Consider the following 72,089-nt stretch of genomic DNA (forward strand, 5'->3'; position numbering starts at 1 on the left):
GTAAGATTGTAGTGATGCTGAAGGTTTTCCTGGACAGGCTGTCAGGACAGATGCCATGGTAAGATTGTAGTGAGGCTGAAGGTTTTCCTGGACATGCTGTCATGACAGATGCCATGGTAAGATTGTAGTGAGGCTGAAGGTTTTGCTGGGCAGGCTACGATGGCAGATGCTATGGTGAGACTTTAGTGAGACTGAAGATTTCACTGAGCAGGCTGTGGTGGCAGATGCCATGGTACGACTGTAAGCTACTGAAAGTTTCCGTGAGAGGAAGTAGAACCATGTGTATTTCTGAGAGTAAACCCGTGAAGTGATTAAGTAAGTTGATGACTGTGCATGTTTAGGATTTGTGTGCAATACGGGCTGTCCGATCCTCATTGACTGGTCGCTATGCTTGTGTTTTTCACCATTTTGTTTCTCTGGTCATGGCCGTGTCGATATTCTACAAGAACGAACACATACGAGACACAAAGTTATAACGTTAAGCAAAAGAGCAAAAATGGCTAAATATATGTCGTGATAAATTAATTTGTCAGGAAGGGATGGAAATGTTACATTGGTCTTCTTGAATTCACTGAAAGGTATATACATCTTTATCCCAATTAACTGCAATTTAATTTGATTATACTCTCATCTTAGCATTTTGTAGAATTTCATTGCTGAAAATGCTTGACAGCTTTCAGAGAAATGTAAACAGCATAAATTTATCGACAAAGCGTATGTAAAACCCAGTGAATTACTTAACAATGAGAAAAGTATTTAAAGGCACCATATGGCATACTGCAGAGGAGGCTGGAAGGTTCGGTTGGAAGGTTGACTTCATTCAGAATCAATTTGTTAACCATGCAACATCTGTTTCTACGTGAAAGATAGTGTCAACACCTGTTAGCTGCTTTAGGACCATCGTGGGATGACCCAGATGACAGTCTTGTGAGCCACAGTGAAGATGTACAGCAGCGGACTCCTCCCTGTTCTTCTGGTCCTGTCACTGGCACGGGCAGGCATTTCTCGCACTCTGGATGGCGAGCTTTTAGCTCTTCGTGGACAGCTCCAGACAGCTAAAGCAGATTTCCGGCTTTTGTTCAACATCACCAACGACCAGTGTCCATGTACAGGTGAATAGTTGTTTGTAAGACATACCCCCTGGATGTTCATTGTCGGAGAGTAAACTTCAAGATGGAGTCACTTTGTCAAGTAGTCAGTGAGTGATACTTTTGTAAATATTTTACATGTTTTCGTCATTGTGACTACCCAGGTAACATGTACCACGTGACAAACGTGATAAATGTCTACCTATTAGGCATTAATTCATATCTCGTACTGAGAATTGTTGTGGTGAGGCAAGAGGTAGGCACCCTCATGAGAGCATGTTGTGTTTGTCTCTTTGCCGTGCTTTTTTTTCAACACAAGTTTGAATCAGAATTTCTGCTCGAATAGACAAAATCGAAGACAGGGCTTTTAGTCAAGAAATCCGGTGTCAGGTTATATATTATACTCTGTGACGAGTCCCTACCGGAATCATTACGTCAGTCAATTACTGAGTCAATTCTAAAGTAATGGGTCACAAATATAATCTTAACTCACCGAAGTCTACATACATATATATTGTTACGGTTAAGGATTTACCGTGACAACTGTTTAAGAAATCCCCTTGTAAACCAGCAAAACAGAACAGAGACAGTTCGTTTACGTTCAAATTCTGTGTATTATGTAACGAGAGCAAGGTATACAAAGTCACAAGTCAATAAAACAATGCAGATTTCAGGTACAATTCAAGAGAGACAAAATCTAAGTCAGTGGGTCACAAAATACAATATAGCAAACTCACTCAAAGTCTCTGTGAGAGAGAACAGCTATGGCAGAATGTCAACACAGCGATCGGTGCGACAGCACTTAATGTAGATTCAGGCGTTGACGGGATTTCAAGCGTGGCAGTGATGTGAATGAGAGTGAGTGTCACCCTCTGCACGGCAACCAGCCTTTATATATCTTCACTAAGTCATTTCCCAAAAGTTCGGGCACAAACGAACACCGTCAACACTGTAGTATGCCCTCGAATAAATCTCCCGGAAGTAGACACATCGAAAACAATGAGCAGATAAATTCCGGAAAACCAGAATGCTAAAAGTTATGACGATCTATTAAAACGAAATGGGACCCATCATAATTAATATTCAAAACACTAAATGTTGTGACCCATTAATAATTATTACTAGATATAACTATAATTATAACAAACAGATATAGAAAATACATACTCGTAACAATATGTATATATATTATTGAAGGTTTAAGTAATCTGAAGTAATGCTGCAAAGGCCTGGTTGGACAGCTTTGGTGTGGCCAGCGAATCCTAACTTGAAACGCTGAAGGAAGCAGGCTGCATTTTTTTTGGCAGAATTTTTTTCAGCAGAAATTTCTTGCAGAATTTTTTTCCTACAGAAATCTCCGGCAGAATATTTTATTTCACTACCAGAACTATCTCAATTGAATGAAATTACAGGTATCTTTGGATACCTTATAATGGACTTTCTTTAGATGATGTGTTCTTGATAGTAGATAGTCACAATCATAAAACGATCCAGACAAAAACCATTCTGTGCAAATATCGTAATGACTAAATTTTTGGAAGAGTGTGTATTAAACTCTCCTTTCACTTGTGTCAGATAATTTATGACACATCTGGGTGTGTGGTCGCTTCTTGTTTATTCCAAGTAATTAGCAATCAGAGTGATCAACCACAGGGAAACTGTAGCGTAAATGGGTTGCACAACACAGAGAAAATGACCAGTATTCTTACATGCGAGCAAAGCGAGCAAAGGCTGCCAACATGCTTTCCTCGCTTCAGATCAAAATATAGTTTTCATGTCAAAATAAAACATCGCCACTCCTTTCTACCGGACGCTGACAGCGGCCCTGAGGCGAAGAACGAGCTGAATACCACGAGTGGCTCTTAAAACGTTGAATAAAACATATTTCACGTGAGTAACTATGAAACATTGGGTAGGAAATGTGAGAGCACAAACAAATGAGGAAATGGGAGTGTACCTTTGATGGTGACTATTTGTTTATTTTGAGATGAAAAATATTTTTCAATGAAAAGTGAGGAAAGTATGTTACCAACCTTTGCTCAGTTCGCTCGAATATATACTCAAGGTAAAATTTGAAGCAACATCCGTATTTTGAGACAAGGTCTATTTCTACATGTTTCTATAAGTATCACAATTAACGTGTACTAGTCTAAAATGATTTCCTAATACATGTTTAATCATCTTGTGCCCTACTTCCGTGATAAAAATGTGTGTTGACAATAATCGGGATCATTTATTCCATTTAACGTCACATGGGCAATATTTCAGCCATATCGTGACGAGAACATTTAACATGAAATGGTATACATTCATATCATAAAAATCTGTCAACAAAGGACAGTAAAACGACTACAATATCACAGAGAATGTAAAACTAGTAATTAGATCTAAAACAGTTCAACTATAAGAGGACAATGCAATATAAAAATGGGCTATGGATTGCCAACAACTGAAGGTAGATCCATACTAGGGACCATGGGGACTTACATTACTTTTGCTACCTACATGGACCCTAGCTGGATTTACACCATCCCTTCAGTCATTGGCTTTTATGCGGAGAATTAGCCATACCTTAAAATGACAAAAATACTGCGATTAGAAACCTGGAAACCTTAAATTTACATCAAATGTTTCGGGACTTACGTACCCTCTTAGGAGGACAATAATTTTACAGTATTTTAACCCCCTTTGAGGGTACAGCCACTAACAAAATGAGTTACTAATTTAAACTTCCAATAATAAAATATATATCTATTTACAGATCAGCTAACAGATCTAATGCTTGTAAAATCCTATGATTAAATGAGAACTAGTATTGTTAAAAAGATCCTTCATTGTTCTTGAATTGAAATAAGTGTCCCTTGTGATGGAATACTCAACACAGTCAAGCAAGATGTGCTTGACTGTGATTCTTTCATCACAAGGGATACAAAACGGAGGATCCTCACCTTTTAGTATATATTCGTGCGTGTATCTTGTGTGGCCAATGCGACATCGTCGCATAATGACCTCTTAAAATCTCTACTGACAACCCAAGTAGGTATAACCAATATAGGGTTTTATCGCATGTAATTTGTTTATACCTTCTTGGGTGTCCCACTTCTTTTGCATCAGATTTGCATTGATTAGTTTCTGACTTCGTAAACTGTGTAAGCGTTAAATCAACCTTTGGCCTCACTAGTTGCCAAGGAGGAGAAGAAAGCAAACGCGAAGGATATATAGTCTCCAGCTCAATGCCAGCACCAGAAAGGAATGGTTTCACTCTATGCCCAAGAGGTGGAACAAGAGAAGATTTCTTAGTATATAAATCCCCATAGAGGGGATTAAAGACACAGTTAAAGCAGGGTTAGACTTGTTAGAAAAAAAAGTTTTGTAATATATTGTACAGATAATTTTATACGGCGTTGTGAAAGAGATGGTTCATCTGCCTCGACGTAAAGACTGTCCACGGGAGAAGTTCTGAAGAATCCGAGACAAAGTCTAACACCTTGGTGGTGGACAGAATCCAATAGTATTAAGTTGCTTTTACAGGCTCCCCCATATACGATGGACCCATAATCAAGCTTTGAGCAGAACAAAAGTCATGCAAATCTTTTAAAATTCCATGTTTCCATGTTGTGTCATACGCTTTTTCTAAATCGAAACATATTGTTGTCTATTAATTATGGCATTTTTAACAAAAGATTCTAAACGCACTAAATGATCGATAGTACTTCTGTTTTTACGGAAACCGCATTGTATATCTGTTATTAGGTTATTGGTTTCCAAGTAGGAAACAAGTGGATTGTCTATCATGCGTTCCATAGTCTTGCAAGCACAGCTAGTTAGTGAAACGGGCCTATAGTCAGAAGGATTAGTGTGATCACGTCCAGGTTTAGGGATGGGAACAATAATAGCATCACGCCACGAGGAAGGGAATTTTCCACTTGTCCAAATGTTATCAAAAATATATAATAATGTCTCCAAACATGAGTCTGGCAAGTGTTTCAGGAGTTGATAATGTATACCATCAGCTCCAGAAGCAGTATCGTGAGCCTGATCAAGAGCAGTGTGAAGTTCATGTACTGAGAATGTTTCATTGTAGTCTTCTCCATCATCTGAATTGAATGTTTTTGATATTTTTGGAATTCAGGTACATAATTAGATGAGGAAGAGTGTTTGGCCAACGTTTCACCAAGTTTATTTGCAATATCTAGTCAATAATTGGTTCCCATCTTTCAGATGATGGATGCTAGATTTAGATCCCTTACCCTTGATTTTCTGGATCTTATTCAACACCTTTGATATCGGTGGACACAAATTAACTTTTGAGAAATAGTTTTGCCAAGTGTGGCGTTTACTTTGCTTGAAAGTACGTCGAGCTTTTGCGTTCAAAATTTTAAATTTATATAAATTGTGGACCATAGGATGGCGACGAAAGTAATGTTCAGCTTTCTTCTGTCCCTTCCTTGCCTGTTTGCATTTATCTGTAAACAATGGTTTTCGTATGTGAGGAACTGAAGAGAACTTTGGGATACAATCTTCAGCTATGGTATGTAGCTTATCTGAACAACAGTTAATGGCATCAGGAATATCATTAAAAAGGTAAGGTTTAAGTTGTTCAGCGCAGAGAATTTCATACAGAGGCCAGTTAGCCTTTTGAAAATTCCATCTTGATGATGGAGGAACGTCAGATGGATTCACGGGCTTTAGTATTGCTGGGAAATGGTCCCTTCCACAGAGGACTGACCATTCATTCAATAGGTTGGAGTCAGTAAAAGACAAATCAAGAGATGAATATGTTCCTGTGCCAGGGTGTGAATACATATTTGAACCGTCATTATAAATGCATAGATCATTATTTGAAATGAAATCCTCCAGTAATTTACCTTTAGTGTTTGTATTACTACTGCCCAAGAGTGGATTGTGCCCATTTAAATCACCCATGATTATACAGGGTTTAGGGAGTTCATCACACAGAGCCTGCAGATCAGCTTGCTGAACAGATCAGGAAGGCGAAATATACAAAGAGCAAAGAGTAACTGCAACATGCAAAGTAAGTCTTACAGCAACGGCCTGGAGATTTGTTTTAAGTAGAACTGGACTGTGGATTACATCATTCCGAACAAGGATTGAAGATCCTCCAGTGGCTTTTCCACCCGGAGGAGAAAAACAATGATAAGCATTATATTGACGTAATTCAAAAAGATCAGTCTGCTTGAGATATGTCACTTGTAAACAGAATGCTGACGGTTTAAAATCTTGGACTAAAAGATGTAAATCGTTTAAATTTGTCCTGAGTCCTCTACAGTTCCATTGTATTAGAGGTGAAGAAACAATCTGTATGGGGGATGAACAGGAGATTGACCCCTTACCTTCCCGGACAAGCTATGTGTCCTTCTATGGTTGTGGTCGGATATATCCATGTCTTCGAGTGATCCAAATTTGTTAAATATCTGGACCTGATTATTGGCCCCTTTCGGCGTTCTACCACTTTGATTCTTTCTATTTGTTTCAGCTCTAGTTTTGGATTTCATTTTTTCAAGTTTTGTCTCATTTATGTCTGATTTTGATTTTTGAGATGAGGTCGTATTATGAGAAGAGGACGAATCCTTACCGCTAGATGGCATAGACTGATTTAGGGTTTGTCAACCGGATGTTTGTGTACAATTCTCTCTAATTGCGGTAGGGATCAAGGTTGGAGCAGAAGATTTTGCCCAAGTGTATTCAGTCTGGCAAGCTACCAATTTACATGGAAGAGGTCTGGGAGTTGTAGCAGAAGCCACAGGAGAAGCAGTAGTGGCAGCATAAGATAGGCCGGTAGATTCCTCAGCAATGACGTATTTTTTAGCCTCGGAAAAGGTGATATTTCGTTCATGTTTGACACGAGAAATGTTTGATTGGAGTTTCCATGTCGGGCATTCTCTGGAAGACGAGGGATGACTGTCAGAACAATTGACGCAAGCACATGGGCTATTGCACAGTGTACTGTCTTTCCCTCCACATCGGTGGCAGGCAGCTGGAATATGGCAAGAGTTGGAACCATGGCCATACTTTTGGCAAGTGTAACATCTTAGGGGATTTGAAATGTAGGCATCTACCCTTAGTTCACAATAACCAGCTTTAAGTGAGTTTGGGCGGGATGGAAGACAGAACGTAAACAAGTACGTATTGTTTTTACAATTTCATCTTCTCTTTTGAATGTAAATCGTTTGACAGCAGTGACTGCTTGAGAGTGTAACTCGGAAACAACGTCTGTTTCAGTCATGTCAGATAGGCAACGTCCTGTAACACGAACGATGCCTTTGCTATTGTTGAGTGTCCTGTGAGACGACACCTTAACAGGGACATTGGCCAGAGATTTAGTCGAAAGCAGAATTTGTGACTGAATTTGTTTCTTGCATTCAATAAAGAGAGATCCTGATCGTAATTTTTTAACTTTTTTGACTTCACCAGCCAGACCTTCTATGCCTTTCGCAATGGCAGAAGGATTCAATTTAAGAGGTCCATCATTTGGATCAGAGATGACAAGAAAGCGAGACCAATTTGCAGGATTTGAGAAAGCTGTAGTATCTTCATCCTCTGACGAGAATGAATCATATGATTCATGCGAACGTTTTCTTAAGTGGGGGTGCCATGATTGTATTAAATTGGATTCACTCTCCTAGCTCCCCACCCACCATGGAGTGTCAAAAAGGCCGATGTTTTTGTCTGTGGATCTCCGTCAGACGGCACCAAGGATACTAGGAGAGTATACTCAAGCAGTAAAATGCCCAAAAAGGATAGATCCCACCAGCTTGACCCATGAGCCACCGCCTTCTGGCATACTCTAGGCAAATTGTAAAAACAAGACTTTTAGCAAATGTGAAATAGCCAAGACCACACAATAATTTTTGAAAAGTCAAAAGTGTGCAAAAATAAGTATCATGCACAGGGCTTGGCGTGACCAAGCGATTGGTCGAACCAGACCTATTCGACCACCCGGCAGAGTCAGGGCCAAAGTGGTGTATTGAGCAACAGGAACACGATTACACGCCCCTATTGGCCTCAACCACCAGGATCCCTTTCTCCGCCGACACAGGGCCACAACCCATGGCCAATGGGCTGGTGGACCAAATATCCCCCTGTGTCCACAACGGGGGTGAACGGCTCTCAGCGTTACCCAGCACCCACCACGAGGAGGTGGGCGTTCACCGGTTCCTATTCCATTTTAGAAAGATAAGGTCAAATCAACAAAAAAAAGTGTTGTCTAAAAAGTATTCACATTTTGTTAAAGAAATGTCAGCACTTTGCCAATTCCATCATGTCACATTGAAGTCCATCATGTCCTGTAATGAAATCCACTGTTAACGTTTCTGCATAGTGGATCTTTAGCGTCAGTAGTGGGTGTATCCACCACGAGCCTGACCCACCTCTCGACAATGCCGTCGCATTGATACCACCAGATTATGCAGGAACTGCATTGGCAGATTAGATTGTTCCATTTGTCTAAGACAACCTGTCTCAGTTCGCGAACGTTGGTCAGAGGCTGATCTCTTGAGGAAATGCTCCTCCCAATGGCATCCCAGGCGTGCTCTGTTGGATTAAGATCTGGACTGACACTTGGTCAGTCAAGGGAATCGATGTTGTGCTGCCTTTTGAGGTCAGTAATCATCCCAGCAGGATGGGAGCGAGCATTGTCATCCTGGTAGAGGTAATCAACGTGAGGATTGGCATGCAAAAACGACAGGACAGTGTTGTCGATGATGTCACGACTATACTTCTCTGCATTCATTGTGCCTTGGATGACTTTGATGTCTACTTTCTGGTCATGACAGAAGGCTGCCAACACCATGGCTGACCCACCACCTCCAGCTACTGTTGTCAGTATGTTTTGAGCATTAAGTGCTGTGTTGGGAAGACGTCTCACCCATAAGCGGTTGTCAGCAACGTACAGATTGAATCTCGACTCGTCAGACCAAATGACACGTCGCCATGTGCGCAAATTCCAGTTAAGTTGTGCCTGTGCCCAAACCAGACAAAGACACATGTGATTATTGCTCAGTCGGGGTCGTTTCAAGGATGACGAGCTCGTAAACCAGTGGCTACAAGACGTTTGTTAACCAACTCCAGCGACACAATTACTCCTTTTGTTTGCTACCACCACTGACAGAGTTGATTGGCTGACCAGAATGGTTCCTGACGTACCATACGAAGTAAACGTCTATCATCCCTCAAATTGGTCTTTTTGACACGACCTCTTCCAGTGGCGACCTTGACTTCACTGGTTGTGCGATGTTTTTTAAGCAACCTGCTTACAATGCTACGGCAAACAACTCTAGTCTGTCACCATGCTGAAAGTCACCATGTTTAGTCTGTGAAAAACTAAACATGCCAGTTTACGGTGGTGCAAAACCAAGAATAGAGCACCAATGCGTTAAAAAGCGATAGAAACTATGTCGAGCCTCTGTACCGAGACTATTTAAAGTTGTTCAAAAAAGAACACTCTACGTCTTAGGAATAACCCGGAGGTTGACCTCTTTAACAAGCAAGCTAAAAATCCACTCACCTTGTCAACTCTAGCCTGTCAGCATGCTGAAAGTCACCATGTTTAGTCTGTGAAAAAATAAACATGCCAGTCTACGGTGGTGCAAAACAAGAATAGAGCACCAACTGGCTTTGTTTTGGTGTATTCCCTGAGTATCTGCTCTCTGGATTGTGCAGTTGTTAACAGCGGTGTCCACTCAGGGATAACCAAACAGGAACGATGACCACTTATAGAGACAACCACCAGCAATTAATAGGTGTGAAAACTCGGTGGCCACTTCGGCATAAATCATTGTTTCAAAGAGGCAATTACATTTTCGCGTGTATTGTCACTTTGAACACTGATGCATCGCCTCATCTGCTACGCTGGTCTTGTCGAGCATGTTGATGAATTCAAATTATGGCTCACATGTCTTACACTGTTAATATTGTCTGTATCTGGTATATGTCCGGTTTCGTCTCTATTTGCCTATATCTCTATTCGCCTTCAACCAATATCGCATACAAAAACAATGGAGGCTTATTAGGATTAGAATATGAACCCCAATATTGTTAAATTAATCTTGCACGACTATTGTTATGAGTGAATTTAGTTTTACGTTCCGCTCAGCAATATTTCAGCTAGATGGCGGAAGTCTGTAAATAACCGAGTCTGAACCAAACAATCCAGTGATCAACAGCGTGGACATCGATCTGCGCAATTGCTAACCGATGACGTATGTCAACCAGGTCACCATGACCATAGCCGCCTTTCGCAGAAGCACAGGTTGCTGTGAAGACCTGTTGTACCCCGGATCTTCACGGGTTGTAAGGGTATGTAGCTGAGTAGTGATGATTCGTTGATCACGCTGAGTGCCTGTTATTTGGAATAAACATGAAGCTACCACTCATGCAGGAGTGTCATAATTTATTATAGTCTCTAATTTTATTCAATTAGAGAATTCTGGTCGTGAAATATAACATTCTGCCAGAAATGTCTGCAGGAAAATAAATTCTGCCAGAAATGTCTGCGGGAAAAAAATTCTGCCAGAAATTTCTGTAAAAATGCATTTTCAGAGCCAATTAGTGAGCTTATTAACACGTGAACACACTCGCACATGAATTGTTCGTGTTCATCTCCTCGAGATCCTTCCAATCATATGAAATATGTCCTTGTAGCTTGCTCCCTGCAGCATGTCAAGTTAGGACTGGCTGGCCATTCCTAAGTTGTCCCACCCGGCCTTTGCAGGTAGCAAAGTATTATGAGGTTTAACATAACATACCTTATAGTAGGGATTACACTTTCTGAGTAAAGTGCGGAATCTAGTACTTTTTGGGGTTGAGTCGCATCCACTGCAAGGTCCACAAATATGCAAGTCGCATAACTGGTAGTCTATACTGTGGATTTCGTGTACTCCTCTGCTAAGTGTAAATTGGCACGGCTTCCACGAGAGTAAGCTATGGTTACCTAATGCCATTCAGAAAGTATATATTCTAGTACTTTAGCTGGGCTGACTTTGTGTGCAAACCTTAACCCTACCCTTGACTGACGATGTGGATACATAGACCGTAGATACCATAAGAGATACTGGAGCCCCCAGACTCTTATGCTAGAAGAAGATCTGACAAAACTTATGCAGGATCCAGTGTGGTTATAGTCACATTGGTGGTGGTTACATTAAGGTACCTCTTCATAAAGTTCATGTGAAGTCAGATTAAGTGACAGGATCTATTAGGGTTGGAATCATGTTGCCAGTACTATACCAGATTTATCACTTATTATGGGCAATGGTATTGCAGAGGATAAGCGTGTAACTGACTATCTAAGGTTCGTGAGATACCATGTGATATGCCGAGACGAGTTAAATGTGTACCCTTCTGGTGCAGGTACTATGACTATGACACAACAGAGAGAGAAGGTCTAAGAGAAAGTCTGACATTCCTAGACCCGGAGAAAGTGATTTATCTTAGCCTCGTATCAGTCATCTTGATAAAGCTGAGAATATGACACATTCCAGTGTTAATAAGATGAAACTGATAAAGGGGCAGATTTGTCACTTTTTGTGAAGATACTATGAGGCAAAGCTTGTTTCAAATAAGAAATGGTAACATGTTAAATGTGCTGGTGACAATTGTTTTGACAATTTACACAAATGATTTTCAACGGGCAAAACTTCTTTTTAATGGGAATCTCTAATAAGCTAAAGCACAAAGGAAACAACTCAAAGTCATTGATTTTACAAAACGACAAACCACCATTGTGAAAAAGGACTGTGATTTCTGTAAGAGGTGTATGGTTAACATACACTCAATCATTTCATTGGAGTAACAACAACAAATCCACTGAGTCACTGTGTAAATGGTGGAATGAAGTGTCCACTCATCGATCATAAATGTATACAAACAACACACGTGATCAGTGTCTGGTATGTCCTCCATGGGCATCAATGTAAGTCCCTAACTCTACAAAGAGCTGAGAACATCAGACGCCGTATACCTTGGTCCGAGATTCTTTGCCATTCCCCTGTTCTGTGGATGGACAGAAGCAGATAATGGCGGTTTCTTCGTTTTGTTTGATCCTTACTATAATGAAAATTCTGGTTCAAGGCAATCGCTACGAGACTACATGGAGACTTCCTTCAGTAAAAAGATCTGTAATGCGTGGATCTTTGCTTGCTGCTGACATTAAGTCGTCAAGCACAACGTTTACAACACTGGCGTGTAGAAACTCATCCTTTTTGAGGTGAGAAGATATGTCTTGATGAAATTCAACATAGGGATAAAGCACCCAGATTGTATCACCTATTTCAGCACGGCTCCCTTGGGAGCTGCATTCGCCGCCTTACACGCGCATCCTGCATGTCGTTGGATAGCGGGACCCTTGCGCGTCACGTAGAATTTTTCCGTTTCTTTTTTGGCAAATTTATAGCCGAGCAATTAAGGTTTCTGTGACTTTAGGCCGTCTGAATTTCTTCCACAGAAGTCTCGGTGGAAGACTTTTCTTCCACCCAGCCTCCGGTGGAAGTCGCTCGCGCCATTGTATTTTGGAAGCCTTTTACTTTGTGATATCTATGCATGTTATACATGGTTGGAAACCCGATCCAACGCTCTCTCCAAAAATGCAAACGTGATTCTAATGCTGCCCCTGGTAACCAGTCCAGATTGAATCTCCGAAATAATGGTTTGTGTAATTATGTTGAACTTCAATTCTTCTAAATCACAGCAGTCATCATGCCACCATAGTCCGGTCATGATGTAATGGGAACCACTCTTACGATTCACCTCAGAAAATGCATTTCTATACTACGTTTGAAAGCCATTTAAAGTGTGTGTCAGGCAGTGTATAACACGCACCCGTTGCGCATTTAGTGGTGGAGCTATATGGGTATTAATGTGCGAAATGCAACAAATACCGTAGGTGATATAGATTGGCGGAATTTAGATGAATCTGTTCACCGGCTATACCGGCGTCGTTAATATTTACAACTATAAAGCATTTGCAAGGTGATTCATGTGGGATTCTGAAAATGTGTAACATGCTGGTGTGCAACATTAGACAATCGCGCTACACGGGAATCAATATACATGACAGAGCTAAAGTTGCAATGAATTGGAATAAAGCCATAAAAGCAACGCCTGTAGTCTTAATATATAAACTTTTATTGCGGTGGAAAGCCCCTGAAAGTGCGGTTCTGCCAAGGTGTAATGTGTATTCGAGTCGCGTCTGAGGGTCAAGCAATGCGCGCCATTATGTAAATGCATTTGCGCTAATGGCGAGTAAAGTAGTCGGGGATCCGGCGCGCGTCTCCCGTCCGTGTTACGGCAGCTATAATTTCACGATCCACCATCCAAAATTTAATGTTTAACATTCATCTGAAAGCCCTTGAAAGTGATTCTCTGCCAAATTATAACGGACATTCGAGGAACATGAGATAATCAGGCAATGCGCGTCATTACGTAACTGTTCTTGTGCGACTGGTAGGTAAAAAACGGGGATCTGGCGCTTGCCTTCCGCCAGCTATTATTTCATTATCCTTCATCCAAAATGAAAGATTTAAAATGCCCTTGAAAGTGCGGTTGTGCCAAGGTGTGACGTGCATTCGTGTCACCTCAGACAGTCAAGCCATGCGCGTCATTATGCAACTGCACTTGCACTAATGGCGGGAAAAGTCGGGGGTCTGGCGCACGTCTCCCGTCAGTGTTACGGCACCTATAATTTCACGATCCATCATCCACAATTTAACGTTTCAAATGCATCTGAAAGCCCTCTATGTTAGGTTATAATATGCATTCAAGGAACGTCTTTTAATCAGGCAATGCGCGGCGTTATGTAACTGTAATTGTGCGTCTGGCTGGTAGAAATGGTTATCTGGCGTGGATGTTTCCTCAGCTGTTACTTCAGCATAAGAAATCAAAGGTGTAAAAGGGGTCGGTAATACCTTGAAAATGTGGATGCGCCAAGGTATACTGTGCATTCGAATAAACGTTCCATTATATAACGACGCGCATCAAGTAGACAAGATGGCGCCATGCTCTGACAACTGTAACTTATCACATAGGCCGCCTCTGTCTGGCCACTTAATTACTCTGTTGCGGTCGCAACTCCTTATCATCATTATTTTCATAACTTCTTTCAGATCTGTCCGCATGGACTGATTGTATATACACGTTCTCCCCTACCTTCCTGTAAACTTAATTATTACCTGATTAGCTGTACAGTATGGTTCAAAATTATTGAGAATAGCTAAAGCATTTCATATTATTAAACGAGAACAAATCAGATAAAATTTAATGTATTGTGAAAGTGAACTGACCTTTTCATGTTGTGTAGGTAACAATTTAATATTTTATCAAGTCTCCTTGAGCTTCACGGCACAGTCTAAGACGGGTAGGCATACTTCCTATCAGAGAGGTTAGTGTCTCGTGAGTTATGCTGTCCCAGTATCGGACCACTTCTCTCTTCATGTCTTCAATTTTTGTCAACCCCTTTTGATTCACACATTCCTTCATCATCCCCCAAATGTTCTCAATGGGATTTAAGTCAGGACTATATGCAGGAAATGGTAATGCAGTCACATTTTTCTCCTGAAACCACTGCTTGGCATGTTTTGCGGTGTGTTTAGGATCATTATCTTGCTGCAAAATCCAGTCATTTCCATAAAACACATGTGCACTTGGAAGGAGAAAATTATCTAATATGTTAGTGTAGCGTTGACTTGTCAGATTTCCCTCAAACACACACAGCGGGGTCGTTCCTAATAAGGATATCCCTCCCCATACATGAAACTTTGGGCTGTATTTAGGTCGTCGATACAACGGTGCTGACGCAGACTTTGTCCATATTTTCACATTATTGGGATATACCCATATTGAGCTTTCATCAGTAAAAATCACATTTTCCCAGTCAAAGTTTTCATGTGCCAAACACCACTCAACACGCCTGTCTTTATGTTCTTGTTTCATGAGAGGAGAAGGAATTCCAGTCTTTTTCTCCCATCCAAGATCAATCAAATTTCTTCTAACTGTACATTTTGATACAACTGTTGATCCCCTTTCTATCATTTCATACCTGATGTTGGAGATGCTTGCCCTTTGCTTTTTAGACGCTAAAATTCCCAGCCGGACGCGATCTGAGAAGTCCAATTTTCTGGGTCTCCCTGCTCCTTTCTGGTGCCCCAAATCCTTTCCCTCTTTCAAATTCTTCCTAATCCTATACACAGTAGAAAGAGGAGTTCCTGTCCTCTCTGCCAATGTATTTACATCATCAATTCCTTGATTACACAACTCAAAAATCAACCTTCTTTTATCTTCAGTAGACATTGTTGACAGTGCTGAGGAAAATGACGTCTGCTACAAATTCAGGGGAGGTAACTCTAATTGTACTATACTCAGTAGCCCAAGATGAGTTACCTCCCTTATACCATTACTTAGTTTTAAGTATCAGTGAATCAGTTGAGGTGTTAGGATAGCTCAAAGTAAGAAGAAAAATTCTCAATAATTATGAACCAGACTATATATCACTCGTCTGTGTTCACATCTCCGTACCCTGGAGATGCTACTTATTAGCAAATGTAATTTCGTCACCTGCCTTGCTCTCTTATGGTTATAATCACTCAGCTTGGGTCACTTCCTTTTGACATGCCGCTACTTTGTGATTTTAAACCTCGTCGCCCCACTGACTTCAACTTTGTGTATAAAATTTCTTTGGCATGGGCAATTCACACCTTTTGGCATGCTCATGCCCCTCCAAATGGACATCACACATGGAATGTAGATGGACAATTCCAGTTTCCTCCTCCCCCGTAGAAACATCCGGCTTGGCCACGTGAACTTCATCTAAACCATTCCATTGGTTGTCTGACCGCGACGTGGTAATATAAGGGAATGCATTTCACTGCATTTCATCATCACAGACCAAGTGTGTTAGTGGATCACTACCAGTCAGCGTTGGCAATCACCATTGGCAAGTGGACTTTACTTTTATTTCTTCTCGTTTGTTCTTAATTTCTGCATTTTTCAGTCATTTACGTTGCTCACTTTATCAAACTGATACTAAACATTACTAGGTTTATTCCCTAAATAGACATATTGTATAAGCAGTTTATTTCTTAATTTGTCCAAGACTGTGACATCCAGACCCTCTTCTATTGTGCCCAATCATTCCCAGAAAGTAAGTGTCCCAGCAATATAATAAAGTATGCCTTCCACAAACATATCGGTCGTTTGTCAAAAGTGTAAAACATAATACAAAGGCATCGCACATTTAAAGCAATGTTATCCTGGTAGTTCTACTCCTGGTCTACACGCTATACACGCCCAAAATCGCCGCCGTAGCGAGTCCTATACTGCTACACAGCTTGTGTCAATGTCGGCTCTATTGGCATTTTGTGGCACATACAGTGTCAACAAAAATCAAATCCCTGATTACATCAGGGTACTTAAACACTTTGGCCACACAATTCAAGGAGAGGACGCATCTGCAGCCTCTCCTTCAACTAGTAATCCATTGCCGAGTACCAGTGCTGGTTTAACTGGGTCTACCAGAAGTGGTACTCGGTATAATTACAAACAAAACACAGTCAGGGCTAATCTTACAAACACTGGCTTATACGATAGGTTTCCTGAAAGTGAGCCAACACTTCCAGGGTTTTACCAATATTTAACCAATATTCTTAAACATGTTTCCCCAAATAGTAATATGGCTTGTATCAACTTTGATATATTTGAGCACGTAGATGAAATTAATTATTTTAACACGGTCCTTTCACAAAATGGGGTTTCTGCAGGTGGCATTAAAAATTACATGTCAGCTGTCAAATCCTTTCTCAGTTACTGTCAAACGTATGTTCAAATGTCCCCAAGGGTTTTCGATAATTTGCGGAGGTTTACAAGTGCTACGCATTGTTCATATACAATTGTCTGTAGCCAGTATAAACGCGAAGAGGTCCGTAAATCTGTTACAGAATTCAGAGATGAAACTGTAGCGGCCTCAAAATTTCAAGTCCCGTGCTGGGATTCGAACGACGGACCCTCTGATCCGAGGTCGGACGCCTTGTCCACATGACCAAAGAGGTTAACCCCGTCAGCAAGCTGACAAGGTAAGGATGTCATCTGTGGGATGACTCCACGCCCTGCTACAAAACCAAACAACCGCCGCCCATTTTCGTTGTTCAAAAGGGGTACACCGATCCTGCAACCAGACAAGAGGTGAGGGACATCCCGGACCGGGCCAAGGCAGATCAACTTCCATCTGAGAACGATCAGCACCTGGTGATGCGGTACTTGTCTTGTGGGATAATTCAACTTGGACATGCCCAAAGACCTTCAGTGGCGTCGCGTATGAAGTTGGCAGATTTCAATAAGGCACGGTGTGTTGCGGGGAGGTACCAACTTTCTTTCATGGACCCCAAGACGTCCATGAGCTTCCTGGTCATCCTAAGCTTGTCCAAAGAGGATTACGACATGTTCAGGTCTTTGAATGTCATTTAGAAGTGTAAATACATAAGAATGAAGATTTTATGGATATCAACTTCTTTATGAGATTACACAACGTTTCGGAGTTAATGCTTACTCCTTCATCAGGTGTCATTTAGAAGTGTAAATACATAAGAATGAAGATTTTATGGATATCAACTTCTTTATGAGATTACACAACGTTTCGGAGTTAATGCTTACTCCTTCATCACCTGATGAAGGAGTAAGCATTAACTCCGAAACGTTGTGTAATCTCATAAAGAAGTTGATATCCATAAAATCTTCATTCTTATGACATGTTCAGGGATTACCGCCAATATGTATGTGGTGACATGCCTGAAGATGCTCTACCGGACAAATCGCCTTTCTTCAGAAGAGTGGACGGCACTGAAGTGGGAAACATGTGTCTCGAGTTGGCCCGCTAACAGAGGACAAGAGGTTTCCTTAAACCCAACTGGGAAACCGAACGGAGGACATTTACGGCCACGGATGTTCGGAAAGCTTTGGAGACTGAAGTGGCAAGGCAGCATCCCAATGACGCTGCAAAACGTAAGATGGCCAGTGACTATCTTGCACATGGCCAAAAGACTGTCAATAGGTACTAAGCTAAGAAGATTCCCTTACAGGCTGCTAGTGAGTGTGCTTTTGTGCAAGATGGTATCCAACTAGCTGCGGGTACATCAAACGCTGAGGTATCTGCATCGGCGTCAGTTCCAACAGATTCCTCCATCCAGCTCCAGCCCCAGCCCCAGTCCCAACACCCTGAAGGTAGGGGGAAGGGAAAAGCAAAGGTAAAGGCAAGTTCATAAAGCCCAAAAGGTGAGAAACAAGTAGATCATGGAAAGTAGGGGGAAGGGTGAAAGTAGGCCGGAAAGTAGATAAAGTCAAATCCGTAGGATAGAAGTAGTAGGTTATAGCCTGTAATTCCGTAACCGTATGTCAGTTTCGACCCATTAGGTTTATACAGCAGTAGTAAAGGGGTTCGCTGTTCGAACTTGCTGTTGTGGGAATGGTGCAGGAAAAGCCAAATGGCACTAGACCAGAGAGTAGGTCAAACCAAAACCGTAGGATAGAAGTAGTAGGTTATAGCCTGTAATTCCATAACCTAATGTCAGTTTCGACCTATTAGGTTTATACAGCAGTAGTAAAGGGGTTCGCTGTTCGAACTTGCTGTTGTGGGAATGGTGCAGGAGAAGAAAAATGGCACTCTTAAAAGAGCAACCTCCACGTGGTGAGTGCTGGTTAACACACATAGCTCATAATATATTTGGTTCAGTTATACAATTCTTTATGTATCTAATGTGTTATGTCTTTTTCAGCTATATTTTTCTACATCCGTTCTGCGCTATAACAGTCATTTCAAATGCAATGCATTTAAAACGATGTTTCGTTTATGTGGTTCCGCAAAAGCCTATTTCATGATATATTTGGTTCAAACATACAATTCTTTATATATCTAATATAGTATATCTTTTTCAGCTATATTTTTTTCTATCTATCCTCTGCTTTCAAATGCTAAACACGTCCACGGACATGTCAAGCTGCAAACGTCTGCGTATTATGCGCGTGTCCTGTGCGTCGTCAACACCACCAGCGTATGATTCGTTGGTTAATAATGTCTACATGCCTAATGCGACTTTTAATATCTTATATTCATTAGAAAGAGCATTTCAATTCGCTTCATGTGCGACGTTGAACAAAGATGCTAGGCATGTAATGCCGTATGTCAGTTCCGTCGCAACGGCGCCGGTACCGGAGGTAGACTTTCGTTCTAATTTCGTTGTCCCTGTGCACAGCTGCAACCGTCTGCATATAGTGCCGCTTTTCTATCCCGCTTGACTTCCGCAGCCGACTCATGTCGACCCCGCCAATAACTCCTTATAATTTATCTTTCCTTTCGAAGATCCCTAACATCTATAGAGCATATGAAAGCCCATGGAAATGGGCTTCAAGGCGATGTATAACTGTGCACTGCCATGTCAAGCTGCATACGTCTGCGTGTCATGCCGTGTGTCCTGTGCGTCGCCAACACATCAGTGCATTATTTCTTGGTTAATCATGTGTACACGCCTAATGTGACTTTTAGTATCTTATATTCATTAGAAAGAGCATTTCAATTCGCTTCTGGTGGTGTATGGCATGTGCATGTGGGACGTTGAGCAAAGATGCTAGGCATGTTCGTATGTAATGCCGCATGTCAGTTCCGTCGCAACGGCGTCAGTACCGGAAGTAGACTTTCGTCCTAATTTCTTTATCCCTTATTGGATTTCTAATATCTATGATTCATTTGAAAGGTCTTTCCATGCAATGTTGTGCATAGCTGTCCGTATGTAATCCGCATGTTAGTTCAGTTGCGACGGCGCCGCTAGCGGAAGTAAACTTTCGTTCTAATTTCGTTTTCCCTCATTGGATTTCTAATATTTCTATGATTCATTTGAAAGGTCTTTCCATGGGGTTCTAGCGATGCATAACATGCACGTCTGCAGTGTTGTGTATAGCTGTCCGTATGTAATGCCGCATGCTATTTCCGTTTCAAAGGATCGGTAATCGGAAGTTAAGTTCGTTGATAATTTGTATATCGTTTTTGCGATCCTAAATGTCCATAATGCATATGAATGCCCTTTCAAATCTGCTTCTAACGACGTATCACATGTACATATGCAATGCTTTTTGGAGACGCTACACACGTCCGTATATACCGCCGCTTTTTGCGTCTGCGGCCTTTCAACGGCGCATTTGCTCTCGTGTTGCCTTATTGCGTCTTTTTTTGCTTCTAACTGCAGCACTCTAGTCTGTAGCATAAATTTTTTGGTATCATTAGAAAGCTGTTCTGGTAAAGAAAATTGTAAAGTATATCGCACAATTTGTTCGAAAAAATAGTCGTTTTTTGCTGTACTTTTTAAGAAAATACTATGTAACTTCTTTTCTAAAAGTCAGATGTCAAATTGGATGGTATTGCCAAAAAGCCCATGTAATGGCGGAGGTACATGCAAAATTTCATTGCTCTATCTTTTCAAATAAAGTAAATCTAAACTTTTTAAAATGTGTACTATCGTCAGGTGAAAGTTTAACTATCCAACGTATTCACGTAGTTTTCTACACAAGGGGAACCCGAGCCACACTGGCCACTGCTCGGAATTTTGCCTACGTTCCCCGGGCACGAACGTAGACGGGACGGGAACGGCGATGCGGAAGTTGCGACGCTGCCCTCTGCCCACGGAGGTTGGAAAGATGGAAGTCCCAAGGTAGTGCATAGGGGGATAATTCCAACCTCCACCATGATCAAGCACTTGGTTGACGTATTGGTTAGCGTGAGTAACGGCGCGCGACGTTGTTCATACTATTCATCATTCGTTCTGCCGAAGACGCTCGATCTATAAGCGGCCATGGTGTAGCAGAACTGAAACATATCGAATCTTGACAGGGGGCTCAATTGCGAGTTTGCGAGAAGCAGAACGAAATGCTGGTGTTGCATAGCAGGCGAGGGGACGACCCCGAGAGGAGAGGCGATGATGGTGAAAGGGTATCTGGCGCAGGCGAACCGGTTCGTGTCTGGATTCGCCCGCGAGCAAGTGCATACGCCGATGATTTTACCTAGAAGCAGGCGATGTCTCAGCCACGAAGCGGGCAAAACACCGGTGTTGCACAGAGGTTGAGGGGACGACCACGAGAGGAGAGGCGATGATGGTGAAAGGGTAACTGGCGCAGGCGAACCGGTTCGTGTCTGGATTCGCCCGCGAGCAAGTGCATACGCCGATGATTTTACCTAGAAGCAGGCGATGTCTCAGCCACGAAGCGTGCAAAACACCGGTGTTGCACAGAGGTTGAGGGGGCGACCCCGAGAGGAGAGGCGATGATGGCCAAACGGTAGCTGACGCAGGCAAACCCGTTCGAGTCTTGATTTGCCCGTGAGCAAGTGTAGACTCTGCTGACTTTTGCCTAGAGATGGGTGATAGTGCCGGAAGCAGAGCGACATGTTGGTGTTGCATAGCAGGCGAGGGAACAATCCCGAGAGGAGAGGCGATGATGGTGAAAGGGTAGCTGGCGCAAGCGAACCGGTTCGAGTCTTGATTCGCCCGCGAGCAAGTGCATACGCCGGTGATTTTACCTAGAAGCAGGTGATGTCTCAGCCACGAAGCGGGCAAAACACTGGTGTTGCACAGAGGTTGAGGGGGCGACCCCGAGAGGAGAGGCGATGATGGCCAAACGGTAGCTGACGCAGGCAAACCCGTTCGAGTCTTGATTTGCCCGTGAGCAAGTGTAGACTCTGCTGACTTTTGCCTAGAGATGGGTGATAGTGCCGGAGGCAGAGCGAGATGCTGGTGTTGCATAGCAGGCGAGGGGACGATCCCGAGTGGAGAGGCGATGATGGTGAAAGGGTAACTGGCGCAGGCAAACCCGTTCGAGTCTTGACAGGAGGCTCTAAGTCGATTTGGTGGTAATTGTTCATGATTTGCCGTGTCATATCTCTGCGATTCCCTAAGGTGTGGCATATGGGAAATGAGCGGTCTATTGCTGTAGTGTCTACAGCTATTTACGTGAGACATCTACTTGATGGGTAGATGCGACGGGATGACATGCCAGACGGACATTGACGTTTTGCGACCTTTTGTTATGTATGTTGATGTAAACTGAAGTATGTGTCGTTCACGTGTAGCAGCTCAACTGCCAACAGTAATTGAAGTACCACGACCTCCTTCCTACGTCGACTCAAGTGTGCCTTCACAGCAATCAGACTTTGGAATGAAAGTTGTATCCTTCCAAGTTTCATGATTTGTATGATACATTTGTGTTAACATATTTGAGGTATCTGTCCATTATGTACGGCAATTGTATGGGTATTCAATAATTCGTGAGCTATGGTTATCATGGTGCATGCTAGATTAAAAGGACAACCTAACACTGTTCCCTTCTAATCCAAACCATTCACCTGCAATCAAAATAACAAAAAATGAAAACGGAAAGTCTACGTCCTTCTCTCTACACTAAATCACTAAGCTATTCCGAATTAACCTAAATGACATAACCTTAAAGCTAAAAGCATCAACACTGAGAATGTTAAAACTAAACCGCTAACCCAAACCTAAATGACATAAATTTAAAGCTAAAACCATGAATACCGCGGTGCGTATAACTGAATAATAAACACTGACAATGACAGAACGTAAAACTGGAGATAAATGCCAAACTAAAAGTACAACAGTAACGCGCCTAAAACACTAACCCCAAACCAAAAACATTAAATTAACGTGAAAAATATACCAACAGAGAGAAAGTGACTACGAAACTCAAACATTACCAACTCAAAACAAAAACACCTAACACTTCTAATAAAAACTAAAAGCGCGAAATAAACAAAGTAGGTGCAAATGGGTAGGTGATGTAACCCTTGACACAAGTGAAATGCTATACTTGCATCAAGGTCTACAAAGTCAGTCGGTCGGCCTAGGCATTGACAATATGTTACCAGGTGAAGGTGACATATTTTCAATGCCTACAAACTGGCCCGGAAAAATTGTCTTCAATTCCAGCTGGTGTGATCCTTAATACCGTGTTTCCATGTTTGCCGATAGTTGATGTTGTATGGAAGTTGTTTGATGTTGCATGGAAATGTAGCCTTGGTATTGTCTTTAATTCCATCTGGAGAGAAACCGAAGACACAGCTTTTGTGATTCTTAGTGTTACTAAAGGTCACCCTCAAACAAGACAAACACAATCACATCACATCACTACATTGTCTGGAATTGTGCCGTGACTGGTGTCATGTTTGCAGAAGCACTTGTTGGAGTGGGACACACAAGCTTGGCTGTGATGTTTTGATAGTAATGCGTAATCCGTGAGTTTCTGGGTGAGACATGGAAGCCAACCAAAGTGGCGGCAATTACGACTGAAAGCACCAATCATTGAATCGTTGTTTTATCCCATAACTGAACGAGATGAGTGAGTCGTGTCAGGCTTAAGCTAACAACAGGTCTCAATCCATGAACGATTGATCCTGTGAAATCAATACAGAGCTCAGTACAAACACTTATCATTGACCCAGGCTATATATACTTAGCAGTCAGATACGAGCATCACGGCACTTGTGCTGATATTATTTGACACAACTCATTGTCAGAAATCTTTCATGAAGACTAACTTCATTCAAGTCTTGGCCTGCGCACTTTTTGAATCCTGTTTCAAAGCCACTGCACTTTGCCATCCTATGGCATAGTTTCGTGCGGCGACTTGTTCAAGTCTGTCCCCCTCCACATGGCATCCTCAGTACCGTGCGTGGGATCGGAGGGGCGACCGTCGCTCGGATGAAAGCAGAGGTGGATGCCCTTGATGCAGTTTTTCAGGGCATTGTGTTCTTTCAAGTGGGAGAGAACGACGTGTCGGCCTCTACTGATCCTCGGGACCTGGTCGAAGACTTGCTGGATCTTCTGGATTACCTTCGGTGGAAACGGCCAGGCTCCAAGGCAGTGATAGGGAGTCTGTTTCCGAGGGTAAAACCAAGGAACATGACGGTCTATACCTAGATGTTGCGACGCCGTCTGGATGCCACCCTTTGGGAACACAGCCAGCACATGAGGATGGGACCTGCGCTGCTAGCCAAGGATGGCGTACACCTGACACCAAAAGCTAATGGGCAGTTCTGGTTTTCAATTCGTAAGTGTATGTGTAGGTATGTTTAATCACTCACTCACTCCACCCATCCACTCCTTGTGATATCAAATAAGCTGTTTTGCATCCCGCCGCACGCACAGGCTTTGGCTTTGGGTGGCTTTAAGGGTGGGAAAACATGACGGCAGCCACACGTGTCGCACATGACGCGAAAGTCAAGACACGGGGCTTCCGACCCATGTCAAAGACAAAACCCTGGGGTTGATGTACGAAACATGACAAGTACCTACAACGTGAAAAACTGCCATAAATCGGCAGGCCAAGACACAGGGCTTCCGATCCAGAGTAAAATCAAAACCCTGGGGTCGTTGTACGAAACATGACAAATACCCGCAGCGTGAAAAGCTGCCAAAAATCGAGTTACATCGGATTAAAAAGCGTCCCGACGTCGAACCTGTCGACGACAGGTCATTTCTGATGACACCACCAGAGAGCCCTGGAAACCAGCTTTACGTCGATGTGCAGCATAGGAATGGGACGTGCATGGTCAGCGCCCAGGCGGCCGTTAAGTGATGGCACCCTACGTCTCTTGCCCTCTGATATAGGACCCCCGTGAATCAGCAACACAGAACAAAGAAAAATCTAAAACATTCAAATATTGTATTATTAACAAGTCAATTTTACAATATTGATTTCAAATACAATACAAGTGAGACAAAATCTACGGCAATGGGTCACAAAAATATATAATATAACAAACTCACCAAAGTCTTAGTGCGAGAGAGAAAGTTATGCGGAATGTAACACAGCGAGAGGTCTGGCAGCAGTAGATCAGGCGGTGACAGATTTGTTGGCGATGTAAATTGTGTGAATTTCCGTCCGAGCATGGCAACTAGCCTTTATATATATATTCATTTCTCGAAAGTCAGCAAATAGACAGTTAATTTCCGAACCGCCTGCTACCAAAATCTTAAAAATGCGATCCATCATAATTATTATTCAAAACACTAAACATTGGGAACCAATAATGATTATTACTTAATTAATAGCAAAATATACAGAACATACACATTCATAACAACCAATACTACAGCGACTTAGTGGGCGAAAAATGCAAACTATACTGGTAGAGGTTGCACCAGCACCAATTCCAAAGGATACAACCACACTTCTGGCTGTCAATCCTTGGGCAAAATACATTTGGAGAAGGTTTGCTGCTACGCTATTCCAAGGGAAAGCAAGAATCTGCTGCCAGTGGGGAAAGAAGGCCATCCAGCTACAGACAGGGAAATACCAGCATGTGGATACTTTCTAGAGAAGAAAATGGAAAAACTTGGTGGGGTAGAAACCCTGCAGAAAACAGGCAACTGGAGAGTGAGGCTTAGAAAAGACGCAAAATGACACAGCAAAAATAAATTAGTTTCCGTTTTTGCGGAAACCCAATGGATACTGGGTAATATAGGTTTCCACTGGGTTTCAGTACATGGAAACACGCCATAAGAGTTTCCGTATAGTTTACAAAACTGAAACTAACAAGTCTTAGTTTCCATCATGTTTCTGCTACTGAAACTGTCTTTAGGAGTTTCCACTTGGTTTCAGTTCGTTGAAACATTCATAGTAAGAAGAACTTGATTTCCGCTGTCGCGGAAACCTAGTGGATACTAGGTAATGTAGGTTTCCTGCATAAAACAAGTGGAAAACATCATCGATGGTTTCCATTAGTGAGATCTTGAATGAAACGATTGTAGAAAATAAATGTGACTCTATATGCATATATCCAGAGACCAACATTAAACTGTCTATGTGCTGTGTTCAACTTGGTAATCTCAGTGTTTCTGTACACAAGAATTCAAATAGAGGATATTGTCACATAAAATAATATTAACTTCAGGACAACGGAAACCTAACTGAAAGAGTATGGAAACGTAAGATTCTACGTACTCAGTCTCTTTTAGGTTTTGTTTCGGAAACTTAGGAAAAATCTTGTGCCATTGAGTTTCAGTTTCCATTTGTGATATTTCTCAACGTGGTACATACTGATATACAGTAACTGGGAGTGGTCAGGCATGTTACATATAACTGTACCAAAAAGAACAATATGTTCGTGAACGTTCTGGGGCAGAATTATATTTTGTAAAGCAACATAATACGAGACACAACAAATCTGTTTTCGTGAATTTATATAATTTGTTCTAGGGTACATACAATATAAGTGAATCATATTTCACACACATTTGCCCCAACTGTAACTTGTTGTCTGTCTCGCCTTGAAGAACTTCCCGGTGAAAAGAAACTTGAAATGCAATGACTTTTTATAATGTTATTACAAGAAAAATGAAAACAAAACATAGATATCAAACTTAAAACAAGCTAACGTTAACCATTAGGTTATTACCTTGTTCGAGGAATGTACCCATGAATATTCACACGAAAGAGTCAACTGGAGCTGACAAAAGACCTGTTCCGTGTCATGTGCCCTTTTTTAGGTTGTTTTGTTTTTCGCATTGTTGTATCTTTTCAACGAACACCTGGCAGTTTAGTGGGGGCATGTTGTGACAAGGTATTAACTGGCTCTTAGCCCCAGCAGCTATTACTGTCTGCAGCTGACAGTGAACTGTGTTTAATGATGGAGTTTTTTTGCATTATAATTTAAAGGTGTCATGTATCATGTTTGAATAGTATATGCATTGTTCAGTTTTTTGTGTATTAGAGAAATGGTGACGAAAATGCGAGTATCATGTATGCCATGTATCATGTTCGTATGATGTTTTTATATTTTATTTTAAAGGGATCAAGTGTGTGAATGTTATATGCTGTGGTACAATGAATTTCAGAACAGGCTGTACTTAATCCCTTGTTGATTCCCCCCCCCCTCCCCCTTATTGAGTCAGCTACGGGTGACTGATTCACACCCTGAAACAAAGGCAGGGGCACAGTGGGGTACCCCCTTTTGGCAAATCCGCCGTGCAAGATAAAAGTAATAAATCAATTAGATTGTTATCGGTTAATTCTTTCATCCGTGTTTGTTTTTATAACCCAGTTCATAATTCCTTTTGGTGCTCCTCCAACCGTACATTACACAACATGCAATACATCAGACCTTGAGTTACAACTTTGTTAGTGCAGACATCAGAAATGCTAAATGGGAATCATTGTCGGGCAATTTCGGCATCACAACCAGACTACATCCATCGATACTATGTAGGTGGTTTATGTGCTTGAGAGTGGGCAAGTCATTCCTCTCTGAATGAAGAGAAATCTACTGACAGGATTTTGCAATTTGTGACAATGCATATTTGCAACATTGAAACACAGACACACTATGAGAACAATGTGATGTAAATATAGGTGGTACTGTTTTTGTTATGAGTGTGTATTCCTACATGTTAATGCTATTGAGCAAATTTTGATGATTTTCTAAATCAATGTTTATGATGAATAAAGAGAAATCAACTGACTGACTGATTTTTGTTTTAGGTCCAGGTGATGATGAGATAACTTAAGTGAGCATGTATTGTCATATAATTTACACAATCAACGATCAGGTGGACATATGGTACTCGCTGCATGCTAATAACCAATTATAACCAAATATAGCCACTTGGTAACGGAAACTCACTGGATCCCTACTGGAATCTGGGTAACGGAAACGCACTGGAGCCCATACTGGAATCTGGGTAACGGAAACCAACTGGAGCCAAACCGGATTGTGGGTAATTTGTGAGTTTCCATGTAACGGAAACTTGATGGAAACGTAAAGGAACGATCCGGAAACCTACCTGAAACTTAAGTTTCCACTTTGTTTCAGTTAGGTTTCCGGTAACGAAATCGCACTGGAGCCCTACTGGAATCTGGGTAACAGAAACCCACTGGAGCCCATACTGGAAACTGGGTAACGGAAACGCACTGGAGCCCTACCGGATTGTGGGTAATTTGTGAGTTTCCATTTAACGGAAACTTGATGGAAACGTAAAGAAACGATCCGGAAACCTACCTGAAACTTAAGTTTCCATTTTGTTTCAGTTAGGTTTCCGGTGTCCGGAAACGCAGTTATTTTTGCTGTGTGAAGACTGGTATCTATAGTATAGAGTAGTGCTTCTCTCTCGATAATTTTTCTCTCCTGTTCCATGTAGAAGAGGTGACCGGATTTGGTTTGGGTGTTGTCAGCCTGTCTGTCAAGCTTTCTGTCGTTTGGGGTGTTAGCAGGTGTGCGGTGCTTCCAGGTCTTGACGACATGGTGGCTTTATATATAGGTCCACTTTTAGAACCGTTTCTAGCACCTGCCCCTACCTTCTGGATATCCTGAGGTTCTTCTTCTTCCTCCTTGATTCTAATTATTAACTCATGGAGTTTGTCAACAGGGGAATACTCACTGCTGCCATCATCCAGCGTTGACACTATGTCTACCAAAATTGCCATGGTTTTATCCACACATGCCTACAACATCGTCGCGGTTTGCTCCACAAGGTATGGACCTTGATCCTCCCCAGACGATTTAAGAAGTCCTCGATGGTTGGTAGGTTTCTCCCAAGCAGGCAAGGCAGCAGACAGTTCACCGGGCAATATGGTTGTGCAGTGCGATGTCGCATTTGGAGCTATCTTGCTGGCGGGCAATTGGATCAATGGTTCTGCAGCAGGCAATATGGTTATGCAAGAGGGCTTTTGGTAGCTGATAGAGCCTTTTGGACCCAATTCCGAAAGGCCATGTTACCTCAGCTGCCCACAGCGCACAGCAAATCTCTTTTTTTTGTGGCATGGTGGTTATTCCTGGATATATACTGAGCAAAAATGAAAACTTGACTCTCAGTATTTTGGGGAGTGTTTATTTTACGGAGTATTTATTTAAGGCAGTTATTTTAGTTGCATGCTGTACACAAAACCCCTGGACATCAACGGAAAACAGAAACACGTCACGCCGTTTGTCTTTAACATTGATAGCATTTACGGTGTCGGAATACCCTCCAAAATGAAGTATACAGAATGGAGAACAATGAAGTGATTTGTCTAGCGTCTTGTACAGCCACACATCGCCTCTTCATGGAACTCACAACGTTAGTGAACACTGCCCGAGGAAGACGTCGCCATTGCTCAACAAGGACACCTTGAAGATCTTGCAACGTCTATGATGGATTGACTTGTTGACTCGTTTGTCCCAGATGTGTTCGATTGGATTGAAGTTTTCGCAGAAAATTCCGCGAAAGGACTTCTGTATGGGGCCTAGCGTTGTCTCGGTAGAACTTTAGTCCAGGGCGTGTCTTTGCATGAACGGAAGCAGAACAGGTTGCAAAATCTGATCCCTGTGCTGGACATCAGTTAAGTTCCCTTGAGCATCAAGAAGAGGAGAATTTCCGTGTGCGCAAAAAGATCCCCACACCATGACCGCTCCTCTATCAAACCAGGCAACTTCACGGACGCAGACTTGAGACTGGTCTGTTATGGTGTCTCCGGGAGGCGAAGTCCGGCGACACGCAAGCGATTTCTAACTGTTTGTGGGGTTATCTTTCCTTAAAACACATCCTTACTTGTGGAAAGTTGCAGTGACAAATCTGTTGCGAAGAAGACGTAAATGTATTGCTGCATCTTGAAAGCATCTCTGTTACACCTCATACTTGATCCCGGATTTTTTAACAGAAAGTTGAGACTTTTACGCTGTAATTAGAGGCAAATCTGTGAACATGATATCTTCCCCATATCTTCTTCAGATTTCTAACAATATACTGCTAAATTCCCCAATGATCATGATCAATTATGTTGGTGAAGAAGTGAGCTTTATCATTAAGGGCTCTAATGCACAGAATGAGCTAAACACGCATTGAACACAGATCTGGCAATAGCTGGTTTCATGCTACCTTTACACAATGTGGATTTAACGTTCGTATTGTCAGAGCCATCATCACCGCCACCAACTCTCTCCAAGTCGAACTTTATTCACGCCTTGCAGACCAATGTCCATATAGCTCACTCCCCCAAGCAGAACACAATATCGGTAAAACTATTCTACTTTAGTGATCATACGCTGTTCTACTAGTAAACGGTTTTTGTAGTTTTACAGATTGTTCTTCTAAATGATTATTTGATCTATACCCTCAGGAGACAGTTAAATAAAATCATTCAAGGATATGACTTCCAGAGTCTGAATACTCAGTGATCTTGTCATCAGTTGGCAAATGGAACCTGCTACAAGTGAGTGAGTGAGTGAGTTGAGTTTTACGCCGCACTCAGCAATATTACAGCTATATGGCGGCGGTCTGTAAATAATCGAGTCTGGACCAGACAATCCAGTGATCAACAACATGAGCATCGATCTGCGCAATTGGGAACCGATGACATGCGTCAACCAAGTCAGCGAGCCTGACCACCCGATCCCGTTAGTCGCCTCTTACGACAAGCTGAGTCGCCTTTTATGGCAAGCATGGGTTGCTGAAGGCCTATTCTACCCCGGGACCTTCACGGGTCGAACCTGCTACAATCTTCATGTAAACAATCTGACCGACAACTGATGCAATAGGTCGAACCCGAACGTTACCTTGATGATCAAACAGATACTTGACAAAGGACTTTAGCTTGTCCAGCCTCCGTCTTGGAATTGGCAACATCATAACTCTGTTATCAGTAACAAGACCACTCAAAACCACTCAACAAGTTAACTTGGCTCCCTTTGGTACAAAACTGGATTTAATCAGGTTACTCTTGATAGCTAGCCCAATTCTTCTTGCATATTTTAAACTACTGACAGCCATTATCCCTTCTTCTATAAATGTCACACATCTGTACGACTGGGATCGGCAGTACTGTACCGACCGACGTGTAGTTTTAGTAAAGTCGTAAGGAGCAGCTATCAGTCCAAAGGGCATAGCTACAAACTTTACTGTAAAATGTTCTGTCCCCTCCAATACTCCAGTAAATTTCTAGGAAATCAGTATGAGGTTCTACAATAGTTAAGTGGTGATAGGCAGAATGTATGTCAGCTATCACCAACCAGTCATTTTTGTTTATGTACATACGAGCTGTACGTCAGTTTTCATATTTCACAGAGCATTTCCAAAAATGCTTACTGAATAAGGATTGATCTAAAATCGGTCTCATCTTGCCAGAAGACCGAGTCGAACACATGAAGGACTAGCAGCAGTAGGCTTCTCCTCACAGACAACGATTAAACTTGAAAATCATGAATAGCACTTTTTGCAAAGTCACCACTGCATAGCATTGATTATCCATTATCTGGGGGATGACTAAAAATACTCTGTAGCCATTATCAATGAAGTCAATAACAAAAACACTTGCATTGATAATTGATAAACTTCCATAAAGGAATAATTTTCTTTGAAGGTTACATGCAACATAAAACACTTCGCACATTCTGATACCTTTCGGTATGCACTTACGCGAAACAAATCATCAAAAGTGCCAATTCAACCTATAAAGTTGGAAAAAAACGCGAGGAAAAACCTCGCAAGCGCAATTCAAACGATTCATTAACTTTCTCCTTGCGCAGGGGTAAAAGGTGGTTTTAACAGCTATGTTGCGCTGCGCTCATGACACATGTGCAGTGAGTAGGTTCGCGGAGCTTGAAACAGTGTGACTGTCCGGAGTATGAGGTCGTAAGCAGCAGTCTAATCCTGTTTGTGTAGAATAACAAGTAAATAATCTACTCGTTACACAACTCGCAAAATCAAAAATATAAAAAGCTCAGTGTCTGGTTTATTGACACCTATATGTCTGAATGTCTGTCTGCTAATAACAATATGCGATGCACAACTTCAATCATTGACCACAAGCAGTTTGAATTTAACCCTATCGGGTTTATAAGCGGCTAAACGTATCGACAAATGACCCAGTGGTCATTGAGCACACGATTGTGAGAACACCCAACGGGTCAGACTGGGTTCGGTATGGCGGTTACAAAATATTGCACTTTTGATATGCGACTATACGCATATAATTTTGTTCATTTGTTTTTTTTCCACAATTAACAATGCATTTTATAGTTAACATATGATGACAGTGTTTTTATTATGTTTGGTTTTATGGTTGCACGTCACCCTTAAAACAACTTTTTACCATAATTTCTGCCTGTGCGTGTTCAAATTCTTAATAATCTGTCGTTAATATTATGAGAATCACAAATACTGTGACACTTAACATGTAATCCCAGTAGACTTTGGATCAGCATATTCGTCGCACACCCACCATTCTGCACTCCCTCCACCCCGCACTCCCATCATCCTGCACTCCCACTACCCCGCACTCCCACCACCCCGCACTCCCACCACCCTGCACTCCCACCACCCTGCACTCCCACCACCCTGCACTCCCACCACCCTGCGCTCCCACCATCCTGCGCTCCCACCATCCTGCACTCCCACCACCCTGCACTACCGCCATCCTGCGCTCCCACCACCCTGCACTCCCACCATCCTGCACTCCCACCATCCTGCACTGCCACCATTCTGCACTGTCACCATCCTGCACACCCGCCACCCTGCACTCCCACCACCCTGCGCTCAAACCATCCTGCGCTCCCACCATCCTGCACTCCCATCATCCTGCAGTCGAACCACCCTGCACTCGAACCATCGTGCACTCGAACCATCCTGCACTCCCACCATTCTGCACTCCCACCATTCTGCACTCCCTCCACCCCGCACTCCCATCATCCTGCACTCCCACTACCCCGCACTCCCACCACCCTGCACACCCACCGCAATGCACTCCCTCCACCCCGCACTCCCATCATCCTGCACTCCCACTACCCCGCACTCCCACCATCCTGCGGTCCCACCATCCTGCACTCCCACCACCCTGCACTCCCACCACCCTGCACTCCCACCACCCTGCGCTCCCACCATCCTGCACTCCCACCATCCTGCACTCCCATCACCCTGCACTACCGCCATCCTGCGCTCCCACCACCCTGCACTCCCACCATCCTGCACTCCCACCATCCTGCACTGCCACCATTTGCACTGTCACCATCCTGCACTCCCACCATCCTGCACACCCGCCACCCTGCACTCCCACCACCCTGCGCTCAAACCATCCTGCGCTCCCACCATCCTGCACTCCCATCATCCTGCAGTCGAACCACCCTGCACTCGAACCATCGTGCACTCGAACCATCCTGCACTCCCACCATTCTGCACTCCCACCATTCTGCACTCCCTCCACCCCGCACTCCCATGATCCTGCACTCCCACTACCCCGCACTCCCACCACCCTGCACACCCACCGCAATGCACTCCCACCATCCTGCACACCCACCACCCTGCACTCCCACCACCCTGCGCCTAAACCATCCTGCACTCCCACCATCCTCCACTCCCACCATCCAGCACACCCACCACCCTGCACTCCCACCACCCTGCGCCTAAACCATCCTGCACTCCCACCATCCTGCACTGCCACCACCCTGCACTCCCACCACCCTGCACCCCCACCACCCTGCGCTCAAACCATCCTGCACTCCCATACAGATGTCAACGTGATGACCGCATATTCTTGGACTTGATCTTCATAACAGTTCAGTTCTCTGCTCGCGTAAAACGCCTGTCATCTCAGATCACGTAGTGACGGCTCCCAGCCGACTTCAGAAGAATCAGCTCTATTAAAACATTGTACTGGATTCTGTTTCCTTTTCTAGACCATGTAAGTCTTTATCACCTTTCAGTTTTCTGAATTCTTTCGAGGTATTCCCAAACACTTCTCTCACACCCTCAAGATTAGTCTCGATTCTAGAATTGTTCTTGCATTCCATTTCCACCTGAGTCCATATACTTTGAAATGGCGTTGAGTTTGTTGTTAATTTGATTACTAGATCTAGAAGTATTCATGACGTAATGTATACGTGGTGCACAAGCTGGAATGATAATTCATATATCATTTGCCTTATGAACACTCATTAGGCCCCAGCTACAACTGAATTACACCTTTGTTGTATTCCACTACGCTAGGGGATAACAATTTCTATCTCATTCGTCCCTCAAACGTTAAATGTGGTGAAATTGTGGAGAATTTTACACATGATTGGGTAATTGTAAATCCCTTGAGACTAATTTTGCTATTGTGTGCAATTGACAAACCGACTCTCTCTACTCTGTGATAAATAGAAATTGATTATATATATGCAAGAAAGCATACGTTTCGTACTTACGAAATAGAGGCAAACTTGGATATTATACAAAGTTGAGGATTAAACTCAGGAGGTTTTGTATTCAGTTATACATATCTACATGTTATTACCATATGATCTTAGTATACTGCTCAAAACAGTTTGGCACAATATTTCTTGGTTACACTCCTTAAAGTAGGAAGACGCCACTTAACATTGCACATACAGCTATTATGATAGGAAGAAACTCTCCATGTTTCTTCTTGAATTGTAAATGTAACATCTTGGTGGATCTATTTTCAGATGGCGCAGCACTGATTGGAAATGAAAGCATCGCTGATGTAGGATGCTTTGCAGCTAAGCTTGAAGTTCTCAACAGACTCTTATGTGACCTTACCTTGGCATTACAAAATGTGACAGAATTACAGCCGGACGTTTGTCCCAAATGTATGTGTACAACATTTTGTGAATATTTGGGATTACTGTTTATAATTTCGGATAAGAAACGAGAAAAGGTGTATTTGGATTCCATCATTGTAAACAAAATTAATATTGATTTTTAAAAAAACAATTTATATAGTATAAGAGTAATAGCAGATATAAAACTGTCGAGAACCTGGTTGTTATCAAGCAGTATGATGTTTCGCAGTGGAAGGGTGTGCCGGTTTGGTCGCAGCCTGTTCATCGTCTGATGTAGCGGTTGTGGACTCAGTTGGGACCATCCTGCCAAGTCTTCATGCCTCTGAAAATGTCAGCGGACTGACAGTGGATCATTCAGCTGCAGGATGTCCTGGCTATGTCATCTACTACTTCACTCAAAGTCCGTTCCTGTTAATATGTTGGGTCATCAACGGCACCGGGGCAACGGAAACTGTGATAGCAAATGAAACAAGTACGTATCTTCATCCAAAAAATCGAACTAGAACCAATAAAAACACATAGGTGTTAACCCATGTACTGAGAAAAAGATGAAATAATTATACTTCCTCACTGATGCCAGTAGACAGGAAATAGGCAGTTTCACCTCATGCTCTCCTCCTTGCTGACCCGTTTGTTTATGTATATAAATCTCAGACAGTTGTGATCGGGTTATCCAAACGATAGTCTGTTTGGTCAGGGTTAGGGTTAACCCTGTAGCCTACCGACCCACCTGAATTTGGTCAGGGTTAGGGTTAACCCCGTAGCCTACATACCCACCTGAATTTGGTCAGGGTTTGGGTTAACACTGTAGCCTACCGACCCACCTGAACGTTGAATAAAGGAGACTAATGAGGCTGCCTCATCTGTAGATATTCATAAATATTGTAGGAGTGACAAAAACTCATCTTTGTATCGGGTACTATTGCTCCAGACTTTGCTCTGTTCATTTCACAGACATTTTTAGGCCTTCACACATGCAATAGACCTGGCTTTAAACCCTAATCCTCACAGATAATGACACTGTTTACACAGTCAAAATCAACAATAAACCTAACACTAACCCTAATCCTCATATATACTGACACTGTTTACAGAGTCAAAATCAACAACGCAACTGACTCTAACCCTAATCCTCACAGATAATGACACTAATTACATAGTCAAAATCAACAATAAACCTAACGCTAACCCTCACAGATAATGACACTAATTCTATAATCAAAACCAGCAACGTAATGGACTCTAACCCTAACCCTTACAGATAATGATTCTAACTGCATAGCCAAAATCAACAACATCACTGACTCGAACCCTAACCCTGAGTGATAATGACACTAATAATACAGTGAAAATCAGCCATAACCTATACCTAAACCTTAAACCTCACAGATAAGGACACTAATAATACAGTGAAAATCAGCCTTAACCTAACCCGGACACTCATACATTATGACGCTAATAATACAGTGAAAATCAGCCTTAACCTATACCTGAACCCTAACCCTGACAGATAAGGACACTAATAATACAGTGAAAATCAGCCTGAACCTAACCCGGACACTCATACATTATGACGCTAATAATACAGTGAAAATCAGCCTTAACCTAAACCTAAACCCCAAACCTCACAGATTATATCATTAATAATACAGTGAAAAACAGCCAGAACCTAAACCTGAATCCTACCCTCACAGATACTGACGCTAACAATACAGTGAAAATCAGCCTTAACCTAAACCTAAACACCAAACCTCACAGATTATATCATTAATAATACAGTGAAAATCAGCCTTAACCTAAACCTGAATCCTACCCTCACACATACGAACGCTAATGATACAGTGAAAATCAGCCTTAACCTAACCTGGACACTCATACATTATGACGCTAATAATACAGTGAAAATCAGCCTTAACCTAAACCTAAACCCCAAACCTCACAGATTACATCATTAATAATACAGTGAAAATCAGCCTTAACCTAAACCTAAACCCCAAACCTCACAGATTATATCATTTATAATACAGTGAAAATCAGCCTTAACCTAAACCTAAACCCTAAACCTCACAGTTTATAACACTAATAATAGAGTGAAAATCAGTCTTAACCTAACCCTATCCCTAACTCTCACAGTTAATGACACTAATAATACTGTGAAAATCAGCCTTAACCTAAACCTAAACACCAAACCTCACAGATTATATCATTAATAATACAGTGAAAATCATCCTTAACCTAAACCTAAACCCCAAACCTCACAGATTATATCATTAATAATACAGTGAAAATCAGCCTTAACCTAAACCTAAACCCTAAACCTCACAGATTATATCACTAATAATAGAGTACAAATCAGCCTTAACCTAAACCTAAACCCGAAACCTCACAGAGTATATCATTAATAAGACAGTGAAAATCAGCCTTAACCTACATCTAAACCCTAAACCTCACAGATTACATCACTAACAATACAGAGAAAATCAGCCTGAACCTAAACCTGAATCCTACCCTCACAGATACTGACGCTAATAGTACAGTGAAAATCAGCCTTAACCTAACCTGGACACTCATACATTATGACGCTAATAATACAGTGAAAATCAGCCTTAACCTAAATCTAAACCCCAAACCTCACAGATTACATCATTAATAATACAGTGAAAATCAGCCTTAACCTAAACCTAAACCCCAAACCTCACAGATTATATCATTAATAATACAGTGAAAATCAGCCTTAACCTAAACCTAAACCCTAAACCTCACAGATTATATCACTAATAATACAGTGAAAATCAGCCTTAACCTAAACCTAAACCCCAAACCTCACAGATTATATCACTAATAATACAGTGAAAATCAGCCTTAACCTAAACCTAAACCCTAAACCTCACAGATTATATCACTAATAATACAGTGAAAATCAGCCTTAACCTAAACCTAAACCCCAAACCTCACAGATTATATCATTAATAATACAGTGAAAATCAGCCTTAACCTAAACCTAAACCCTAAACCTCACAGATTATATCACTAATAATAGAGTACAAATCAGCCTTAACCTAAACCTAAACCCGAAACCTCACAGAGTATATCATTAATAAGACAGTGAAAATCAGCCTTAACCTACATCTAAACCCTAAACCTCACAGATTACATCACTAACAATACAGAGAAAATCAGCCTGAACCTAAACCTGAATCCTACCCTCACAGATACTGACGCTAATAGTACAGTGAAAATCAGCCTTAACCTAACCTGGACACTCATACATTATGACGCTAATAATACAGTGAAAATCAGCCTTAACCTAAATCTAAACCCCAAACCTCACAGATTACATCATTAATAATACAGTGAAAATCAGCCTTAACCTAAACCTAAACCCCAAACCTCACAGATTATATCATTAATAATACAGTGAAAATCAGCCTTAACCTAAACCTAAACCCTAAACCTCACAGATTATATCACTAATAATACAGTGAAAATCAGCCTTAACCTAAACCTAAACCCCAAACCTCACAGATTATATCACTAATAATACAGTGAAAATCAGCCTTAACCTAAACCTAAACCCTAAACCTCACAGATTATATCACTAATAATACAGTGAAAATCAGCCTTAACCTAAACCTAAACCCCAAACCTCACAGATTATATCACTAATAATACAGTGAAAATCAGCCTTAACCTAAACCCTAAACCTCACAGATTATATCACTAATAATACAGTGAAAATCAGTCTTAACCTAAACCTGAATCCTACCCTCACAGATACTGACGCTAATAATACAGTGAAAATCAGCCTTAACCTGAATCCTAAACCCTAAACCTCACAGATTATATCACTAATAATACAGTGAAAAACAGCCTTAACCTAAACCTGAATCCTACCCTCACAGATACTGACGCTAATAATACAGTGAAAATCAGCCTTAACCTAACCCTAACCCTAACTCTCACAGTTAATGACACTAATAATACAGTGAAAATCAGGCTTAACCTAAACCTAAACCCTAAACCTCACAGATTATATCACTAATAATACAGTGAAAATCAGCCTTAACCTAACCCTAACCCTAACTCCCACAGTTAATGACACTAATAATACAGTGAAAATCAGCCTTAACCTAAACCTAAACCCTAAACCTCACAGATTATATTATTAATAATACAGTGAAAATCAGCCTTAACCTAACCCTAACCCTAAACCTCACAGATTATATCACTAATAATACAGTGAAAATCAGCCTTAACCTAAACCTGAAACCTACCCTCACACATTGTCAAAAATTACTATTGAACTAATCATGACTCTTATTCAATAGTGCAGTGGCATTTTGTGTAAAATATTGATACACGACAAATGTATTTGGTACCGTTGGAAAGCTTGGAATCTCTACCTTTCCCAGTCTAAGTAAACTTAGACTCAGCATTTTTCGTTACACTCCTCTATGAGTCTAACAAAGCCTAGTAGGAGTCAGGTAAACTTTGATGCTGACCAATCAGAACACAGCGAAAATGGACATTTGCAAATTCCTTTTGAACTTTTACCTCGAAAATGTTTGTACCTGAACGATTCTGAATGCTATTTTCCGTCTGATCGCTTGTGTGTGATGCACATGGAACACACTGCAAAGCCGTCAACAGTGAATAATCATTTTTGAAATTCGCGGTTTTTTTTGTCAATATTCAAGGATGTTAGCTTGCGGAAATACTGGCTAGTGGTAACCAAGTCATCAAAAGGGTATATACTGCAGGTCAACAGCAGTAGCTGTTGATTGATCCTTATGGCCGTCTCTCTTTTGATTTGACAGTCATAGATCGCTCAAAGGTCACGTGACGCGGCCTCATACTAGGGTTTGCTAGACTCAGGAGAGGAGTGTAACGAATAACACTGAGACTAACTTTACTTTGATTACCTTTCCCAAACCATTGCTGCCAGACTAGAAAGTGTCATGTTTCTAGTCTTGGCAGAGATATCGGGACTGGTGACTGGCGTTGCTTACCATACCAACAACGTTTACGTCGCTGTGGACTATGTTGACGTGCCCGATGTTCTGTTGTCTGTGGAGACCATCTCCCCCTTCACGGTCACTCCACTTACCAACCTGACCTGCAAACCTGGGAGAGTGAGATACAACAACGGGTTGGTGACACTGTTTGACTTTGTTTGAGGGGCCGTCTCCGTATTGGAGACTCTTGCATCATGGCGGTGCACACTAGGTGGGGATTACAACGTGTAAGTAAACAGGGTTGCCATGACATCTAGCGTTTTTCTGTCTGACATCTTGAATGTAACATGACAGGGTTCAACAGGGAACACAATTGTAAGTATACCAGGAGTTGCCATGACATCTAACGTTCTTCGGTCTAACATCTGGAATATAGCATGACAGAGCTCAACAGGAAACACAACATGTAAGTATGCCAGGGATACCATGACATCCAACATCTTGACTATAACAAACGGTCTTCGGTCTGACAGCTTAAGTATTACATGACAGGGCTCAACAGGGAACACAACTTGTGCATGTGAGTGACTGCACGTGTCAAAAAGGTGTACAACATGTGTGTGTGTACACATCGACAGAGAGTACAACATGTGTGTGATGGCTATGTGTGTGTGTGAAAGTGTGTACACATTGACAGAGAGTACAACATGTTTATGAAGGTTAACAGACACATTCATATGCATATACCTGATACTCTGTCATCACGTTAATAATTGCAGGTATGGCAAGTTTGTATAGTTGTATATTGCATGTGTAAAGTTGTACCCACACATGCTCCTCCTTGTGAATGTACAATAATCGGCGTTAAAGTGAACACACACGTGTAAAAAGTTTGCTTGAGTACGCACCCGGAAACCTTTCCCTTCTAACTTGATGAGAAAGTTAGAAGGGATCACCGCCATGATGCAAGAGTTTCCAATAACGTTAACATGTTTCATTCCAGACGAATTTTCTTCAGCGACTGCAAGACACTGAAGAGCGTCGACCTGACGGGAGGAGATGAACGAATCGTAATGCAGTATTCACTCAGCATTAACGCATTTGATGTCCTTGACAATGGTATGTAACGACTCAGGTTTGGAATCATATTCTATTCGACATTTCTTAATCCTAAGCCTACTTCCTGATTAAGCATGAAACAAATATGTGTTGTATAGCTCAGTAAATACCCCGAACTCGGTGAACTTGGGTGACCTAATTAAACACCTGTGCGACATCATTATGCAGAAACGTCTGGAACCTAAGACACATGTGTGTGATTTCACTGGGCATGGGCCCAGATTGACCTCAGGTCAAGCCCACGGAAAAAGTTCTAGAATCAAAGACCCAGGTGTGTGACCCCAGTAACTAAGGAATTACCTGGAAGCATAACCTCAGGACGAGTCAGGTCACGCTTCTGGAGGGTTCAATCCGGTTTTACAGAAGATGCTGAATACCATGACATTGCCATCTGACATTTTTGAATTTACATTGACAAGTGTGACGATCCGGTTCTCATCAAGAAACGTAAAAGGGAATTACATTTTTGCCTATTTAGCTTCACAGTGGGTGCTTAAGTCTGTACAAAGGCTTGATGGTTGAGTGAATTTGCATAGCCAGTAATGATTCGTGACTGTAAGTAAAACCACTTAAAACCACCTGTGTCTCCAGCAAGGTGTAATTTATATCGGTGGCCATGCGTGACGACATTCTTGGATATATCAGTCGGATTCTATCCCCAGTGGTTGAACTAGTGTTGGGGATTACATACAGAGTGTTTGAACCAATGATTATATACCTACGAGATAACACTATTTGGTATCTAGTAAACATGTACTTACCTTATAATATCCATAGGAATGTCCAAAGAATCAGCACAGATTAGCTGACCCATTAGGAAAGCACCAATGATATCCTTGTGGTATAGCTGGGTATTCACCAGAATATCCGCCATGTTGGATTCACGACGTTATCAACACCTGGACACCTGGTGTGTTAATTTTTAGAACAGTCCCCTGGCAATGGGTTATATTTAGATCTATTGTGTCAACACCCGGTGTGTCTATATTTAGATCATGTTGTACATGGAATTTCCCACAACTTATTTTTAGACTCAGTTGGACCATGTAAGCCCCACCAAACAACCCCATGTCATACTCAGTCTCTGAAATCACTAGTGGATATATATTGACTTGATTTCACACATTGTTTCTGATTGGATCACAACCCTCTCTGGATTATACTGTGTGCAAATCACTGGATTTAACCCTATTCTGTGTGCAATTCTCTGGATATATATTTTCATCAGTCTCTCAACTATACATCAACATCAGGACATAAGTGTACCTTCACGCATTGGTGCAAACAACATGTAAGGGAGAACAACTTACCTCATGGCATCCATTGAAAATTCCTCCGAACGCATTCCATGATAGAATCACACATACATGCGTTGTATCCAACAGCACAATTTCACTTAGAACAGTTCCATGAACAGATCAATTCACACATATATCCATAGTATCCAGAAGCACAATTTCACTTAGAACAGTTCCAGGAACAGATCAATTCACACATACATGCGTTGTATCCACCAGCACAATTTCACTTAGAACAGTTCCATGAACAGATCAATTCACACATACATGCGTTGTATCCAGCAGCACAATTTCACTTAGAACAGTTCCATGAACAGATCAATTCACACATACATGCGTTGTATCCAACAGCACAATTTCACTTAGAACAGTTCCAGGAACAGATCAATTCACACATATATCCATAGTATCCAGAAGCACAGATATGTCCATGAAATATCCAGGTATGTCCAGTATTAAGAACATATCCAGCATGTCTAGATGTTTAGATGTTTAGATGTTTAGATGGGTCGGGACAAGCCACCCATTCATGTGAAGAAACAGATTCGCTCATACTGTACTCCAACAATGAATGAATCATTTGCCCACCCAGGGGGTTCCATATTTTACATACATACAAAAAGATAACAATATCTTAAAAATATCTACGAAAACCCCCCTAATTATTGTATTCACAAAACACCTGTAATGAAAGAAAGAACGGTAACAATATTTGCAAATCCTCAAATATATCTTGTCTGAAAATAAATAATATGTCATTTTACACTACTATCATTTTTAAGTATTTATATTCAATGAACAAACACTTGGTAATCACTTTTTTATAAAAATGATCAAATTTTAAAATACTCACAGTTCAAGAAATTCTTCAGCCATTTCTTCTAACACGCAACAGCAGAGCCATCGACGGATGTAATGTATGTGGAAAGGGGGACACCCAGGTTTTATATAAGCGAAACTGGTACAAAGACTTTCCCGTACCAAACTCTTGAACGTTCTGGTTCCATGACCTACAAGGTCAAGACGTCCTCAATATCACCCCGTTTTTTGCTTTTGAAGTTCATGTACTGGGGGTCACATCCTGTCAACCTGACACACATCTGTAGGGGTCAGCAACTGGTGCAGGAAAATTCCACTATTTTCCCCATGAGAGGACCCTCTAAGGTTAGAATACTGGCATTGGAAATTGTACGAAACAACCCCTCAACAGCCAATGTACTATCCTAATGTGTATTCATCTACCAAACATGTGCTCTCAACTTATGAAACAAACACGCATTCCCGCCCAAGCATGGAGATTAAGAAAAAAGAAAAATAACTTGTAAATAACTTCACATAGAGTTCCCGAGTGTCCATGTTAATCCTGGTTTCTTTCTTTTAATTTGTGACAGCCTTCGAGTGAGGTGCATTCTGCCATAACATTGCCTCTCCTACACTCAATGAACCGTGAAGAATTACGGCCTTCCCGCCCATTGAAGAAACTAGGTCATACAGCGTGTGGCCACATTATTACGTAACAAACATGGCGGACCGAGTGTTGACGACAAACTTCAAAGTGTCGTAACACGTTAGATATAAACAGTCTTACCCCAATATTTTGTGATGTGTTTTGCGTCTAGACTCTCCACAGGCCACAACATTCCAGTTATGCCATTCTGTCGCTTGTAATCTTGCACGACACGGGCCCTATGTATAGGGGCGTTGTTATCTTGAAAGATATAGCGGATTCCGGGTAAATGTCTGGCTACAACGGGCCAAAGCATATCATCGAGGATTTGTGTGTATTTATGAGCATTTATGTTGCCATCAACAACACAAATGGTACCAACACCATGCCAGGTGAAGCAGCCCCACACCATCAAACCGACGAGTGGCTGTCGTCCCGGACAAAGGCATTGCGGGAGGTATTCTTCACCGGGCTGTCTCCAAACAAAAACACGATTGTTTTCCCCAATGATAATTTCCACTCGTCAGAAAAGATTACTCGATTCCAGTAATTGTTCACTGTGCGATATCGTTGTCCCCTTGCCCCAACCCTAACCCCAACCCTGATTCCAGTAATTGTTCACCGTGCGATGTCGTTGTTCCCTTGCCCCAACCCTAACCCTAACCCTAACCCTGATTCCAGTAATTGTTCACTGTGCGACATCGTTCAGTCAGTTTCCTCATACGGCCTGTCTGGGGCGCATTTTCAACTGATCCACGTTGAATAAACCGCTTTACCACCGAATACACACTGCATCGAGGCATTCCAAAGAATCTTGCAATGTTAGAACATTTTTCGCCGCTTCGAAACTTTTGTACGGTTAATTTCTCAAGTGACTCCGACAAATCAGCCTATTTTCCCATTGTTGCCGGAAATAACCAGAATATGTAGCAGACGACAAGTGGATTAAAAATAGAATCACGTGAAAGACACGTGATATCGTGGTCGATCATGTGACAAAATATGGCGACTATACGCTGTGTCGTTTTTGACCTACAGTATATTGAAAACGAGCATCGCTATACACGATGTTGACGCCATTACAATTGTACGTAATAATATGGCCATGCGCTGTAGATCGCGACCCCTGCTGCTATTTTGAAACCCAATGACACTATTGATATTATGAAAATGAAAATCGTGGAAATCGTGGTTATTATGCATGCAGAACACTGTTGATTAGAATCCCTGTAGAATGAGCCACATGTGTTATGTCAATGCAACACAATAATATGAATACACTTTAGTGTGTCATACAAATGTACATGATATACACTATTCATACGAAACTCGCGCGCTAAACAAATACTGTTCCTAGTAACTAAAACAAAGGAAACGATCACAAAAATATACAATCATATACGGTGGAGGCATTTCCAAATGTTTCTTGTTGTTTCAGTGATTCAATGGACTGACACAATCCACCCATTCTTGTGAAGAAACAGACTGATTCATACTGCACTTCAATAATAAATGAATCGTTTGCTCACCCCTACTATACCCCGAAGACAATCTAATCACATCTACTCATAATGCAAACACATCTATTAAAATCATCACGTAAACACATTATATGCATGTATTTCAAATCATCATGTACTCACACCATATCTATTAAGATACAATATAAACACACTTTTTGAAAAAAACAAACAAAAGCAATAACAAACAAAAACTGTATGAATAAAGAAAGGATCAACTCTCTTGCCCTTTCCTGGATGAACCTGTCTGAATAAATAAAATGCTAGCATTGTTAAACATGGATTCCGTACATTGGGAATACACAATAACTTTACACAAATTACCCGTACAATACATACTGTTAGACAATGTATATTCGACTTTCCAGTCCAGAGTTTAAAAAAATCCACAATACATCCATAACATTTATGTATTATAATCCATGAAGTCGCAGTAATGCCACACCGAACAAACGACGCCTTGGCGCTCTCACTCAGACAAAGACCCACATGTGCTCTCACTCAGAAAATTTTCGCGCAGCTTCGGTAGTAAATTAGAGTTACGTCTCTTACCCTTAGCGGAGGGTCAACAGACCCAGGGAACCAGTCTAAAAACCGGTTCTATGTCAAAACGGTTCTGTCAAAACGGAGCGCAAACGGCCACATAACCAAAACGGCTACATATCCCAAACGGCTGCTCACATTTCTAAATGATACATTATTTTAGGTGAACGGGTATAATAATTACAGTTCATTTTAGAGCAAAAATGAACTAAAACAGCAATGACGTTAGAACTGCAAGTTTTAACTTTTTTTACTGATCATAGTATGGGGTTGTATGAGGAGGTTGAGAATATAAGGTTGACACTGGTATTAAAGAAGTGACTGAGGTTTATGCCGCACTCAGCAATAGTCCAGTTTTTTGTCTGAAGCAGACAATCCAGTGATCAACAGCATGAGCATCGAACTGGAAACTGATTTGTCAACCAAGCCAACGACCCCATGACTCGCTTCTTATGACCATGCATGGGCTCATTCATTCTAACCTTCGAATACAATGTTGTATTAGAACAATGCATTAAGAAACACGAAAGATATAGAGATTTCATGGTTTATTAATTCCTTTTTCAAATAAGTAAAACTATGGGAACGGAGCACGACCAATAGTCTACCGTACATGTCATTGTCTTTCATCATCATCCTGTCCTTCACTCTCTGTCTCAGATAGGGTGTCTGCATCAACACCACCACCACCACCACCACCACCACCATCATCATCATCATCATCATCATCATCATCATCATCATCATCATCGGTCAACTTTTTCACCCAAGCCTTGTATTTGTACAATTTGGAAAACACATCATGATATATATTATTGCCATGTTTTACATATGATACATATAAGTAATAAAGCGAGCATACGTCTCCTTAAACGCGATCCAGGTTATTTTTTTCAGTCTGGTTTGGATCGCATCCTCACTGAAACCTGCCTTCATGTACAGCTGACGTTTCTCATCCAGTACATCTCTATTCAGCTCACGCGTGCTCTTCGAAATTAGCCATCTTCCTTTTCCTGTTGTTGACATTGCTTAATGGTTCATCATCATCATAATCATCCTGTTCCATTCCAGGACATTGCTTGTCGTGTAAATGTCGTTGTAAGATATGTTACTGCTAAACACTTGACCACAATAGTCACATTCTGACAGAGGACGTGGTCTCTTCACATCATCCTCTCATTTCCTTTAACTTGGGGTATTCCAGAAGGGCCCACTTGGGACTTTTCAACACACCAGTTTCGCCTGTGTTTTTGCAAATCAGAGGGATCTTGAAACATCACAGTCATCACAAGATGGCATGGATTAGAGCTGTTCTTCACACGTCTGCTCACGATGAACGTCTAACTCGGACTGAATCGTCCTAGCTTGGAGGTTTCCTTTTAAACTGAACGCATTAAGAGGTGTTTGGGGGAGGTGTTTGTGGTTTTAGATCAACCAGCAAATGTCCATAAGGCCTCTGGGTAGCCTTCTGAAACTGGTCCATGAAATGGTGTGTGTTACACGGATACATTTGTCTCGCCAAAGTCATGATGGGTTGTGTATCAATAGGGTTGTTGAACAGAAGTAGATAATGACAATTTCTTCGTTGTGTGGGATCCTGACTGCAATACAAGTTTTGGTTCAAGGCAATGACTCAGAGGTTACGATGATAACTTCCCCTTGTAAACAGATCAGTAATGCATGGATCTTTGCTCGCTATGAACATTAAGTCGTCAAGCACATCGACGTTCACCTCATGGGAGTTCAGAAACTCATCCTTTTCTAGGTCAGTAAGGATAAACACGGCTTTGTATGACGTTATACAAGGGCTGCCATCGTTTGTAGAGCCATAGAATACGTTCGGGATAAGGTTTAATGTTCAATATTTCTAGAAGCTGCTTCATCAAGTAGGTTTTTTCACAGGAGGTTGGCCCAGAAACAATCATGGTAAACGGGTGTTCATCACCCACATGTAGCTGCTGCTGCTTTTGCTGCTGCTGCTGCTTTTGCCGCCGCTGCTACTGCTGTTTGAAATCCTCTCCAGAATGCTTTGTTCGAATATGACAGGACAAGACATGAGCCCAAACATACATATATGTTCAAACGGCAACAGTCCTACTACAATGATACAATTTAGCCTTTTGAACCTTTGCTTTTCTCTCTTCAACTTTGCTTTCGCCTGTTCAACCACTTGTTGAGTCGGGGTGACGAAATTAATCTTAGGTTGTTGTTCTGAGGTTTCTTTTGGGTTTTCTTTCTTCCACTCTGGATTGTACAGTTCTAAAAAGCGATCCACAGACATCATGGCAGATCTTTCTCCTCCATGCATGATGGAGTGATAAGGACCTCCTTTCCCTTCAGCCCGGAGCATGTAAAACCGAGTCCATTTTTCGGCATCGGGTACGGAGAGTTTGTATCATGGATTATTCAGGATGAATTCCAAAACGGGGGCAACTTGAGGTGATGTGTCACTGTCACTGGTCAACGACTAAATGAAGCAAGATTGTCCTCATGGCCATTTATATCTTAACTATGTCTTGGTATAGTATCACTGCTAGTCATATGAAGCCATAGCTCTAAGTCAATGCTCTATTGAACCACCAAGCATTTTGAATGGCCTCATCTCTAAGTGCATTGACAAACTGTGGTTTCAGAATAAATGCTACGATAGGCATGTAACTGGAGAAAAGACTCTTCCAAAGGCTGTCTGTCGTCCACAGAGGGTGAACTAATCTTCATAACACCGCTAGATAGTTATCTCTATCATTTTTCTTCAGGAAATGACGTCTTTCATATCGAGTCACGGGTATTCTTCCTTTTAATAACCTCTTGAAAATACCATGGATTGCTAGAATCTGTTTTCTGTTCATGTCTAAGATGTCTTCTCGGATTTCCTCCGTGTCTTGAAATATTAATATGGCCCTTAAAAATGTGTAATGTTTCAACACGTACCTGGCCATAATTCTAGAAAACAGTTTCTGTCTGATCTCAATGAGTAAACCTCTATTTATACACAGACAACAGATATACTCTCATATTCATTTATTTTTCAACAACAGGCAGTATTCACGTTACAAATCCACATGACGACCCCAAGGGGCCATTTGTCTCCGAGGGACTCCCACCAGGGTCAAGTAGGGACAGTCTGAAGACCACTTTTCATGTTCGACCGAGGCCTGGGGATCATCAAGCATCTCCTCTGAGCAAGTACACAAATCCTGCCTGGGCCATATGACAAGGAATCTGTTTCATCTGCATAGGCCAAGAGTGAAACGAATTCAGCCGTTCTTGGAACTGTGTTTGGGTTTTGAGAGGAATACTGTCCATACATAGGTACCCATCATCATATTCTGTCTTGTCTGTCTCTAGTCCCAGCAATGTCATGGCTTCTGTCTCTCCACATTCCTGCAGTGCTTTGCAGACGAGGAAGTAAGCCTGAGGTCCTCGTCTCGGAAGGGTATCTAATAAAGCTCTGACCATGTCAAAGGACTGTTTCTCCATAATGTTCGCTTTCATGAAGATGGTAAAGACACAAAACTGCATCAGTTTGTCGACCAATTCTTCTACATGCACGAGGCCAGAATAATTCTTCCTTAGGATCTCGCGGTGCATGGAATCCATTTTCTTCCAGGTAAACAGCTACCAGAACCAGTAGAGTCAAGAACATAGACTGGAGAGGGGACGTTCTCTCTTTGGCGATTGAAGCCAGAATGATCTGGAGGGCTGTTTGGGGGCGTTATATGATCCTATTGAGTCTAAAAATAAGTTGTGGGGAAACCGATGCACAACATGAGTCATGGTCTAAATATAGACACCCCGGGTCTAAATCTAAATATAACATTTTGCCAGGGCACTGTTCTAAAAAAAAACACACCAGGTGTCCAGGTGTTGATGATGTCATGGATTCAATATGGTGGATAAATTCTTGAATACCCATGTATACAACATATCCATATGAATGTCCAATGTTTCCACAGAATAACACAGCCAGTGTGAAAGCACCAGTCATGACGTTTTACTGGCTGTGACAAGTAACAAGAAAATAGACAAGAAAATATAGGTCAAGTATCACTGTACTCCACAATAAATAAGTAATTTGCCCATCCATGGCTCCTTTATTAATCGAAAAAGTCTACAAATTAACAACGATCCCAAACTATTTATTATCGTATGATTTCCCCTCTGGCCCAAGTTTGCATGAAACTGGGTCATAGATCCCGTCCCCGGCCGCCATTTTGGAAACCAAAAGACAAATAACAGAATGTAAAACTAAATGTTATTCTTGTTGAAGTCATAGTTATTACCGCTGTCTACACTTTATCCATAGTATCCATACAGATTGAGTCACATGTCATGTGGTGTAAATCTCACACAGTCCCATCATTGTATATTTTCTTAGGTTCATCGTTCATAGGTTCATCCAGAAACACAACCTTTTCCAGGTCAGAACGAATGGGATAAACATGAGTTTGAATGGTGTTATAGAAGGTCTGACATCGTTTGTAGAGTCTTATAATACGTTCAGGATAAGGTTTAATGTTCATCCGTTCCAGAAGCTGCTTCACTGATTAGGTTTTCCCAGAGGAGGCCGGCCCTGAGACGATCATGGTAAATGGATGTAAGAGTCTAAAGCACCACATATTGCTGCTGCTGCTTGAGATTGTTTCTTCGGAATGTTTTGTTCGAATATGATGGGAGAAGTCATAGACCCAAAAATACTGTTTGGAGCACATGGGACATGGATGCATGTTTACACGTCGGCAGTTCTACTACAAATGACACATTTAAACCTTTTGTATCTATTTGAAAATCTGTTTTCATTCGCTTTGTTGAAGTTGCTTCCAGTGTGTTTTCCCCATGGATGACACTTTCTTTCTTCATTTTGGCTTTAGCCTGTTGTGGGAGATGTGAGAGTAAACGTGCCTTTAGAAGGGGGAAGGTCCATCTTGCCCTCGTGCCTCTCGTAGCGGATCACATAACGTTAGTAAAGATATTGAGATATCCCTGCAAATATCTTGTCCATTTCTTATGGTCATGTATATAGGGTCTCCAGTATCTTCTGTATATTTCTTCACTTTCGCGTTGCAGATGAAGTGTCACTGTCACAAGCTAGATTGCGATCGTGTCCCTTTGTAGAGATGTCAGACGAACTCCTCCCATGTTCGAAAAAGAGCAGAGCATGGTTTTGATCCACGGTCTTCTGGGTTATGAGCCCAGTGTACTTCCATTGCGCCACTCTGCTCTCTCTTCATTTGCCTTTTCTTAGGACTTATATGTCAACCAATGCAAGTATTTAGTCTCAAATAGTCACAAATACACACAGTATTGTGCATCACACTCTTACACGTGTAAATCCATATGAGGTACTCCTAACAAGGTCAAATAGGGACATAACCCCTAGGAAAGTTTTTGAGGACTATTGCACAAAAAAGCCATAAACAATGTCCGCAGTTGTGAGATGGATATTCTTGCCGAATCGTGAGTACTGCATCACGTTTTATAGCGTAAGCAGTACTGTGTTTCAATTGATTATAATATTGTTCCTTGGTAGCGCATTCAAATGCATACGGGTCCTCGTTCCGGTCATCTTAAGGACTAAAACACGTTGTGTTCATTGGATTTGTGGCATAGACTTCTTCGGCAAAGTCGATTGTTCAACAGTTAATCCAGGAACCAAATATGAAACATTGCGAGTCACATAAATAACAGAAGACTGTTTTGCATGTTCTCAAATCTGCAAATATGTCTATCCTGACGAGTAAAAAGCTAAGCCTACAAAAAAGATGAAATAAGGCCAATGTTTTAGACCCAATGGATTTCTTAAAATACTTCCCATGCACATGTCAGGTATACTGTAAAGGCCTTCTAAATTGGACCTAGTGTAGTCGTCACGCCAAACGTGGACAATCAACAGCATTTGCGAATGTCAAAGAGAACAACTCCCCGTCTTTTTTGTTGTTTTTTTTCTATGATGTTGATGAAGTCCATTCTGTTTTCTCACTAGCCATATCCATTTGCTATATTCATGGTAAAACGCCACCAGAACCCGTAGACCCAAGAGCATAGAACCATTTGCATGGTACTGAGATGTTCTCCCTGGTGACAGAGATGAGAATGATGTGGGTGATCTTCTGGGGAGTCTTATATTGCCTACCTGCTAAATGACGTCAGATGAGAATGGTGTGGGTGATCTTCAGGTGAGTCTTATATTGCCTACCTGCTAAATGACGTCAGATGAGAATGGTGTGGGTGATCTTCTGGGGAGTCTTATATTGCCTACCTGCTAAATGACGTCAGATGAGAATGGTGTGGGTGATTTTCAGGGGAGTCTTATATTGCCTACCTGCTAAATGACGTCAGATGAGAATGGTGTGGGTGATCTTCTGGGGAGTCTTATATTGCCTACCTGCTAAATGACGTCAGATGAGAATGGTGTGGGTGATTTTCAGGGGAGTCTTATATTGCCTACCTGCTAAATGACGTCAGATGAGAATGGTGTGGGTGATCTTCTGGGGAGTCTTATATTGCCTACCTGCTAAATGACGTCATACCTTCTAGAACGTTCTGCGTCACCCTATTGAAGTGAACCCAATCTCCATTTCTAAATCCAAACATAGCCCGTGTGCACAGCAACGGATTATCACAATGAGGTCATACAGGTGTTTAATTAGGTCACCCATGTGCAGCGAGTTTCGGTATACAACACAAGTGTGATAAATCTAGCATTAACCAATGACATGATGTGAACATTATACAGGTGTCTGTGCATATTCACATTTTGCGAAATTGAAGTCTTTCGGAAAAGGCATGAGTGCTCTTCTGACGTTCCCTTGAATGATATCGTCGTCGGAGATGTCGCCTTCAATTGCTGCAAATGTCACTGGAAGATTGTATTATCGTTCTTGGGCTACAGTAACCTAACTGTGTGTTGATAAAATCTGTTAATAAGCACAGCAGAAACATATTTAGCCTGCTAAGTCAACAGGGAATGGAATATATTATTAGCCCTATACTCATGCTGAAGAACCTGGCGTGACCCACTCTCTCCGAGCAGTCATCGATTCATGGCATTGGCTAAAAGTCTCCAGAAACCATATGATAGTAAGCATATTCTTATTGGTTTGTCAGTTTCTTATAAAAAGAGTGCTCTATTTACAAGAACTTTGAAGTTATCGGTGGGCTCCCTGTAACTAAACTGATATCTACCCAGAATAGGTTTCTCAAAAGTCAAACAGTCATATTCTCAGAAATTTCCCTTGAACTCTCCCTTGCAAACAGATCTCAAGACATTGATAAGTGCAAACAAAATCAAAATTGTCAAAATGTTGCCTTAACTAACCCGGACAAGTCCGTCTGCAAATGGAAGGCACATTGGAAAAATTCTTGAGCAAACAAATTGTCTCAAGCTGTCAAACTTGCTATTCAGTACACCGCCTATCTCCTGAAGTTTCTTCTAGCTCGAAAACGTTTTCTATCAGCAGCTACAGAAGAATGCCTTCTAAGGCTTAGCCCTAATTACACTTTGCATCGACATTATTCACTGATCCCTATTAAGTTGTAGATGTCGAGTAAGATTTCAGCTTGACCTATAATCTCTACTAAGAATGATTTTTTATAGATATCAACTTCTTTATTATGAGAACATAACGTTTCGGAGTTAATGCTTACTCCTTCATCAGGTGAATGAGAATGGGGTACAGAGCTACATTTATATGTACAGTTAAAACAATAACAAAGTAACAAGTGGAATGAAATAACGAAAGATGGAAGCCAGCATAAACAAGCACTGATAGGAAGCCGACAGTTATGAAAACAATGACGGAAACCTATTGTAATACATTACAGATGATAGGATATGTTTACATAACACAGATAGGGGATAGGGACGATGTAAATGATTGGGGATAAGGATGGAAGCCAATGGTGATACATTACGCATGATTGGATGATGTTTACATAACACATGATTGGGGATTAAGGACGATGTACATGATTTCCATGAGGGTTGATGAACATGATTTACATTTGGGTTGATGAACATGATTACATGAGGGTTGATGATGAACAAACACAAGTTGATAAGGATGTACACGGGTAGATAGGCTATACATTGGCACACTGTTGTGTAAACACTAATGGATTACATAGATAGAATGTACACAGATAGATAAGATTAATTTATCAATAAGTCCCAGGCACTTGGTAGGTACACTCCTTGGTCACGGTTGATTGCTGGTTTCTGTCTCCGGATCTCGATGGCCTCTTGTAGTTTCCTTTGGCGCCAGTTGTTGTTGTTGTTGGTAGATAGTATCCTAGTGTCCTTCCATCGAATTGAATGTCCAGGGTTCTTGCGAATGTGTTCAGAGATGGCCGATTTCTGGTCGAGTTTGCTGACGGAGGTCTGGTGTTCCTTCATTCTGGTGTTGATTGGTCTCAGTGTTTTTTCAATGTATTGGTCGCCACAGTTGCAAGGGATCTGGTAGATGCATAGCTGATGTAGAATTTGAAGAGCCAACACTATTAACACATAAGCACTTAGCCCTGCATCGATTACTAGTACACAGTAAAGTCTCTATCGCTTAAAACCCAACGATTTATAAACGTACTTCGTTCTTTATACATTGTATGCGAAATCATCATACCTGCCCCTGCCCAGCTCCTATATTTTTCACTTAGATAATTTGCTGCCACAAGAAAGCATGTATCATGTGCCTAAGGCATCTTTATTGAATAAAGTCTGTCTGTCTGTTTGCATTATATTACTAACTGCAATAGTCTTCACCCTACTGGCCTCGACAAATTACCCATGCATCACTATTCCACAAACAATAACACTGCCTCATCAGACAGTAAAGACAAAACCGAAGATACACATATGAGCGCATATGTCCATTTCATAAAAGCTGTTTTGATTGTGATATACTGCACAATAGCTGCCAAAATGTCGTAATAGCTGTTCTGTTGTATTAATGTGATGTTCCATGTAGCGTTTAATTTGTTTTATTGTCACAGATACCATAATCTTCTGTGATGCCTTTGGTGGTTTGTGGCATTACAACCCCATCACGGGATGCTTCAGGCTAATGGAATGTAAAACCTCACCCTGCGCTGACGTCAGGCAAAACCAGTGCTCTTTACTTATATACGTTGCCTACCCTGATACTGAGTAAGTGACCAATAATAGCCAGTGTTCTTTTTACTAAACTGTACTTTATGAAAGTTGATATGACAAGCCGTATGTGGTTATACTGGTTTATTAAAGGTCTATTCCTGACATGACATGCCGTGTACGGCTATGCTTCTTTGTTAAGGATATATTCCTAACAAGACATGTCGTAACTCCTATGTAGAGGCTTTGTCCGGTATAGCATCAGAACAGCATAAGAAGAACATCAGAACAACATCTATCAGGAAGCCGATGAAACATATTCATTTCAATATGCAGGTCATTTTGCATGGTCCTGCGCTGTAGAATAACTTAGTAGAATATTCCAGGACTATTTTGGCGAGGAACGCCAGGAATGGGCTTTACATATATGTAAAGATACATGTCATCATGATATATGGACATGCTTCGTGCTCGTTTGTTTATATTCAGTGCCAATGTATCAAGGTCAATATTCACCTTTCAGAGATCTGGACGTTTTCGAATCCTCCTTAGTCGCAAATGGGACGTTAGCTTATACGACGTCTGTTCCAGGTGCCTGTCCCACCATCGATTTCGAGCCCAATTGGTATAGCCTTTTACAGATATTATCATATGATATAAATTGCAAAGCAGATATGTGCTTCATCTGTGACGGAATGAGCATTCAGTCAGATGACGAAATGCTGGTTCACACGTCTAGACACCACTTTAGTTGCTCATCCAGATAGAAGTAGGCTTCAGTTGCACTGGGTGCTCCCAGCAAGTCTACACAGAGGTATCCCTCACGTGTGTGTATAAAGGCTGTTGCTGTTTACCTAGTAAAGTATGTACATGCACACATTACTGATGTGACCCTGGCACAGTTAAGCTTGTAACTCCTCTATGGGAACGCTGCCCAGCTGAACCACCAAGACTCAATGAGGAGAGACTCCATTTGTTACAAGAAGTTACATGTCATCTGTGTAAACGGTGTGAGTGAAAGTTGTTTGGAATCTGTGCTGAGGAGATCGAGGATGATAATCCTCCATTTTGTTTAGGTATGTTTATGAGATGTTCTGTTAGATAATGTCCTCCAAAACCTTTCCACAAATCTGCCGAGCTCTTTCTGAATCTTGCAGTCACAACGCTGTCACAAGAGAAAGAAAATTCAACAACACAATTACATTCATTGACTGTGTCAAAGAGGAAAAGATTGTATTTGTTGGCAAGACGTTTTTTCAGGTTGTATTAGGGGCCTCTTCAGAAAGATTAGTTTCCAGAATGACCTGCACAGGTTCGGAGTCGTACCATGGATGAACCTTGGGGTCAAAGTCTCCTTTTTGTTCGGAATATTATGCGGGCTTTGCAGAACCATGGACAAGCACCCGCTGTATCCACGAGAGAACTGAAACACCGAGGCAATGCCTGAGGGAATGGTGTATGGGCATATGGGATTGTAACCCGAGACCCACTGTAGCTCAAGTCATATGGGCATATGGGATTGTAAATCAGAATCCACTGCAGATGAAGGCTGTGGTGGCTGAGTGCATATAGTAATAATGAAAATATTATAACGTACCTTTTACCAGGATATATATTGCTCAACGCACACAATCACCAGGATAGCCCAAGGCACTTATTAGGCGCTAGAAGGTTAATAGTCTCGCGATTTCCTTCACTTGGTACCCATTTTCTGCTGGATGAACAATTTCGAACATATTTGCTAAGCCGAGACCACGTGTGTCACACATACTTTGTTGTGGAACAGGGCCCACTTGCACAAAGCGATCTTAGCGCTACAATGATTGTAACTCCCATTCTCCAATACAGGCTTAAGATAGTCGTGGCGCTAACACCGCCTTGTGCAAGTCGGCTCAGGACTGAAGTCTTAGAAATTCTCAAGAGTCAAACTGTGATACACGGACACGCATCCAAGACTCTCCACGCCCAACGTTGTTTGACTGCAACTGATCGCGGTCAAAGTAACCACAGCGTAATATGTCAAGCAGCGGACACATGTTCACAAGTGTGAAAGACACTGGCGGGGAGGTATCGGAGAGGTAGCAGTATGAGCCCGTTTGTCTGTAAAAAATAAGAAATATAACATGTATCCATATCTTAAACATGTGTTACTTTCTTGCAGTGCTCGACCTATTGATGGGGTAAGTTGATCATAATCATACCCTCCAAACATCTACTCACTGATTGTAATGGACAGCTCTTATACAGTATATACAGCACAGCACGTCACAGCAAAGCACAACATGGCACAGAACATCGCAGAATATTGATCCCAGTGTGTGTATGTGTGTGTGTGTGTGTGTATGTATGTATGTATGTATGTATGTGTGTGTGCGTGTGTGTGTGTGTGTATGTGTGTGTTTTCAAATAATATAATAGTATCTTTATTTCAGAACACGGCCTGAAAGCCGCATGCACTGTATGAAGCCGAAAGAAGGAATTCAGCGCAATCCGTATTTAATAAACATGTTGAACTCAATTTCTGCATAATGTGTTTGTTTTTGTCTAAAGGTTGGGTACTGATTCCATAAATATGACATATGTTACATTCCACCACTTTCTAAATGGCATTGTGCAATCATACTGATTCTACTGATTCTTGCACACCCGTGGGTGAGAAACCCATCTGAGAAATCGCACATTTGTGTGAGATCTATTTCCAATCCCGTGATTGGCTACTCCATGGTGATAACCTAGGGTTATGACAGACTACTTTCCTGATTAAAATTCATTGAAAAAGGAACCTGTTACTCGTGCCAAAACCAACAACCTTTACACCTATAGCTAAGCATCTGAATTATAAGACCTCGTGATTAAGTTGATCTTTAAAACTAAGTTTCAGACAGGAATGGAAACCAACAGTATACTTATGACCATAGCTTCTTGTTAGTTTCCGTCTCCTTAACTATAAGTTTAGAGTATCCATTATAGATTCTATTTGGAAGCTAGGTCACACAGTTTCACCGATACCAACTGGATGTCAGGATGATGAACTTTATGCCAAACAATTACACATTTTATGTTACATAGTTCAAAACAGTGCAAAGTAACCGATATGAAAATATATTTTCTGTTTTTATGTTGGTTTCCATTTAATGGAATCTCCAAGTGAAAATTCCAGATATGGAAACCAACAAGAAACCCCTGACCTTAGTTTCCTTTTGGTTTCCATTTACAGAAATATCAAATTCACAGAATCCAAATTGGAATTCTTGAGTAAACAATTGGTACACCTACAGAATACCGGATACCTACCAACCCTATTGTTTACCTTTACCCTGAACCTAACTCTAACCTAACTCTAAACCGTACCCAAATCCTGATCAAAAGCAACTTGCTTGCTTCAAAGATGGCGGAAGGTATTCTGTAGGCTTACCAAACAATTATTCGAAAATCGCCGTTAGAGACAGACCGAGATTCTTCTCGGTTCGTCAAAATGTATAGCATTAGTATTTTTCCTGGACAGATGCGACAAGTGTAATGTATCATCAAAACTTGACACGATAGCGTCATGGCCTGTCCATTGTGAAATCGATTAGGCTTGGTTTTGAGTGCTATAATAAACTGATGAGGATGATATTGTTTACTGATAAACCTGGTGATTCTGTCGTTAAAGGCGGAGTTAGGGTTAACCCTAACCCTAACCCTAACCTGGTGATTCTGTCGGCAAAGGCAGAGCTAGGGTTAACCCTAACCCTAACCCTAACCCTAACCCTAACCCTTCCAGCTCCGAGCTACTACATGATTCCAATGTTATCAAATTCACTCATGACAATCAGAAACAAGACATAACATGGAACGTTTATGAGGGTTCATGACTGACATGAGTTCAAATGGCGACACGTGTCCTTTCAATCGAAGGGGTAATCTACACATAAGCCATTGCTTAAAATATTCCTACAACGCATGACAATGCAAAGTTCATGTCTTCTTAAAATGCAGGAGATAATCAACTCATATTTTACATTGGCAACACCGTAAATCCCGCAACATTCCAAGTGTCAGTTTCTGGCTTTGACACAGAAGGGTAGTTCCCCCTATTGACACTCTGCATAACTTAAGGATTGACACATTCAACCGCAGCTTACATCTTACCACACACTCTCAATAACTTTGATAATAATAATAATAATAATAAATCTTCGGTGGAAGAAGGTTGAATGTAAACTGGTGCACAGGTATAAAACCCCAGTGTGCAGAGATATCTAAAACAATATCCTAGTGACGACAACCACATAACAATGACGTTATACCCTAATAAAATATTTTATACTTGCAAGAACTGAAATCACTCACATTTAAATGGCAACTTCATTGTTTTACAGTGTCTAAGTAATTTTCATTGATCATGTGTAGTTTTCATTTTAACTATTGCCTTGATAACGCGAAGGTGTGGCAGGAACTGTGTTTGTCATGATTAGTGATTAGGAAAACGTTAACGTTGTGTTCTGTATTACTGCGCAGCTACGATGAGAAAATTAGAAATGTAAATCTATTCAACCATAAAATGGTGCCGCTTTCTGGTGTGTAAGGAATGGATTACTGTACCAGTGTCTGTCTCGCTTTTGCTTGGTTAATATTTTTAAACGACTCTTTGTAAGATAAATGGTATCTGACAGGCATGCATTTAGTAGTATATACAATGACAGTTCTAAAACACTTTCAAGAAAAGTCTCTACAAAGCCTTATTTACTAAATAAGGCTTTGGTTGGGGCCTTAGCTCTTGCTACTATTACCCCTACTACTTAACGTGTGTTGGAGGTAACACTGTGCCGTACGGTACTATCAATAATTCTTCTCTTACAAACCCCCTACCCGGCCCATCCCTCAAGTAGTATAAGTTAGGTTCGTCGGCTTTTATATCCACTTTATCTATGTTGTAAGTTTTGACTGACTATATAGGATCGGTGGCCCGCTTACGGCTATCACCCTCGTGTTCCCCCGGCTGGTATAGCTACATTACCCCTACTACTTAACGTGTGTTGGAGGTAACACTGTGCCTATGTCACGTTTATATCGATGAAACAGTTTAATGTGAACCGCCTACGATCACTTTGGTGTTCGTAATAAAGGCTTGCTGGGCTTTTTGTATCCCCTGTTCTATGTACTTTTTTTTCTCGTCCTCGCTGATAGCAGACTTACGAGACTTGGACCGAATATCTTGTTTCATTCCGTTATATTTTGTGAGTTCAGAGAGGATTGAACGAAACTCCTCTTCTGAGATCTTACTATCAGAGAGTGCCGTGGAAATACGCTCACTCACTGTGTTGAGCTTTGCTTCGGCCAGAACCCTGATCTCGTCGTGTTTCAATGCCTTACGATGCAGTCTGCGTGATACTAACTTAAGCGCCAACCCTGCCAACCCTGCCACCCCTGCCGTTATTTCAATACCTAGCACTATAGGTGCAGCCACGATGGTAGCCAACAACCCAACGCCTGCCGCCCCTAGTCCCATGCTGGTTGCCATAAGGGTAGTGTCAGCCCCGTCCACGATATTGAAAGCTCTATTATACTTTTTACATAGTGCTTTCCGCGTGTTCTAGTTGACGTTTCACATCACATAACTGCCTCAAGCGGAACCCATCTACGGTTTCCAGCGTCTTCGCTACTTCCTCTACGACTGGGTACAGACCCATCCTATAATGTATATTTTGAAAGATATTTTAATTGGGTTTCAGTTAAAAATCTATCAATGAATTTGAAGTCTACAAGTTCTAGACTACTAGTCAGGGCAATAGGTGAGAGGCTAATAGAATTTCCTGTTGTAATAGAAACCCCACGGAGGCTTATTAAGTGGTTTATAGGACCCGTGGTATCCCGTTGTATAACAATACGACAATATTGGTCTATGTAAGACCAGCGTATTGACACCCTGGGTAAAATTTGGTGTACTATTGGGGGGGTTCCATGGAATAAAGACGTAAAGAAGACTTCTATGATGAGGGTGAAAGGGGAGGATATTCTATCAAGATTACTGCTAAATGTTAATTTATTGTTTGGATAAGCACTTAACCCCTTTTTTTCGTAACCAGTAGATGCTATGTGTACTAATGCATTCTCCGGAATGAAATCCCCGGCCCAGATACCGTTGTTCTTAATCTTAGAGACAAACCCATTATTTAATGTGATATAAGGTGAGGTGAATGTTAAGTTGATCAGCCATTTGGGCTCTTTTAAATCTGGTAACGGCACCCGTCTGTACACGTTGTCTTTGAAGTGCAGGATGTATAATTCATCTTCCTCACCAGGCTGATCGAATCCCTCCGTATCTCCTAGGTCGTTAAGCGTAGTGTTGGGACGATGACTGGTCATTATTATACTATTACGATATAATTTCCAACTGGTTTTCTGATAATAGTTCAGGGGTGAACTTCATACCCATGAAGTGTATGTTGTTAGGCAGGAAGATATTGATTAGTGATATCTTGTTTTCCACGATCACGTTGACCCCCTGCAGACTGGTCTTGGAGCCGACACCCACCTGCACGTAAACATTGCAAACTTGATACTGATGTTGTTTACCCCACCCGAGTTTGATCCCCTTCACGATCTCGACATCATTCCCCGATGGTTCCCCTAGGTAGACTTTGATGATCAGTGTTGAGTTTGCCGGTAGATCCTCTAGTATAGTGACCACACCTTCGAATTCAGACACCAACTGCAATTTCACGTTTTGTATGGTCGGTTTACTCGATAGCATGTGGGCTGCTATAGTGTTGACTGGGCTGACGACTACGCTACGTCTCTGAGTTGGGACGTAAGCCACGAGCAGGGTTCCATTGTTCACAACTTTGTTTAGGTGGTTGTCTTTGTTATCCGTGAACACGTAGGGAGAGACGAGTCTAATATTGAGAAACCAGTCGTCGTTATCGGGTAACAACACCCACTTGTCATCTTCGGTGAAGACGAGCATATATGGTTTGTTTCGGGCGACGGTAGTGCTTTCAACATCGTCTAAGTCGAACAGTTTACCCCCGAACGATGGGTATATTATCCAATTATTATTACCGGTGTTGACAAGGGCGTACTTAGTGTTGATTTTTGCTCTTGTGGTATCTACTATATCACTTAGGGTTCCACCGGAGACTTCAACGCGTTTGTAAATGTTGTTTTTCAGTTGCAAGGCGTACGATTTACCATCTACTCCGGGAGCGTCGAAACCGCGTGTGTCTCCGAGGTCGGAGATCCCGATATTGACGCATTTTTTCACTCCGGGCCCTTGTGCGCTGGTCATTTTACATGAAGCGTTAAGCTGAGGTATCCTATATTTACAGGATTATGATTTATATCTAACACCGATATTGTCAGCTCAGGTATGTTGCCCTGGGTTAATCTCTTATACTGCCGTGGTGAAAACGACTCGGTTCTACCGTCGTTGTATTTCTCAGTTTTCACCGGCACTGCTCTCAGTAATGTGGAAGGGTGACCTCCTTGAATGTTGTACGTTGTGCTCACCTGACCGAGATGAATGTACAGCTCTCGGTACGGTACTAGGTCGGGTAACTTCGTGCCTGTGACGGTTGTTGTTGGTTTTATCTCGTCAGGAGACATACCGAGTATCCTCGCTAATGGTCGGCCGAGCCTCAAGGAGGTTCTTCCGTTGTTGATTAACACCACTGTGCCGTTTGAGTCGTTCATCTTGAGTTCGGCTCCCAGGGGTTTGAAGACCTCGTCGTTTAGAGAGCACACACTGTAGTAGCCGTCAGTTATCTGACTGCGAGTTCCACTGACGAACAGCTTATTGTTGCTGGCGTTGATGTTAGTCCATTGCGGTAGGTAGGTGATATCGCAGAGTGCGACTTCGAGTTGGCCTGACGTGTTATCGATCGCGTGCGTCAGCTGAACGGCCTCACCGCTCGTTATTCCTGGAAGTGTTATGTACATATTATAATATATGAATTATATATTATAATATGGATTTAGCACACTTGAAAATCGTGGTGGAAGGTAGTACGGGGTTTAAAACAACCTTTATTAATATCTTTGAAAACTATATCGTGTCCGTTAATAACGCGCAGGCGGTGGTAAACTGGAATCAAAACCCAATGCAGTTTTGGCAGAACCAACTCAACTTTGCTGTGTGGTGTGCGACGACAGGGTCGGGTGTGACACCAGACTATGTTATAGATGAACTGAGTAAGGCAGTCATTTTGTTTCATATTTATTATCAAACGAGACGAATATTGAAGGAAATAAGTGCTCCTCTTCCCCAAGATAAAGCGTGGAGTATGACGAATAACCCCTATGATAAACGCGCTTATGAACGTGTTTGTGGAGAGTTTGAGATTCCAACGAATAAAGACTTTCGCCTTCCTGGTGTGAACCATGGTCTCGGTATAGTTCTCGTGTACTTCTACAGGTCCGGAACATATTATGCCGGTTCTAAAGATGGTTCATACAACCCACACCGTCATACATTTACAGGTCCCACAACGAATGAACAGATCCATGTCAGCTGTATAAAGCAAACCAATCCTGATGCAGCCACAGCCTGGACTAAAATGATCTCAAAAACATCGAAAGAATTCACTCGTGCTGGTACAATACGCTTGAACGACTCGATTCGAACGTACGTGTGGGCGCTGTTGGGTGCGCAGTCGATGACGCGTTCCAACATCCTCGGTAAGGGAACTGCTTACGACGCTCAGAAACAGTTCGTTTCCAACGTTGAGGATGCTATCAATTCTCCAGTTGATCTCCCGCGGGCCATCGACCGTTACCAAAACGTGTTAGAATATGCCAGATCGAAAGTCAATTACGTGTTTGGCGTGGGGCTGTACATGGCTCCGAGTGATATGCAACTGAGAGTAAAAAAAGTGGTGGGTTATAACAACAAAATAGTCATAGCCACGGCGGATCAAAAGTTGGGTATCAACCCCGATATTAACACCCCCTATATCCCACACATCCCACCACGTGAAACGGGTATAGTTGCGCCGCCCCCGGAGCCTAAAGTTCAACCAACACCACAGGAGGTGGCCCCCCATATTCAGGCCACCAATCATATATTATTATTGATAGTAAAACGGCCCTGGTGGTTGGTGGGGTAGCTTTGGGACTTATTTGGTTAAAAATTTCTTAGCCGCTACGTACACCAGACCCGCCACGGCGACGATGGCTGCCCACATGTTTTGACTGAGCCACATGGCAGTTTTAGCCAGAGCGCCCAACAACCACGAGACGATACTACCCAGGATGCCGGGAAGGGCTTCGGCGGCTTTACCAGCCAGTTTAGCTAGGCCTTCACCGAGTTTTTTTATCCAGTCTTTAATACCACCACCTGTGGGAGTTCCGCCGCCGCCTGCAGGTCCCACAGTACCCCCTGTCAGTGACACCACCAGGGTTGATATGATGAAACCCAATGCAGTCAGAATGCTGGCGATGGTGATCCCTTGCTCCCGGAACAATATCCGAATCCTGTTGGCTAAAGTTGTATCCTCGTTCAGTATTCTATCGATTGTTTCCCGAATGCGACTGATCTGGGATCGAAGCTGTTCACGATTCGAGGAAGCGGCTTCCAATCGTGTACGTCTCTCGTCTTCTAAATCGCGTAGTTTTTCATTGATACGACGCTTAATATCATCGTTTTTAGTTTCGTTGAGTTTGGTTTTTTCCTTAGCGATGTCCTCGTCGATTTTGTTCAGTTTCCCCAAGTTGTTCACGAGTTCTCCACGCACGCGTTTCACGGCTTCGTCTAAGCCGTGCAGTTCCCTTACCGGAAAGTCAAACCCCGGTAACGGTTTGTCCCAGTAGGTGCTCAACAGTTTTTCTATGCTGTCCGAGGCTTCTGTAGCACGCTGTGGTGTCATTTCATCTCTAGTGGTGAGGTGGGATCTGGTAGCTTGCAGATCTTCAACAACGGCCTTAGGTATTGCACCAACGTAATCATGCATGTTTAGATGTTCACGGATAAATTCGACACCATGGCGGCTGGCTAGAGTTGACAAGGCCAGTGGTTTTTTAGTGCGCTTGTTAACGAGGTCAACCTCTGGTTTAGACTTAAGACGTAGAACACCCTTATCATCAATAAAAAAATTATCAAGGTATCGGCCCTGTGGTTCAACGTAGTATTTATCTCTTCTTAAACTTTCGTAATAATCATTTACCGTTGTTTCCAAGAGTTCTTGGTTCAATGGTGAACTAGTAAATGAGGTCTCCTGCTCATCAGATGCCTGGGCACTAGCGCCCGGCATCTCCGTCATATCTATGTCTTCATCCATTAGTATTAAAATATATTTTATTTATATATAACAATGTACGGCAGAAAATTAGATCCTTTCAGAAGATTGAGAGAGCCATTAGGCGCCAGAGCCGTGCGCCAGTCGGTGACCATCACCAACAATCCCAGCAAGATAGACCAGAATCGAACTCTGCTGGTTAGATTTCCAAACCTTGGTGAGAATGACCTCATTGTACCAGGCACTGTTCGAGTGGCGTTCAATATCACGTTGACCTCCGACAACGACAAACGCGAGCTAGTGCGGAACGTGGGTCGAGCTATCATCAAGAAAACGACCGTCAAGATCAGCGGTAACGAGGTGCTGAGCATCGACGACAGCGACATGTTTCACTGCTACGGGGATCTCTGGAAAAGCGAGGGAGAACGAGTCAATGATGTGTACCAGGGTATCAGCAAATCAACCCGGTCGCGTATAGGGTATGCCTTCACGCCAGACCAGCTAGACAAGCTATCGGACGGTGAAAAGGCCATCGCTCGAGCATACGGGAATCGATTCTGCGTGCCGCTCGACTTCGAGTTGCTCACGGGACACGCGCCGTTTTACCAGGCCGCGCTGGGTGATAGGCTCGAATACGAGCTCACGTTTAACGATTATAGCAAAGTAGTGCGTACGCCGAACGGTGATGAGGCCAGTTATACCATAGACAACATCTCTCTGGAGTTCGACATGGTCACTAGCCCGGAGCTGGCCAGGCAGGTTCGAAGCCAGTACTCTGGGAAGATGGCTATTCTGTACGATCGCGTACTGAGACATAGATCAGTCGTGCGAGATAAGAGCGACACTGTGTGGAATATCAACCTGAACGTGCCGGCGCGATCGATGAAAGGTATCCTGGTCATCCCCGTGGAGGATTACGAGCCATTCCGGAGGGACAGCGAGAAGTTTTTCAACCCCGAGATTGAAAAGGTGGAAGTGACCATCGAGGGCGTGCCCAACCAGCTGTTCAGTCATGGTATGAGACCACACCAGCAGTGGGATGAGATAAAAAAGCTACCAGTGGGGGCCCAACATTATATAACAAAGGACCTGGACCTCGGCTCCGTGCAGATCGGTGAATACCTGACCACCAAGTACGCCCTATGGTTGGACATGCGATCCACGGATGATGATAAACTGCACGGTAGCGGGCGCCGTATAGATAACGGCAGCGAAGGGATAACCATCCAGATTACTAAGAAGGCTCAACCCGCTGGTAAGTTGAAATTATATCTGTACGTTATTATGGACGCGCAACTTAATATAGACAATGGGAGATTCGTGCAAGCCATCTACTAGTGGGGGAGACCCCCAGGGGTACCCACAACTACCCACTGACCCACACTGCGCCATAGTGTGCGGGCAGACTGGCTGTGGGAAGACCGTTTTCGTGTTGGATATGTTGGAGGGTTACTACAAGGATGTGTTCGATAACATCGTTATCATGTGCCCTACTCTGAGCATGAATAAAACGTACGCGCGACCTTGGGTGATGACGGACCCGGACGTACACAAAATCGACCCTGGAACACGCCTGCAGGACTGGTTGAAAGCTCTTCACGAGAAATTTAAAGGGGAACCGACGCTGTTCATACTGGACGACTGCAGCGCTAATCGCGAGATAACAAAAAAGAGAGACATGCTATCGTACCTGGCCTTCTCCGGCCGGCATGCAAATCACAGCGTCTGGGTGCTAACGCAGAAGTTCAACTCGGTGTTGAAAGACCTCAGGGAGCAGACGCGATGGGTGGCCTTATTTCACTGCAAGGACAGGGATTCGTTCGAGGAGTGTTTGAGAGAGAACGATGTGATGAGCAAATTAGAACGGGAACGTGTGAAGAAACAGCTCGCTGAAACTAAACACGCTAAGCTCGTGCTCAAGACCGACCAACCAGTAGCATATAGGGTGTGCTAAAGCTAAGCAAAGCTAAGCAAAGCTAAGCAAAGCTAAGCTAAAGCTAAGCAAAGCTAAGCAAAGCTAAGCATATAGCTATGATATTTGAAGTATTTGTCGTGTGCAACTTAACTTTCATTTCTCTGTGTTTTGTCTGCATCGGGTATTATATAGTTAAAACTAAATCTTACTTGTTATATTATAAGATGGAGTGTGAGGAATTGCTCGAACAGTTGGGGGTCTCCCCCACGCCACCGGCAGGCCCCACTGATGATAAGCGAGAGAAACTGGTGGCGTTGGCTGTTGGCGGCAAAGCCAAACATTACTTTGGGGACTACACTCCGGATAAAATTCACAAAATGTCAGCCGAAGAAATCGATAAGCTGTACGCTAGATACGAGTCCCGGCTCGGAGCAGAAATGACAAAGACAATAGGATCGGCTATGACCCAGATATACACCGGTATTGTATCACACTTCCTTCCCATTCCACCAGAGCGCCGACTTTACTTGTGGGAAGACCTCGAGAAAGACCCTTTTATCGAACACGCCGTGAGCTCTATCAGCTGCGGGCTGTACCACAAATATGGTATGTTGTTGGCTCCAGTGACGGCGGCGATTATCACGGCAAAGCATTGTCAATTTGAGAGAAAAAATAATAATAATAGTATAGATGGATGCTGCACAGGAACCAGTGGAGGTACCCCCCACAGTGAGGGAGGAGACCCCTTCACAGGAACCAGTGAGGGAAGTGACCCCAGTGGGGGTACCCCCAACAGTAACCAGACAGAAGAATCCTAAGAGAGTAGCTGCCGGTAAAAAACGGTGGTGTAACCAACATAAAGTGACCAACCCCCGACTGTTGTTGGTTGTAGGCGTAACTGCTGCCTTGGCTATCTCGTGGTTATATACACGTGAGGGAAACACTCACCGTGAGGTGGTACCTGAGGTGGTAACCCCCACTGTTGGGGGTGTGGGGGGTACCCCCACAGTCGACCCGCATATCATGTTATAATTTAAAATATTTTTATATATACAGAATGTCTGAGGAGAAAACGTTCGTCAACGACGCATACCACGCCACAGTGGTCGCCAGTCTAGCAGTAGGGTACGCTCGGTTGACTAAAATGGTGCTTAAACAACCAACTATCAAGCTAGATTTCAACCTGCAGGATATGGGTATGCTCATAATGAACCTTGGTATGGCGATGGCCACAAAAGACATCCTAGTAAAACAAGGAATAATACCTGATAATATAATGAAATAAATATAGGGATGGCCACGATAGCTATGATGGTCGGTGGGGCGTTAGTGAATGCCCTGGCATTTTCCGGGAGTAATTTCCTCTTCTCGAAACTACGAGATGATCACGCGGTTGAAATACAGGAAGAAAGGAAGTGGCACGATCTCGCTACTGAGAACTTACAAAAGGCACAGGCCGAGTACGCTAAAAAACGTCTCCAGAGGATCGATTTTATTAACGAACAACTCCAGCGTGAAAACCATGCCGTTCAAACATTCAACGATGTTGATGAAGCAATGAAAGAATACTACCTACTAACTGGTAAACAATTGGAACCGCTCAATAAACCCACACTCGCTCAGTACTACACACCATCCAAGGGACAAATGAATCGTGAACTGAGCTTCATAGTGTTGGGTATAGCAGCTACTGCGTTGGTTGCGAAGCAATTAAATTAAAATACCTATATAAGTAAACATGAGACCCGCTCCATACCGATGCGAATACATACTTATGGGGAAGACCGAGGCCTGTGGTAGGAAATGCAGGAATCAGGGGTTCTGTTGTTTCCATATGGGAAGTCCTAACTACACGTGTTCTGTGTGTGGTATCGGGGTTAAAGGGCACTAATGTCTATGTAAAGCTCACGGAGCGAACGTAGCCAGGCATCAACTCATCTACGAGAATAAAAAGGGCTACATAAAAGAACGTAGGCGACTGCTCAAGATAGACTCCAGTGCGTGAAACAGCCACTTAAGGGTTACCTCCCTTTACTGTGAACCAATTAGACATTGGTTCTCTTAGGTGTAAACACTATGACTACTGTGCGCGAGCTGAAGCGGGTCGCAAAACAGAGAGGTGTGATCGGGTATTCTCGAATGCGGAAGTCAGCATTGTTGAGATTACTAGGTTTAGAAGCCCCTCCTACGGTAACACAATTAAAAGCTCAAGCAAAATAGCTTGGATACACGGGTTATTCAAACCTGGGGAGAGCCGGGTTAACAGCATTGTTATCACATGCCCCCGTAGCACGTCCCACCGTAAAACAACTGAAAGCCGAGGCACACGATTTGGGTTTAGGCGGGTATTCCCGTATGAGAAAACCACAGCTTGTAGAATTATTACGACAGAATAGAGCTATTGACCTACAGTTCGTGCGCACTGAGCGCGCTGTAGGCAACTATTTGAGAGGTTGGCGCATGCACGTTGATAGAAACATAGACATTACAGATATCAAGCCTCTGATAGCTGATAAGGTCAACCAGGAACTAAATAACCTAGGAAGTATCAAGTTTCAGATCACAGTGAAAATGTCGCTCGATAAGCAGGTTGGGGGCCCCACAGGGGCCACTGAGTATGTTCAGCCTTACTTCCGAGGTCAACAAGAGGTCGTCACACATACAGAGACCATTGACGCATCAATCGATACCAGTTTTCAGCAGATACGAGAATACCTAGAACGCTACACACACTTGGGGTCCGGGTGGGCTGTAGATAAAATCGATAATGTCTATCTAGACATAGCTAACTACGTGCCGTTCAGAGGCGGGTCATACCTAGCCTTGCCCCCCTACTATAGGAACAAACATGCCATAGTAAACGTTAAGAATAGAGGAAACGATTGCTTGTGGTTAGCTATTAGGTCAGCCTTATTTCCAGCTGACACTAATCCGAACAGGCCTTCTAATTATCCTCAGGATGATGGGCTCAACTGGGATGGTATAGATGAACCCACCCCCATATCCCAGATCACTAAAGTAGAAAAACAGAATAATCTGGCTATAAATGTCTTTGGACACGAAGGTAACAAAACAATAGTACACAGGGTCAGCCCGGTGAAGGATCGCCAAGTTATCAATATATTCATGATCCAACGAGGTGACGAGTATCACTACACGTGGATAAAACATCTCAGCCGGTTGTTGCACGACCAGTCGAAACACGATGGGGAAAAACACTTTTGTGTACGATGCCTACACGGTTTCAGTCGAGCTGATTTATTAGAATCCCACCGGGAGGATTGCCAAGGTGTGGGGCAGACGGCTATACGAGTCGACATGCCTAAGGAAGGTGATAATATCCTAAAATTCAGTAACCACAAGAACCAAATGTCTGTGCCTTATATCATATACGCCGACTTCGAAGCCTTGGTTGTGGGTGGGGATTCCACCAGTGATGCCGCCGGCGAGGCTCCCTTCACCCACAAGACACAAGAGCATAAAGCCTGTGGGTTTGGATACATTGTCGTCCGTTGTGACGGGGAAACGAAAGCTCCGGTAGTGTATAGGGGCCCTGACGCGGCTGAAAGGTTTCTAAAGTGTTTGCAGGAGGAAGAAAAAATTATTAGGAATGCATTGTATAAAATCGCTCCCATGCGTCTGACCCAAGACGACAAGTTAGCTCACGCTAGTAGCACTAACTGTCACGTGTGTGACTCACCACTTAACGGTGATTCGGTGAGAGATCACTGCCACATAACTGGTAAGTATAGAGGCGCCGCTCACAGCGCGTGCAACCTCAAGCTTAAAATCAACCCTAAGACAATAAACATCCCCGTTGTCTTTCACAACTTGAGAGGGTACGACTCACACTTGATCATGCAGGCCATCGCGAAAATCGATGGTAATATAAAGTGCATTCCCAACAACATGGAGAGATACATCTCCTTCAGCTTAAACGGACTTAGGTTCATTGACTCGTTTCAGTTCCTCCTGTCGTCACTCGACAGTCTGGTCAAGGCCAACAATACCTTCCCTATCACCGATCGATACACAGACGCCGAGACTAGACCCCTGCTTATGAGGAAGGGTGTGTACCCCTATGAGTACATGGATAGTTGGGTCAAGTTCACCGAGACCAGACTACCCCCTATTGACTGCTTTTATAGCAAGCTGAATGAGGCGTCCGTCTCACGAGATGATTACTCGCACGCGACTAACGTATGGAATAAACTGGGTTGTAAGAACCTGGGTGATTATCACGACCTGTACTTGAGGACAGATGTACTGCTGTTAGCCGACGTGTTTGAGACGTTTAGGCGGACGTGTTTCAAGCAGTATAAACTCGACCCCGCATGGTATTACACCAGCCCAGGTCTGTCGTGGGACGCCTTGCTTAAAAAGACCGGAGTTAATTTGGAATTGCTCACAGATTACGACATGCACCTATTCATTGAGAAAGGCTTGCGAGGTGGGATTTCCATGGCATCCAAACGATACGCGAAAGCAAATAATCAATACGTGAAAGGTTACGATCCTAACAAGCCAACCAATCACATTCTCTACCTCGACGCAAACAACCTGTACGGCTGGGCCATGAGCCAGTATCTACCTACAGGAGGATTCGAATGGGTACCCCACGTTGATGTTATGGGGGTTGCACCAGATTCGAACAAAGGGTATATCCTCGAGGTTGACTTAGAGTATACCAAGGAATTACACACATCACACAACAGCTACCCACTGGCCCCCGAACGTATGAGGGTTAACCCAGACTGGATGTCTGAGTACCAACATAACTTGTTAGGTGGGCGTGTGACAGACGTTGAAAAACTCGTGCCTAACTTAATGAATAAGACCAAGTACATCGTTCACTATCGCAACCTACAGCTGTACCTGTCGTTGGGTATGAGGCTGACCAAAATACACAGGGTGCTCATGTTCGACCAGAGCCCATGGATGGAGCCCTACATCAGAATGAACACAGACTTACGAAAAAAAGCCACCAGTGATTTTGAGAAAAATCTCTACAAGCTCATGAACAACTCGGTGTTTGGTAAGACTATGGAGAACCTGAGGAAACGCGTAACCGTGAAGCTGGTTCGGTCGAGTGAGGAAGACAAGCTCAGGAGATTGATAGCCAGTCCGGCATTCAACCGTAGTAAGATATTCACAGACAACCTGGTTGCCCTACACATGAAGAAAAGCCACATAAAATTCAATCGGCCTGTTTACGTGGGGATGAGCATCCTCGATTTATCCAAACACCTGATGTACGACTTTTACTACAACGAGCTCAAGAAACAGTACGGTGACAGGTGTGAAGTG

General features: G+C 42.4%; 1 protein-coding gene across 1 annotated transcript; it reads left to right on the top strand.

The window, feature by feature from the left end:
* The first annotated feature begins 943 nt into the window (after positions 1 to 943).
* On the top strand, positions 944 to 57,212 carry LOC137277925 (uncharacterized). Its single transcript, XM_067809937.1, has 9 exons — positions 944 to 1,112; positions 34,564 to 34,707; positions 34,910 to 35,152; positions 39,649 to 39,829; positions 40,639 to 40,754; positions 54,554 to 54,707; positions 55,174 to 55,275; positions 56,812 to 56,830; positions 57,201 to 57,212. Exons 1-9 carry the CDS (start codon positions 944 to 946, stop codon positions 57,210 to 57,212), a joined length of 1,140 nt encoding a protein of 379 aa, XP_067666038.1.
* Positions 57,213 to 72,089: the final 14,877 nt, after the last annotated feature.

Source organism: Haliotis asinina, chromosome 1 (assembly GCF_037392515.1).
Source record: "Haliotis asinina isolate JCU_RB_2024 chromosome 1, JCU_Hal_asi_v2, whole genome shotgun sequence".
NCBI classification, from domain to species: Eukaryota; Metazoa; Mollusca; class Gastropoda; order Lepetellida; family Haliotidae; genus Haliotis; species Haliotis asinina.

Excerpts from the sequence above, each read along its gene's own strand:
- LOC137277925 (XM_067809937.1), top strand. The coding sequence starts at position 944 with ATGTACAGCAGCGGACTCCTCCCTGTTCTTCTGGTCCTGTCACTGGCA. Across the intron at positions 1,113-34,563 it reads CGACCAGTGTCCATGTACAG|ATGGCGCAGCACTGATTGGA; the intron begins GTGAATAGTTGT and ends ATCTATTTTCAG. Across the intron at positions 34,708-34,909 it reads GCCGGACGTTTGTCCCAAAT|TGGAAGGGTGTGCCGGTTTG; the intron begins GTATGTGTACAA and ends GATGTTTCGCAG.